We start from the raw sequence: 72,089 nt of genomic DNA on the forward strand, positions 1-72,089 counted from the left end.
GGAAATATAGTTTTGAATCAAAGGTAAAGTAAACGGCAGATGTCTCTTAAGTAAGTGTGTTCCTCAGTTATGTAACTTGGCCTCGTGCGAAGTTGGTGCACGAGGGTTCACAGGTAAAAAAGTTAATATATGTGGTTGTAAATAACCCAGTATTTCACCACATCAGCAATATTGAACTTATATTCAAATCCAGTGCAATGATTTGTCTCGACACACGTAATTTGAGGAAAGAAACACCGTACGCCGGCGTAAAGCTTTTGCTGTGCGTGTCTACGATGTGACGTCACGAACATGGCGTACGCTATTGTCAACAAGTTTAGTTAGTTTAAAATAGTTTTCCCGATATTTTGGTAAAGAAAACGTAAAGTAAGGGAACAAAAGTTTAAGGGTTACCTACTATTTCTTCTTTACTAGCTTCCATTTCATCGTGCAGCTGTGAGTAGGCTACATATTTTATATTGCTAAAGTAAACTCATAAGTTTTTCTTTTATTACAGAAGTGTTTATTTCCTTTCTTAAAATTACTTTTCTCTTTTCTTAGATCTATTTTTTTTTGCTTCTCAGCAAAATTTGTTTAGATCTAAGGAAGAGAGAGAGAGAGAGGAGAGAGAGAGAGAGAGGAGAGAGAGAGAGAGAGAGAGAGAGAGAGAGAGAGAGAGAGAGAGAGAGAGAGAGAGAGAGAGAGAGAGAATTTATCCATTTTCTCTCTTTCATTAGCTGTAAACGCTCTCTTCAATCACTCCATACTATATGTTCTTAATTTATTTCACATTGCCTCTTTACTGGCTTTTAGTCGTCTTTTGTATGTCTCTATTGGCTGCAATAAGAGTAAGTTTTCATTTCATGATCGAACAGATCGCATAAGTTATACACTATTTTCCTTATATAAACATAAGCTGTTCTTAATTTTACACTTGCATACTCGTGTAAGAAATAAAGGAACCATCAATGATTTCAAAATTTAAAGGAAATCAAGAATCTTTTAGGAAATGTATTCAATCTAAAACGCATTTCTTACACAGGAGCAAACTTTATGGTTCCTGGTTCCTGATTGCTCACTCCGCAAAATAAGTTTGCGGACACTCTATTACTTTATAGATAGGTGCAAAGCTTCTAAGCTTATTCTTATTATTGTTATTAAGCTTATATTACCCGTGCCTTAAATAAATTAACACGGTAATGATATTCTCAATCTTTACTTTTATTCCATTCTACCTTGAAATTAGATAGGATAACACCTTGCTATTTCAGTTTTGGCAACCTATTGTGGTCAGTTTGGACTTCTTAAATTCTTCTTTCATACGCATTGCCCTACCTATAAATGAAGCCAGATCCCTGCTAGGATTTTTCAGCGTACCTAAACTTATGTCTACATTTATTAAGTGTCCTAATTTTGGGCATAAAAATAAATGTTCGGTAGTATCTTCTTCATCTTTGCACAGGTCACACAAATTATCTTCATATTTTCCCCTGAAATTCGCTTTTAAATCGAACATATTTAATCTTGTCTTCATTACAAGGGATGACTTATCTAGATTCATTTATCTGATATAAGGCTGTGGGCCATTTCCTTCAGTAAATCTTATTTTTTTTTCATATTTTTCTTTCTTTTCTTCAATAGCTTCTTCTATTTTTTTTTCAAAATTCTTTTCTTGATTTTGTTTTTCAGGGTCTATATATTGTTTTGTAATCTGTAGATAATGATGTAATGCCTTGTGTGAAATAGCGCTCACCAGCATCCAGCTGCACATAACCATAGGGTAATTCAATACGCACAAAAATAAAATTATAAAGGAAGATTCGTGTCGAATTGTTGAGTACTACATAGAGATATCGATGGAAACTTTGGGAATGCTACTTTATATAATGAAATTTGCTTTCTCTAAGGAACTAAATTGATAACATGTATGTCGTCTGCAGTTTAGAAATAGAACTATAGTAGGTACGAATTAGCTAGTCATTGTTATTGTGTATGAGACTTTTTCCCCACACGTCTGCGGTCTAGTCTAGACTTCAGGCCATTAACCTGTAATTTGTCTTAAACAAGTTTGATATCTTCGCGACTGGTATTCCCACTTCATATAAAAATCGGTAAATTTCTGCTTTGCAAAGGCATATCTTAGCTGTAAAGACTGTATTTTGACTAAGCTATGTTTTCTTGTAAGTGTAACGATCAGGCAGGCTGGATGAATTTTAGCTTGACATAGTTAAGTTGGTAAATTATTATCCTTGTACAGGACTGCATTTCCTAGTCGATAATATTGATTCTGGGTAATTTTACGTTAAATGTATGAAACTTTAATTTCTAGGCAAATATATGAACCATATTCTAATACTCTTAATATTCTTTTATGCAATTCTGACCATGATTACTTGGGCAAACCCCTGTATATAAGTTTTTGGACTCCCTTATATGAACACAATATTGTAGGGCCCCCGTTGAGAAACCGGGGTTATTGGATAGGGAAACACATCAAAACGAGAGATTTGCAGCATTATTAATCATCAGAAATGTGCAATAATCCCAATATCACCTGTGGGAAAAGTATATTGATGTAAGTGCCTTAGAAATACCATAATTTTAAAACTCATGGGTTGAATGTAGTTTATTGGGACAGGCAATACCTTTCTTATTACTTTTCAAATAATTTCTCTTTATTGGGAAAATGTTTATTGTGATCCGAAGGTAGAACGTAGTTTTTTGGGACAGGCAATATCTTTCTTAATATTTGTCAAATCGTTTTTTCTTCATGGGGATTATGTTTTATATGATCTAATATACCATAATATGAAGTTATTTTATCATTGGTTTTATTATAGTTACGAGTAGGTAAAACTTTCTTAGTAAAAACCGACTTTTCCCTATAGAATTATGCCTGTTTCCTTTGAAAATGACACTTATTTTTGTTGCAAATAAATAATGTAATATATATATATATATATATATATATATATATATATATATATATATATATATATATATATATATATATATATATATATATATATATCCACACACATAAACACACATACATACATTCTTACCTCTCAGTTACACTTTTTTTGTTGCAAATAAATAATGTAATATATATATATATATATATATATATATATATATATATATATATATATATATATATATATATATATATATATATATATTTGTCCTGTAACCGAAATACAAACCACGCTATTTACATTGGGTATTAATTTCGGCGTAGCTGAAATGGCGAGCCATTAGATTATTAACGAGGGTTAACTACCCCCTCGCTAGTTAGTGAAGGGGTAGGGGAGGGGTAGCTAGCTACCTCTCCCCCCTCACACACTGGTGAACTGGTTCACTTCGCTTTTGGCTCGGGTGGTGGGTAGATGTGTCTGCTCTCACCCTCGCTTGGCAGCCATTAATGGTTTGTCTTTACTTAATTACTTTTTCTTATACTTAATTTATACATAAACATTCTTTATGTTTATGTATATATTTAGGTATAGAAATATAGTAAGTTTCCTTTTCAGTGTTTGTGCTGAGTGTGTGTAGTGTACGACAACGTCACCGCATAGTTCCAGGCCATCGCGGTTGCACGTCATGGGGCACGATCTCTTGGTCCTTCGGTCGTTCCTTCGGCTTCCGATTTTCGGCCGCCGTGGGGAATCGTCATCGTTGGACTTTCTCCATTCATCTGTTTTCCCCGCTGTTCCTCCTTCCCTGCGGGGAGCTTGGTCTCTCAGCGAGGGGAACGTGGGAGTTTAGTTTGACTACGGTCTCTCTCTCTACTCGAGGTCGTTCACCCTTTTACTACTACTACGTACTATTACGGTAGCCTCTTTCCCGTTGCGGGTTGAGTTGCTATTCCGTTTATTTGTCTCAATTATTTTCAATGAATCTAATTGTATTTGTTAACTTTTCAGCTTCTGTGGAGAAAACTTCCCTTCGGGGTTCAGTCGTTCTTACTATTTGTGAACATTCTTAAATGAATTACATACAGTAATTATAATTCTGTTATAATACATACAGTAATTATAATTCTGTTATAATTCTGTTTTTGTTACAGTTCTCCGCCCTCCCCCTTCTCACGTGAATGTCAGTGGGGGAGGAGGCCGCATACTTGGTTTGTAATTCTTATGTTCCTATTCCCTCGAGGTTTCTCTTCGGAGTTCCTCCTGGGGGAATTTTTGTGAACTAATTATTTATTTTTTTTCTTTCCCCAGTTACGATCTAGTTTCTTCGTTTGCCTAATTGTGCCAACGAAGCAGAGCTGCCCTGTTTGTGCCTTGGGAGTCTGCTGTTGCTGCCGCCTATCTAGGACATCGTCATGGGCATGTTCCCTTCTCTTAGAAGTTCTCCCGTGACAACTGTCAGCTCTTTAGTTTATCTTAGAACGCTCAGGAGGTTCGCCTCCAGGGGTAGGTAACTTCCCTTCCCAGGTATGAGTTTTTTCCCCTGCAGGGGGGGAACTTCTCTTACCTTAATAATTCCTGGATGGATTTTCCTGGTCCTCGGGCGGTTTTGCTCGTGGTGCTGAGTGACCGCTCTTGTAACCATGCTCAAGGGGCTGAGCGGTTGCAAGGCCGGACCATGGAATTTCGTGCGACTATGCTCTTGGGGCATATGCTTAAGGGGCTGAGCAGCTGCAGGATCAATCTTGTGACCTCTCTCGTTCGCGAGGGAGGCCACTCATAAGGATTCCTCTTCGGAGGATTGCTCCTTATATGTCAGCTTGCTGATCCAACGGCCCTAAGGGGCGCCATCATCAGTGTCTTCTAGTCTCTTCTTCGAAATGTTCACCTCTCTCGTTAGCGAGAGAGGCCACTCATAAAGACCCCTCTTCGGAGGACTGTTCCTGTTCAGACCAGCCGGCTGTTCGGGACCTCTCCGCAGTTCGCCATCTCTTAGACCTGCTGTCCTGCCGTCTCCGTTCCTGGCTGCTGACGCTGTGGGCGCCTACGCACCCTGTTATTCAACGGGCACCGGCTCCTTCGGGGCAAAAGGGGCTTTCTCACACTGAGTAAGTCCCTTAAGCGCCAGGTATCCCCTGCGCGCCAACGTTTTCCTGCGCGCTCGCGCGCAATTGCGCGCAAGCGCTTGCCTACTGTTCCTGCTGTTCCTGAGAATTCCATCCAGAGGAATCCTGTTCCAGTCCTGATCGTCCCAGTTCCGGATCGTCCTGTCAGCTGTCCCTTCATCTTAGCGCACGCCGATGATCTTCCTACACCATCGATCTTCGTACGCTCGCTAGCGCCGACGATCTTCTTTGCGCGCTAGCGCCGACGATCTTCTTAAGCGCGCAAGCGCCGACGATCTTCGTACGCGCGCTAGCGCTGACGATCTTCTTTTGCGCGCTAGCGCTGACGATCTTCTTTGTGCGCAAGCGCCGACGATCTTCTTACGCGCGCAAGCGCCGACGATCATCTTGGCTGACGATCTTCTTTCTCGACGAGCGCTGTCGATCTTCTTACGCGCGCAAGCGCCGAAGATCTTCGTACACGCGCTAGCGCTGACGATCTTCTTTTGCGCGCTAGCGCTGACGATCTTCTTACGCACGCAAGCGCCGACGATCATCTTGGCCGACGGTCTTCCTTCACGAGCAAGCGCTGACGATCTTCTTATGCGCGCAAGCGCCAACGATCTTCGAGCGCTGTTGATCTTCTTATGCGCGCAAGCGCTGACTATGTTCTTGGCGAACGATCTTCTTTGGCGCGCTAGCGCTGATGATCTCCCTACGCACGTAAGCTCCGACGATCGTCCGCGCACAGGCTCCGAGGGTTCCCCGCCCCAGCGATCTTCTTACGCGCGCAAGCGCCAACGATCTTCTTGTGCGCGCAAGCGCCGACAATCTTCTTTCGCGCGCAAACTCCGGCGATCTTCAAGTGCCGATGATCTTCTTGCGCGCACAAGCGCCGACGATCTTCTTGCGCGCACAAGCGCCGACGATCTTCTTGCGCGCATAAGCGCCGACGATCTTTCAGCGCCGTCGATCTTTAGCACTGTCGATCTTCTTTCGCACACAAGCGCCGACGATCTTCAAGATCCAACAACCTCATACACGTGCACGCTGACAGCCGCGCGCACGCGCTGACATTTTTCACGGGCTCTTCAATCTGATTCCTGCTCACCCTATGATGTCTCTCTCGCGCGCCCGCATTAGAGTGTTTTCAACGGTCTCTCGCGTGCGACCCCTAGGGTTTTCCCAGCGCGCTCCCTCTACCAAGGTGAGACCTTCTCCCACCGCACCAATGGGAGAAACCCACCTCGAGCAGTAGATTCGTCCCGTGTTAGGGAGAGAAGAGCCCTCAGACTTCTTTGTTGGAGTTACGTTTTCCTCCTATGAGGGAATCGAAGGACTCTAAGAGTTCCCCCAAGTAGAGCCTTTGGGGACAGGAGACTTTGCTGCCAGTTCACCAGGAGGAGAGCAGCATGATTTAGAGCACCACTCCGTGGAAGAGCTTACCAGGGAAGTCTCTCTTGAGAGACTCTCTAGCCGGCAGGTGACATTCTCGGCAACAGAGATCCTGAGTCAGGAGAAGGTCGCAAAGTGCGCCATACAGGCCACTTCGTGGCTGGATGTCTGGCTAGGGTCTCTGGGTATCCTGCTGCGACCCGAGGATCTGTCCAAGGAGAGCATCAGGAAAGCCCTGGAGACCTTCCTTCTCTCGGGCACACGTTCCATCGAGTTTCTGGCCCACATAGTTTCGAACTTGTGGGCAAACTTGATCTTGAAACGATGTGATGCGGTGGCCGAGAGGTTCCACTGGAGGGTCCCAGCCGTGGATACCTGCAAGGTCAGACACTCTTCCATCTGGGAAAGAGTGTTTGAGCCCAAGGATGCGGAACAGGCAGCTGAGAGGTGGAGGAAATCGAACCATGATACTCTTCTCCAAAGGGCTTTTACATATAAGCCCTACAAACCTCCATCAACCTCGCCAATCCAAGACGACGAAACCGGCAGTGGCAGCAAAGACGAACGTGTCCAAGCAGTAGCCCTTTCCTGTCAAAGACAAGAAGGGCTGAAAGTCCTCCAGGGGAAGCAAGAATCCTAGAGGGAGCGGCCAAGTCCGCAAGCACTAGGATTGGCAATCCCCCTGCATGTCCACCAGTGGGGGGATGCTGGCAAGTTGCGCATTCAGGTGGCAGCAACTCGAGTCCGATTCCTGGACGATCTCCATGATCAGTCAGGAATATCGCGTCCCGTTCTTAACGTCTCTTCCTCCCTTGACAGCGAATCCAGTGGTGTTGAGCGCCTTTACCATGGATCGCTAAAGGGGCTAGCCCTTCGGGCAGAATTCGAGACCATGCTCAAGAAGTATGCTCTCCAGGAGGTCATCGACGGCTCCCCAGGCTCCTTCAGTTGACCATTTCTCGTAAAGAAGGCATCTGGAGGCTGGAGGCCCGTCATCAACCTCTCATCTCTGAACAAGTTTGTCAAACAAACTCCGTTCAGCATGGAGACAGCAGATACGGTCAGACTTGCAGTGAGACCGCAAGACTTCATGTGTACACTGGATCTGAGGGACCTGTACTTCCAGATCCCAATCCATCCGTCTTTCAGGAAGTACTTAAGGTTCAGCCTAGACAACAAGATCTACCAGTTCAAGGTGCTGTGTTTCGGTCTCTCCACAGCACCCCAGGTATTCACCAGAGTGTTCACCCTGATATCTTCGTGGGCACACAGGATCGGCATCCGTCTCCTCCGCTATCTGGACGACTGGCTGATCCTGGCAGACTCGGAGTCGACCTTTCTTCGACACCGAGACAAGCTTCTGGGTCTTTGCCAAGATCTAGGGAGCATGGTAAATCCCGAGAAGTCTTCTCTGCCTCCATCTCAACGACTGGTATATCTAGGCATGATATTGGACACCAATCTCCACAAAGCCTTTCCGTCAGACGACAGGATAGCAAGGCTGATGAGGAGGGTCACAGATCTGTTCCTCAGACGAGAAGAGCTTCCAGCCCAATCGTGGTTACGTCTCCTAGGACACCTTTCCTCCTTGGCCAGTCTGGTTCCAAACTGCCACCTCAGGATGAGATCCCTGCAATGGCGGCTCAAGTCCCGGTGGAATCAAGGCCTCGATTCCCCGGACATTCTGGTTCCTATGGGTCCTGCGGAACGGACGGACCTTCAGTGTTGGGGGACGGAGGGAAACCTTCGAATGGGAGTAGATCTTCTCGTCCTCCTCCTGGATTTGATGCTGTTTTCGGACGCTTCAAAAAGAAGGGTGGGGGGCCCACGTTCTGAATCACAGGATCTCAGGCCTCTGGTCAGAATCAGAAAAGTGACTCCACATAATCTGCTAGAATGAAGACCGTAAATCTGGCACTTCAACAATTCCAACAGATCCTGGCGGCCCACTCCGTGGTGGTTGTGAGCGACAACTCCACGGTAGTGGCTTATATCTATAAGCAGGGAGGTACCTTTTCGCAACAGCTATCCCATCTTGCAGTAGAGATACTGAGATGGACCAAAGCCGACTCGATTCCACTATCGGCTCGCTTCATTCCAGGCAAGAGGAATGTGCTCGCCGACAGTCTGAGCAGAGCTTTGCAGATAGTGAGTACCGAGTGGTCTTTGGATCCGCTAGTAGCCAACAAAGTCCTGTCTTTGTGGGGTTCCCCGACGGTGGACCTGTTCGCGACAGACTTGAACTTCAAGCTTCTGCTGTACTGTTCCCCAGTCCCGGTCCCCAAGGCACTCTGGTAAGATGCCTTCCAACAACGGTGGGTCAACATCGACGTTTACGTCTTCCCACCGTTTGGTCTGATGAGAAGGGTGCTCAACAAGACCAGACTATCGGTCAACCTGGCAATGTCCTTGATAGCTCCGCTATGGCATCATGCAGAGTGGTTCCTGGGCCTTCTGCAGCTCCTGACGGAATTCCCGAGAGAATTCCCTCCACGACACGAGCTACTCAAACAACCACACTGCAACATCTTCCACAAAGTCGTAGCATCGCATCAGCTTCTTTCCTGGAGACTATCCAGCACCTCCTCACAGAGAGAGGCTTTTCGCAACAAGTTGCGGAGAGGATGTCTCGACACCTGGGAAAGTCATCTGCAGGGGTCTACCTGGCGAAGTGGAGAGTCTTTTGTGGTTGGTGTCATGGAAAGGGGTATCTCTCCTCTCGATGCCACTATTCCAGCAATAGCGGAGTTTTAAATATTAAGCTTAGCCGGTGAATATATAAATAGCTGACGTCTCCGACGGCCGACAGATTCCAAAAACTCGCGAGCGATCGCCATGAAGGTTGTCGGGTGTGCCCACCAGCGCCAACTATCGGCCAGATACCGCATATACTTCTCAACCAAACCAGTTCTTCTCTGTCGGTGTTACAGACAACATTGGTTCCGCTCGCGCTAGACCTTGAGTTTTCTACCGAATTGGTGAAGTACTTGGTTTTGGTTTTATTGCTTTCGCTGTGTTGGTTTTTTGCTTCAATAAAACTCTTGAAACACTTTTTTGATTTTTGTTGATGAACTTGGCTTCCCTTTGGATTTTCTTTGGATTTTCATAATGGCTGACCCTTCTCCTGTCTATCGCAAATGTGCGAAAGACTAACAAACGTCTTCCGAAAGCTTCTATCGATCCTCATACTGTTTGTGCTATTGCCGGGGTAAATCCTGTCAATTAGGAGATCGGTGTGAGGAATGTGTGGTTTTATCGGAATTCGAGTGGTTAGAGTATGAGAAATATACTCGGAAACTCGAAAGAGATAGGGTGAGGAGAAGTTCTTCTAGATCTTTAGATTTTTCCTCTTCCCATGCCCCTGAACCTAATCCTTCCCCTGTAGTGGTAGTTTCTGAACCCCCTATTGGCACTCATGAACCTTCAATGCGTGATATGTTATTGGCTATTCAAGCGTTGGCATCGGACAGAAACCAGCTTATGTCCGACGTTAAGCTTTTAAAGAGTCAAAGTGGTAAAGTGGAAAGTCAAAGTGGTAAAGTGGAAAGTGCGACTAATGTGTTTAGTGTTGCGACGGAGGGTTCGTCTGTTCGTGCTTGTCGCTTACCTAGTCCGAGACCTCTTTCAAGCTCCCCTGCACCAGGGAGAAGGAATGTCGTAGGACTTAAGGGAGTGAGAGGTGTAAACAAACGTACAGACGTTCCCTCAAAGGTATCAGACGTTGCTCCTCAAGCACGTCCTTACCATAAGACGGGAGAAACTAAATTCTCCTCGTCTTCCGATGATTTGCCGCATAAGAAACCTTGGCGTAAGGTTTCAAGACCCTTAAAGCGCAAGTCAGTCCCTTCAGGACAGGTCCAGCGTCCTGGCTGTAGTCATTGGGACAGCTCTGACCGTATTCAGTCATCGGATGGCTGTTCGCCTGTTAAGCGTAAACGTGACGCTGAGTCCGAGGGTCTCGTTCGGTGCGATGATTTGCACGCACAGACGTTGCCGACGTCACGGCCCGTTTCGACTCCTGTTGACCCGAAGTGGAGTGTCTTACAAGACATGCAGTTGAAACTTTCATCTTTAATGGAGGTTTATGAGCATGACCAGGTTCGTAAAGATCCTTTGCTTGCGGTTCGCCAGTCCGACAAGCGTGACTCAGGTCTTTAACCGCCTAAGCGAGATTTGTCTCGTCATTTTGACGTTAGCGCTAATGTTATCGGTGCTGTTAAACGTGACTCTGATCGTGTTCCTCGTCAGTCACGTCAGTTACGTGACGTGGAACATCATTTTCCGCAGACTCAAGGTGACGTTCAGCAACAATCACCGCAGTCTCGACGTGACGTTCGTCGGCCGACTCCGTTGTCCCGACGTGACGTCGAACGTCAGTCGCCACGGTCGGGTGTTGTTTTTCAACCTCAAGTCCTGCAGTCTGTGCAGTCTCGACGTGATGTCGAACGTCAGTCGACACAGTCTGTTGTTGTTTGTCAGCCTCAAGACTTTCAGTCTTTGCAGTCTCGACGTGACGTCGTTACCTCTGCTTTTGCTGCGGCCCCGTCGCATATTGATGTAGCCTGTCAATCGTTGCCTCCTCGGCATGCTTCTCCGTGTCGCGAGACTTTGCCGTTGTCGGATGATGTTCCTTCGGATGAGGAAGTTGTTGATCCCCTTCCTGCTGATGTTCCTTTGGGGACTCTTTCGGATGGAGAGGAGCCTAGGGTTGCTCAGCCATCCCTTGACTTTAAGAAGATAATGCTTATCTTTAAGGATCTGTTTTCCGATCATTTTGTTTCTGCTGCTCCTCGTTCACCTCCATCTGAGTTCACGCTGGGCCTGGCTTCTTCGACTCCGTCGTTCACGAAGTTGGTGCTCTCTCGCTCTTCTAAGAGAGCTTTGCGTTTGTTGGGAGACTGGTTAATGTCCAGGAGGAATTTGGGGAAGTCCGCTTTTGCTTTTCCCCCTTTCAAATTGGCTTCTCGTGCGAACGTCTGGTATGACACGGGAGAAGTTCTCGGCTTGGGGGTGCCTGCCTCTGCCCAGGGAGACTTCTCAAGCCTTGTAGACTCTCCTCGTCGTCTGGCCATGAGACGCTCGAAGGTTTGCTGGTCCTCTACAGATCTGGATCATCTCCTCAAAGGAATTTTCCGTGCCTTTGAGGTTTTCAATTTTTTGGATTGGTCCCTGGGAGCCTTGAGTAGGAAGGTCTCGTCAGCGGACCGAGATGTCTCTATTCAGATCATGTCGTGCATGGACGAGGCAATAAGGGATGGCTCTAATGAACTTGCTGCTACATTCACAGCAGGTGTTCTCAAGAAGAGAGAGACTCTGTTCTTTTCTGTCTGCAGGTGTCACTCCTTGTCAGAGGTCAGAACTTCTCTTTGCGCCATTGTCTTCTGCCTTGTTCCCGCAACAGCTTATTAGAGATATTGCGGCGTCTCTTGTACAGAAGAACACTCATGATTTAATGGCCACGTCTGCTCGTAAGGCTGTACCTTCGTCTTCTCATGTCAGCAGACCTAAATTTGACACGCCAGCGACAAGGTTTATCCCGCCTTTTCGTGGCAGAGCTCCCAGTAGGGGAGGCTCTCGTGCCGATAGCAAGCGAGGCAAGAAGAGAGGATCTAAATCCTCTCGTGGCAGAGTCTGACTGCCCACGTCCTCAGACAGCAGTAGGTGCCAGATTGACCAACTTCTGGCAGGCCTGGGAGAAGAGGGGTGCAGACCAGGAGTCTGTTTTGTTGCTGAAGGAGGGTTACAAAATTCCTTTTGTACGAAGACCTCCTCTGGTAAAAGATCCGATAGACCTCTCTCCCAGGTATCGAGAGGAGACAAAGAGACAGGCGTTACATCTTCAGGTGTCTCTGTTGTTAGAAAAGGGGGCGGTGGTGAAAGTCTCGGACCTTCAATCCCCAGGTTTTTACAACCGTCTCTTCCTGGTTCCGAAGAACACAGGAGGTTGGAGGCCAGTGCTGGATGTCAGTGCTCTCAATGTGTTTGTTGTAAAAACAAAGTTCACGATGGAGACCACCAAATCCGTTTTGGCAGCAGTCAGAGAGGGCGACTGGATGGTCTCTCTCAACTTGCAGGATGCGTACTTCCACATTCCGATACATCCAGACTCTCAACATTATCTGAGGTTTGTGTACAGGAATGTGGTGTATCAATTCCGAGCACTGTGCTTCGGCCTCAGCCCTGCTCCTCTTGTTTTTACGAGGCTCATGGGAAATGTAGCGAAGTTCCTACATTTATCGGGGATCAGAGCCTCCCTGTATTTGGACGACTGGTTACTCAGAGCGTCGTCCTGTCATCGCTGTCTGCAGGACCTACACTGGACTTTGGATCTTGCGAAAGAGTTGGGTCTCTTGGTGAACATGGAGAACTCACAGCTGACTCCCTCCCAGTCGATTCTCTATTTGGGGATGGAGATACAGAGTCGAGTTTTTTGGGCTTTTCCGTCTGCCAACAGGATCGAGCAGGCTTTGCTCAAAGTCCGTCTCATGCAAGAGAAAAACCGTTGCTCTGTGAGAGACTGGATGAGCCTCCTGGGGATGCTTTCGTCTCTTGAACAGTTTATCTCTCTAGGGAGACTCAACCTGCGCCCTCTCCAGTTCCACCTAGACTCCCATTGGAACAAGGAGAAGACTTTAGAGACGGTCTCGATTCCAATCTCCGATCCAGTCAAGACTTGCCTAGCTTGGTGGGACAGCAATATAAGACTTCGGGAAGGTCTTTCTCTGGCAGTCAAGAACCCAAACCATGTGTTGTTTTCAGACGCATCGGATTTGGGTTGGGGGGCGACTCTGGACAATCTGGAATGCTCGGGTCTTTGGTCCGCAGACCAGAGGAGCCTTCACATCAACTGCAAGGAGCTGTTAGCAGTCCATCTAGCACTAAGGAGTTTCTAGAGTCTGATTCGAAACAAGGTGGTGGAGGTGAATGCAGACAATACCACGGCCTTGGCTTACATCTCGAAGCAAGGAGGCACTCGCTCCCACGCTCTTTTCGTCATCGCAAGGGACCTTCTCATTTGGTCAAAAGATCGAAACATCTCGCTTTTGACGAGGTTCGTCCAAGGGAAGTTGAATGTCTTGGCGGACTGTCTCAGTCGAAGAGGTCAGGTGATTCCTACGGAGTGGACGCTCCACAAGGATGTGTGCGAGAGACTTTGGATGACTTGGGGTCAACCCACCATCGATCTCTTTGCGACCTCGTTGACAAAAAGGCTCCCGACTTATTGCTCTCCGGTCCCAGATCCAGAGGCGGCCCACATAGATGCCTTTCTTCTGGACTGGTCTCACCTGGACGTTTATGCCTTTCCACCTTTCAAGATCCTAAACAAGGTGCTGCAGAAGTTCGCCTCTCACGAAGGGACCAGGTTGACGTTGGTTGCTCCCCTCTGGCCCGCGAGAGAGTGGTTCACAGAGGTACTTCTATGGCTGGTAGACGTTCCAAGGAGTCTACCTTTGCGGATGGATCTCTTACGACAGCCTCACGTAAAGAGACTTCGTCAAAGCCTCCCCGCGCTTCGTCTAACTGCCTTCAGACTATCGAAAGACTCTCTAGAGCTCGAGGGTTTTCGAAGGAGGCAGCTAGAGCGATCGCGAGGGCTAGAAGATCCTCTACCATCAAGATCTACCAGTCGAAATGGGAGGTATTTAGAGACTGGTGCAAGTCCTCCTCTATTTCCTCTTCCAGTGCCTCTGTAGCGCAGATTGCGGATTTTCTGCTTTATCTGAGAAACGGTCGCTCCCTCTCTGCATCCACCATTAACCCTGGATAGGTACGGTCCTCGGACACCCCTTTAAGGGTATACTCGGACGCGAACGACCCCGACGCCAAAAAAAATTCTTGAAAAATCAGTTTTTGCAGTAACCTCCTTTTTTCTTTTGCCAAAAAAAACTTCAATGAATGCTTAAAACAACTGTAAAGATAAATACTACTCATCTGCAGAAAAACTATTTATTATAAATATTTTAAAAAATTAAGTAGAAAAAAAAAAGACCTGACATAAAAATTCATAAAAAAAAAGTTTATACATATATACACAAATCCTTTTAGGAATTGATTCTTGAATGTTTAGGACACATCTTGATGTATTTTGGATGAAGTCAGACCCATGGAGGTGAAGATCTGAAATGAGAAAAAAAGGGTAACTTTTTTTGGCCAAAAAAAATTGTCCAAATTTCATGAATTTTTTTGGGTACCCAAATGAAATAGGAAGTGGCTAATTTTTTTAGGGAATAAACATATGTTATCCTAAAATAGAAATATGTAAAAAAATCTTCATTATTTTGTAAATTACATTTATATCAGGGGCCATATCTAAAGGTAATTTTTTGAGTACTTGGAAATTTCGTAAATAAATACATATATTTAATATATACAGTAATATGATATTTATGCAGGTAAAAATATACCAAAATATCACAAATTCTATAGGGAACAAGAATATATATAGATAGGGCAGCTTACGCTTCGGATATGTCCACAAAATGGCCGCCAACCACACTGACTCAGACTCCCTAATCTGCCACTTGAAATGTAGGAAGGGTATGTCAATTTCAAGGTGTTATTTACTAATCTAATTATTATTGGATATGCATAAAAATTGTATGGTGGGTTGCTGGATAATTGTCGATTATTTTACGTTTATAAAATTAAAATTCTGACCCAAAAAAATTTTTTTGAAGGGAAATAAAATCGAAAAAAAAAAATGTAAAACAATATTTTAGCTAAAAAAATTTGATGATATTCAATCAAAAAAAAAGTAAACAAAATTTTCCGACAAATAAACATCTAGAGGAATCATTACTCTGTGATAGTTCCTTAGTACGTAGTAATTTTGAAAGAATTGGGAAAAAACGAAAAAATGGCAATCACCGGAAAATCGAACACATACCTATATATACGCCATATCTGGCTAAAAAAAAGATAGGCATGGGTAGCCAGATCATCTAGAAACACTTTCCAACACTATAAAAATATAAGTTTTGCGACACTACTTGCCAATTCCTTACGGTAACATGACTAAGCAAAAAAATGCAAAACAAATAAAAAGGGGCACTCGTGGAAAAATGGCCATTCTAATATACGGCATTTCAGAAAAAAAAAATTTCAGCCACGTGCTAGGCAAACCATCAAGGCATATTTTCCGACAAATAAACATATAAATGAAATATTACTCTGTGATAGTTCCTTAGTACGTAGTAATTTTGAAAGAAATGGGAAAAAACGAAAAAATGGCAATCACAGGAAAATCGAACACATACTTATATATACGCCATATCTGGCTAAAAAAAAAATAGGCATGGGTAGCCAGATCATCTAGAAACACTTTCCAACACTATAAAAATATAAGTTTTGCGACACTACTTGCCAATTCCTTACGGTAACATGACTAAGCAAAAAAATGCAAAACAAATAAAAAGGGGCACTCGCGGAAAAATGCCCAACATTCTAATATACGGCATCTCAGATAAAAAAAAAGACATGCACGTGTTAGCCCAACCATCAAGGCACACTTTCTAACACATAAACATGAAAAAAAAATCAATAATATACGGCAATTCCTTACTACGTAGTAAATTTTTACAAATATTGAAAAAAAAAAACAGAAATTGGCAACCGCAGTTAAATACCCAATATAACAATAACTACGTCGTATCTGACAAAAACAAAATCACGCATGGGTAGCCAGATCATCTAGACACACTTTCCAACATTAAAAAAGCAAAAGTTTTACGACACTATTTCGCAATATCTTACGGAAAAATGACTTGGCAAAAAATTTAAAAAAATTAAAAAGGGACACTCGCGGTAAAATGCCCGACATTCTAATATACGACATCTCAGATAAAAAAAAAGACATGCACGTGTTAGCCCAACCATCAAGGCACACTTTCTAACACATAAACATAAAAAAAAAATGAATAATATACGGCAATTCCTTACTACGTAGTAATTTTTACAAATATTGAAAAAAAAACAGAAATTGGTAACCGCAGTTAAATACCCAATATACCAATAACTACGTCGTATCTGACAAAAACAAAGTCATGCATGGGTAGCCAGATCATCTAGACACACTTTCCAACACTAAACAAGCAAAAGTTTTACGACACTATTTGGCAATATCTTACGGAAAAATGACTTGGCAAAAAAATGAAAAAAAATGAAAAAGGGGCACTCGCGGTAAAATGGTCCTCGTGGTGATGAACGACATTTTAACTAAAAAAAAAAACATGCACATGGTAGCCAAACAATCCACCAAGACTTTCCACAACTGATAACCTATACAAGTTGCACCATTCTACGACAATTTCATAATACGTAATAACTTTGATAATTATGCAAACTACCTCAGAAGGGTAAACTCGGACGCGAACGACCCCGATGCGTCTCAGAAATCGGGGAAGGAGTACAGCTACAGCAATGCACATCTGGACACTACTAGAGCGTGTAGGGGAGACACCTCCTGCAGGTCGATCACCCACAAATTCAGTCACAGGGGTGAGTCACGTGAGAAAAACCTGTTTTTTTTTGACGCTCGGGGTCGCAAACGACCCACCGTACCTATCCAGGGTTAAAGGCTACAGAAGCATGTTAGCTTCTGTTTTCAGGCATAGAGGTTTGGATCTTTCGAATAATAAAGATCTCCGAGACCTGCTTAAGTCTTTTGAGACTTCTAAGGAGGGTCATATTTCAACTCCTGCTTGGAACTCGGACGTGGTCCTACAGTTCCTTATGTCAGACAGGTTTGAACCGTTAAATTCAGCCTCCCTGAAGAATCTTACCCTCAAGACACTTTTTTTGGTGAGCTTGGCTTCGGCTAAAAGGGTGAGTGAGATACATGCTTTTAGCAAGAACATCGGCTTCTCAGCTAATAAAGCAGTATGTTCTCTTCAACTTGGTTTTTTGGCCAAGAATGAACTTTCGTCTCGTCCTTGGCCTAAATCTTTTGAAATCCCTAGTCTTTCTGAGATTGTAGGTAATGAAGTTGAAAGAGTGCTGTGCCCCGTTAGAGCTCTTAAATTTTATTTATCTAGAACTAAACCGCTACGAGGTTGTTCAGAGGCTTTATGGTGCTCCGTTAAAAAGCCCTCTTTGCCCATGTCTAAGAATGCATTATCTTATTTTATTAGACTTTTAATTCGGGAGGCACATTCTCATTTAAGTGAGAAGGATCGTAATTTGCTTAAAGTCAAGGCTCATGAAGTTAGAGCAATAGCAACTTCGGTAGCATTTAAGCAAAATAGATCCCTTAAAAGTATTATGGACGCGACCTTTTGGAGAAGCAAATCGGTGTTCGCTTCATATTACTTGAAAGATGTCCAGACTCTTTATGAGGACTGCTACACACTGGGACCATTCGTAGCAGCGAGTGCAGTAGTGGGTGAGGGTTCTACCACTACATTCCCTTAATCCCAATATCCTTTTAATCTACTCTTGAAATTTTTAATCTTGTTTTGGGTTGTACGGGAGACTAAGAAGTCTTTCGCAATCTTTTTGATTTGGCGGGTGGTCAAAATATTGTTTCTTGAGAGCGCCCAGATTAAGGGTATTGATGAGGTCCTGTTATAGGGGTGTTCACCCTGGATATAGCAGCTCCTGGGAGTCTTTCAGCATCCTAAGAGGATGGCCGGGCTTCATGAGGATAGCGGACTAATGAGGCAGAGTAATCATCAGAGTCAGCTTCTTTACCAAGTACCTATACTTAAGTTTGTTTTTTGAATATTTGTCAAAAACTCTTGAGCATATACGCCTTTATTGTTTTAATACTGGTCTCTACCCACCACCATGGGTGTAAATCAGCTATTTATATATTCACCGGCTAAGTTTAATATTTAAAAATGATATTTTCATTATAAAATAAATTTTTGAATATACTTACCCGGTGAATATATAATATTAAAGGCCCTCCCTTCCTCCCCGATAGAGACCCTACGGACTGAGAAGAACTGGTTTGGTTGAGAAGTATATGCGGTATCTGGCCGATAGTCGGCGCTGGTGGGCACACCCGACAACCTTCATGGCGATCGCTCGCGAGTTTTTGGAATCTGTCGGCCGTCGGAGATGTCAGCTATTTATATATTCACCGGGTAAGTATATTCAAAAATTTATTTTATAATGAAAATATAATTTTCTTGTGTATTTTCGGAAAGAATGCGCCTTTCGGTCTCGGCGGTGAAAGGCTAACGCTCAGCCTTAAGCCTGGCCTTCAGGCTGAAGGGAATGGACATTTCTTCCTCGCTGGAACTTTCACCACTCATACGCAGCTACAAGCTCAACTGCCCTCAGTTGGAAGTGAGACCTCCTCCATGGAACGTGGTTCGTGTCCTCAGGTCTCTTAAGAGACCTCCGTTCGAACCATTACGCCAGGTCTTCTGATCGTCACCTGGCTTGGAAGACGATGTTCCTGCTCGCTCTGGCCTCAGCCAAGCGAATCAGTGAACTTCATGGTCTCTCGCACGACGTCGCCCATTCAAGTGGATGGGAGGAGGTAACATCCGGGTTCGTCCCTGAGTTTGTTGCTAAGACTCAAAATCCTGGAGTTCCGGACCAACGGTTTGACTCCTTCAGGATTTCGAGTCTCTGTTCTGTAACAGATGACCCAGACCATCCCCTACTGTGCCCAGTACGGAGTGTGAGGCTCTATCTTAACAGAACAGCTGCAGTTCGTCCTTGAGTGCAAGCCATGTTTGTGAGCACACGAAGGACGAAGAGGAGGGTCACGAAGTACACCATCTCAGCTTGGATTCACAGGGTCATCCACCTCTCCCTGAATCCAGACCCTCCTCCGTCACGTCGCCCTAGAGCAGACGATGTCAGAGGCATCGCTATGTCCCTGACATTCAAGAGAAACTTCTCAGTGATGCAGGTTGGGGTGTGGAAGCGTCAAACGACCTTCACAGCCCGCTACCTGCAGGACGTGACCCACAGGAGGCTCGTTCTCTATCTGCCCTGTGGTGGCTACACAACAGCTGGTCTAACCTCAGGCTCCTTAATGGACAAGTAGCAGAAGGTTGAGGGCATTGTTACCCGGTTTTAGTCTGCATGAATGAAAAAGTATGCCTGGCTCTTACTCTTTTCTTCATCCTCCCCTCTGTTGGGGAAAGCAGCATCCTGGGTTCTCTGCATAGCTGACCTCAAACCACTGCAGGTAAACCATGCTTCCTTGTGTTCCTAGTATTAGATAATACTGTCGCGTCCCCCATATCCTGACGAGGTGGTATTGGGAACGTCCTAGCCTAGAGCTCCATCTAAGGACTTCAGGTCGACTTCCTAGGACGGGTCACACTTCATTCCTTCACACACAAGCTTAAGTAGGCCGCACGTTCCTTGCGGAGCAAGGAACTTGCGAGGTGCAGGGACTCCTTATCTCGAGTGCTACACACTCGGATTTTGAGTCCCTGGGCAAAACCAAAGCCAGTAAGGATGGGACTTACCACCCTACCTAAGGATTAAGTTACCCAATGTAAATAGCGTGGTTTGTATTTCGGTTACGGAACAAATGACAAATTCGGAGATAATTTGTATTTTTCCTAACCATAAAAACCTTAGCTATTTACACATAATTGCCCGCCAGCCCTGTCCCCCGTGAAGTCCTACCTCTAAGCGAAGTGAACCAGTTCACCGGTGTGTGAGGGGGGAGGGGTAGCTAGCTACCCCTCCCCTACCCCCTCACTAACTAGCGAGAGGGTAGTTAACCCTCGTTAAAAATCTAATGGCTCGCCATTTCAGCTACGCTGAAAGTAATACCCAATGTAAATAGCTAAGGTTTTTATGGTTAGGAAAAATACAAATTATCTCCGAATTTGTCATATATATATATATATATATATATATATATATATATATATATATATATATATATATATATATATATTTGGGCTCAAGCCATGTCGTCCTGATGGAAGTTCCCAAAGGGTAGCTTCCTTGGGTATATTATAACTACGGCGATATTCCCAGAGAATTTACCTTAAGGTACCCAGAATTCTAACTCCTGGAGCGAATATCCCTAGTAAAAGAACCAGGGATATCGCGAAATATCAGAGGACGTATTCTTGACACTCCACATAGCAATCTGCACCCCGAACAGAGTTAACACTTCGAAGGGGTCAGTTGGCAAGAAAACGAAAACGAGAAAGAAAAGGAGAGCCGCTCGCAAGGTATCTCTCCTCTCCCGTTTCGTAAGCGTGCATTGCGCCGCTCACGGCGCCATCTGTATTCCTTTTTGCGTAGCTCAACAACTCGGTGTTTTTTCCCTGTGTTTCTCGCAATTCTTGGATTATTTCAACTTATAATGCTTTCTCCAACTTCTGCTTCTGATAAGTTGAGTATTATTTCTTTTATGTATAATGTAAGCTCTTGGTAATTTTAAAAGTGATTTGATAGTGATATCGTTGTTACAAGAGCTGTTGCCTTCCGGAGGCGTCCTGGACGCTGTCGCTCGCTAGGTATGAGTTATTTAGTTAGCCAGAGCGACATTCCCGGCTGTTTTGCTTTAATAATTTTAGCTGTTTAGCGTTACATAGGATTTCTTTATATGATGCTTTGAGTATTTTTGTTTTGGCGAAGGTTTTGCCGATTCTAGCCTACGCTAGGCCTTGTAGCCTAGTCGTTTGGCCCTAGTACTTTCCTGCATGATATTCAGATTTCCGAGTGTTTTTAAAATTTTATTGAAGCTTTAGGCAGTTTTATACATTTAAGATTATGTTGATTTCTTCCAAGATAGTATACGAGTGAGTTTCGGTGATTTAGGTAATCGATTCTCGTTGCGCCTAGGCTAGTTGTCTGTGGGGCCTTAGTATACTTTCTCACACTCCCCGGTTGCTCTCTTCTCTTCGGAGAAGGTGTGCAATCCCTTTCCCTCTGTTTAAGCCTTGGGCTTAACCCTAATGGTTTATCTGAATTGACTTTAGATAAAACTATATTAGGGTGTTTCTGTTCCTTCCTGTTTCCAGTAAGTCTGGCTTCAGGGAGGGGGCAGGACATCAGAGTTTTTAGTCTGAGTCTGTTTATGTCTAGCTTGTGGTTGAGATTCCCTCGCTAGACTGACAACAGACATAGGAGGCTTAGCCTCCTTAGTTCACTTTCGAAGGTTTCTGTACGAGATGATTCCTTCTTCTTGTGATCTAGCAGACTAGTCCTGTGTTGTTGTTCTCGGTGTGGTGGATAAGATCCTCTTTTCCGGGAATAACAACGCCTTCCTTGCTTTGGTTCCGAGGGAGGTGGCAAGTATTGCTGGCCTCCCTCCTCGGATCTCCCCTAGGCTAAGATGAGTTTTCTTGGCTGCGGGTGATTCATTATCAGAGCAAGGTTGGCAGGACCCTCTTCTCCCTTTCCCCCTCTTTCCTTTGTGATGGCCTAGCCATTGCATTCCTGTCCGTCATTCTACATCTGTACCTAGCATAGGTTAGGATGTGGGGTTGACTAAGTCCCTTGCCGGCCGGCAGGGGTCTTCTGCTTTGAGTGCTGCCCAGACCTCCCTTGGTCTCTCATCCATGTTTGTTTGTAGAGCCAGATGGCATGGGTCAGGAAGCCTGAAGTTATATTCTCCCCTTCCTTATGTGCACTCTTTCGGGTTGCCGGGTTATGAGGTAGTACAGTCTCTTATCCCGGCATCCATTCTGTTTTCTTCTAGTGTTGTACCCTAGCCCAGCTGCCGGCAGCCGGGCAGTCGGAGTTCTCTGGTTCTTTTGCTGCCGGCCAGCATTGGTTGTATACCTTTGCCGGCCGGCTATATATCACACCACTGTCTGCTGGCCGCTACGATTGGTGGCCGGCAGCTGGGTGCTATCTTGTGTAGTTGCCGGCCGGCAGTCATTGCCGGCCGGCACATGCATTTGAACCAGCGTTCTTCCACCTTAGAGTTCTTAAGTAGTATACTTTGGAACTAGTTAAGGTGTGTGCCGGCCGGCACGTACCTTCTATACTGTAGCTAGTATTTTTCAGTATAGTATATACTGTAGGGAGAAAACTATAGTATAGTATTTGTTACAACACTAAGTTTTTCTAACACTTTTGTGTTGTCTCGCACAACCCTTTGGTGTAACCTTACAGATAAAGAAAGTGAGTTCTTTCTTGTCTATTATCCAGCATTTTAAAATCATTTTTTGGGTGTGAGCTACACCTGTTTCCTCTGGAAATTATTCATTGGTTGCTCTAGATTAGATTAACCATACGATTTTATTATCTGGAAGGTTGCAGCAATTGACTGTGCGGGAAATACAAGTGTGTGTCTTTCCTTTCTAGTTTAGTTGTGCTAAGCTATGTATATCCAGTGATACGTAGTTCACTTGATACTCATGGAATTTTCTTCTCTTTACAGGAGGACCATCTGAAGTGTGGAAGCGTTTTCTGCAACGTCCGCAGCAAGAACTTCTGCGGACATGATTTGTGTAGGAGGCACGCAGCATGCGCAGTCTCCAAAGGTGATCTCCGGTATTGGGACCCGCAGGTATGTACCGTATGCACAAACCTGATTACTGAGGCTTTTGATTCCCCTAAGACGGCAGAGTCAAGGGACGCAGCAAGGGAGAAGCTTCGTACCTGGGTAAGGGGCTTTCAGAAGAACACTTCTGGGCCCTATCTTCCAAGTGAGAAGATGAGGGCTTACCTTTTTCCCAGGGCATCAGCTGATGCAGTGATTCCCCAGCCTCAAGTGGAGATACCAGTGGTTCAGATCCCGGTGGATGCTGAAGTCGCGGACATCCAATTGGACGATAGGATGTCGGAGGTGTCCGAGCGTTTGGAAGATGACCTTCTGGCAGACAACCAGAATGAAGAGCAGGCTCCAGACAATGAAAAGGAAGAGGTCGACGAGGTGTCGGCTACTCCGGTTCAGGCCCCTGAACCTACTCCCTCAACATCGTCCTCTCTCCCAGATGAGCTGGGAAAGACCCTTTCCTCCATCGTTGGAATGATCCAACAGATGCAGAGGGAGAATAATGAGAAGGCGGCTGCAATGGAGCTGGAGATGCGGAGACTTGCAGCATCACGCGGGCCCCAGAAGAGGCTCAGCGTGAAAGACCTTCCCTTGTGCTCAGATGTTGACCCTTGGAAGTATGCTGAGCACATGCCTATGACGACGGGAAAAATCGTCATTTCGGAGAAGTTGGGCTCAGTCCCCCTTGAGGAGGTGGAATTCTGGCCCAGCAAGGAGTCGTACCCGGACTGTTATGTCCGTCTAAGGAAGGAACCAGCCTCAAAGGAAGAAACAGAGCCGAAGGAGGTCATAGTTTTGGACCACGCTAAGGCTCAAGCTTTATTGTCAAGCTCGATGAAAGAGAGGGGCTTCTCGAACTCGAAGGTACCTGCTTTGAGTAAGAAACACCCTTCCTTTGTGTCCTCTCCTTCTAGAGCCTTCCCCTTTATGCAGAAAGGGTTTACGGCTGTGCTGAAAGCAGTCGAGGCAGGTAAGCCATGCCCCTCCTTGGAAGAGTGTAAACCTCTGTCTTTGGCCCTACCCATGGACCACAAGGACTGGAAGGACGTCCATCTTACCTTCTCAGTCGGGAAGTTGGAGGCTGATACTGCCTCAATGTCTCATCAAACAACTCTGGAGACAATGGCAAGTGACCCCAAGGTCCATGAGATGTTCATGGTAGTGGCTAAGACACACCTAGTCACAGTAACGAAAGACCTTTATAGCTTCGTCAAAGCTAGGAGGGCTTGTAGGGAGTTCGTGTTCGCCTCGGCTGCGGTGAGGCACGAGCCAAGGAAGCTAATCTCCTCCAACATTTGGGGCAAAGACCTCTTCCCTAGTGAAGCGGTCAAGGAGGTTGTAGATAAGGCCGCCACGGAGAATAGAAACCTTCTCCAGAAGTGGGGCCTATCCCTCAAGAGAAAGTCTTCCCCGGATGAGGGTCCCCAACCAAAGAGGAAGACTAAGAAGACTAGGCTACCCTCTCGGCCAGCCAAGCCATTCAGACAGCAGCAGCAACAGCAATTTCCTATGCCTACAGTGCCCCAGATGGTAGCACAAACCCCGACCACGTACCAGTGGGTACCCCAAGCCGTGTCGACGCAGTCTCCGGCATTTAACCCAGCGTTCGAAGGGCAGTCAACTACCTTTCGAGCAAAGCCTAGAGGAGCAGCCAGAGGTTTGTCTAGACGCCCCTCAAGGGGGAGGGGATTCAGGGGTGGTCGCGGTCAAGGAGGCAAGACCTCAGGACAACAGCAGTCAAAGTGAGATGATGCCAGTAGGAGGGAGACTTCAGAATTTTCGGGATCGGTGGACCTTCGATCCCTGGGCCCACCCCCGTGCCCTCGATTTTTCCAACACTCCACCCCCATTCTGGAGGAGTACATTCAAGAACTGTTGGAGAAAAGGGTAATCCGAAGGGTAAAGTCCATCAAATTCCAAGGGAGGCTGTTTTGTGTTCCCAAGAGTCATTCTGGACTTGTCGCCACTCAACAAGTTCATCGTGAACTGCAAGTTCAAGATGCTAACACTGCAACACATAAGGACCTTACTGCCCAAGAGGGCATTTACCGTCTCCATAGATTTGTCAGACGCCTATTGGCACGTTCCAATCAATCGTCAACTCTCCCCCTACCTAGGGTTCAAGCTACATCGAAGACTCTACGCCTTCAGAGCCATGCCATTCGGGCTAAACATAGCCCCAAGGATCTTCACAAAGCTTGCGAGCGTAGCTCTCAAACAATTACGCCTAAAGGGAATCCAGGTGGTAGCCTACCGGGACGACTGGCTAGTGTGGGCAGCATCCAAGACAGAATGTTTGCAAGTTTCCCTACAGGTGATCCAGTTCCTAGAGTATCTAGGCTTCAAGATCAACAGAAAAAAGTCTCGACTTTCTCCATCTCAAAAGTTCCAGTGGTTGGGAATCCACTGGGACCTAGTGTCACACCAACTCTCCATCCCGGCGAAGAAGAGGAAGGAGATAGCTGGTTCTGTCAAGAGACTTCTGGATTCCGAAAGGATATCAAGACGCGAACAGGAGAGAGTGCTGGGTTCTCTCCAGTTTGCCTCAGTAACAGACCCGGTGCTGAGAGCACAGCTAAAGGATGCAACCGGAGTTTGGAGAAGTTATGCATCAAACGCGCGAAGAGATCTGATAAGACTAGTTCCGCTTCGTCTACGTACGCTTCTCAGGCCTTGGTCCCAAGTCAGGCAACTAAAGAAGTCGGTACTTCTTCAGCCACCTCCCCCCTCGTTGACTATTCACACAGACGCCTCGAAGGAGGGGTGGGAAGGTCATTCTCATCGGAAGAAGGCCCAAGGGACTTGGTCCAATCTATTCAAGACATTTCACATAAACTTTCTGGAAGCTATGGCAGTACTCCTTACCTTGAAGAAAGTCTCCCCTCGTCGCTCGATCCACATAAGGTTGGTGCTGGACAGCGAGGTGATTGTGAGATGCTTGAATCGACAAGGATCGAGGTCACCACCACTCAACCAGGTGATGTTGGCCATCTTTCAACTGGCGGAAAAGAAGAAGTGGTACCTGTCGGCAGTTCACCTTCAAGGAGTCCGCAATGTGACAGCGGACGCTCTATCCAGGTTCACACCAATAGAGTCGGAATGGTCCCTAGACGCAGGATCATTCTCCTTCATCTTGAGTCAAGTCCCAGAACTGCAGATAGACCTCTTTGCGATGAAAGACAACAAGAAGTTACCCCTTTACGTGTCCCCGTACGAGGATCCCTTGGCGGAAGCAGTGGACGCGATGTCCCTCGACTGGAACAGATGGTCCAGGATTTACCTGTTCCCTCCTCACAACCTTCTGTTGAGGGTCCTCAACAAACTGAGATCTTTCAAGGGAGTAGCGGCAATAGTGGCTCACAAGTGGCCGAACAGCGTGTGGTTCCCTCTGGCATTGGAACTACGGCTGAAGTGTCTACCGTTACCAGATCCAGTTCTGACCCAGCGAGTCCAGAAGTCGACTGTCTGCGTTTCATCACAGAAAACCTGGAACCTGCAGCTCATGATTTTCTCTCCCTAGCGGTGAGGAAACGTTTTGGGATTTCGAAAGACAGTATAGACTTCCTAGAGGAATGTAAGTGCAAATCTACTAGAAGGCAATATGAGTCATCTTGGAGGAAATGGGTGGCCTTTGTCAAGGCGAAGAATCCGCAAAAGATCTCGACGGACTTCTGCTTATCTTTCTTCATCCACCTCCATGGTCAAGGGTTAGCAGCCAACACAATATCAACGGGTAAATCTGCTTTGACAAGACCCATTTTATATGCCTTCCAGGTCGACCTCACTAACGATATTTTTAATAAAATTCCGAAAACCTGTGCTAGGCTCAGACCTTCAGCACCTCCAAAGCCCATTTCATGGTCTTTAGATAAAGTTCTTCATTTCGCTTCACTGTTGAACAATGAGGAGTGTACTTTAAAGGATTTGACCCAAAAAGTTATTTTCCTATTTGCACTCGCGTCGGGGGCCAGGGTTAGTGAAATTGTAGCCCTCTCGAGAGAGGAGGGTCGTGTTCAGTTCTTGGATGGGGGAGAACTGAACCTGTTTCCGGATCCTACGTTTCTCGCCAAGAATGAGTTACCCACCAACAGGTGGGGTCCCTGGAGAATCTGCCCTCTGAAAGAAGATGCATCTCTATGTCCAGTGGAATGCCTAAAGGTCTATCTTCGTAGAACCTCAGACTTCAGGGGTGGTCAACTATTCAGGGGAGAAACATCAGGCTCAAATTTATCACTGAAACAACTTAGGGCGAAAATCACCTATTCTATTCGCAGAGCGGATCCAGACAGTACACCCGCAGGTCATGATCCGAGGAAAGTTGCCTCATCCTTAAATTTCTTTAATTGTATGGATTTTGAACATCTTCGTTCATACACTGGCTGGAAGTCGTCCAGAGTGTTCTTTCGTCACTATGCGAAGCAAGTGGAGCAACTAAAGAGGTCTGTGGTAGCAGTGGGTTGCGTCGTTAACCCTGCTGTTTAACTCTGCGAGGAACAGTGGATTTAATTGGGACGATTAATTCCGGGGTGAGTGTGTAGTTACGATCTGTTCTACAAACTAAGTGTTAGGGCACTGGGTTGCCCACATTGACTGTTCCACTTTCAAAGGTGAACCTAGCATAAGTGCAGACATGTGTGCCGAGCGTTTCCAACGCTAATGTAACTGATTAGTAATACAGACTTTTATAATTTTGACACCTCGGTATGTTAAAAGTGGCGCTAATGTTTTTCTTTCAGATAAACAAGTTTCTGTTTACTATCATGCTTATGCTTATTTGTTGGTTATCCTCCTCTTATATTTATATAATGGTTGTTTAACCTCTTTTATTTATTGTTTGTCAATAAACTAGTTCTTGGGAACCTTGCGTCTCCTTTGATATAATTTTGCATTACGTTCTATGTATATTTATCTGGGATAATTCTAATAGATTGTTCCTTTATGCAAGCATTCGTTGCACTGGTTTATGCTTTCCCTTGGCGGGAGGACTCCATGCCCTGAGGGGACGGTGGCGGATATGCAAGTTTTCCGCCTACTCGGATATAAACCTTTGTCCAATCCGGTATTGAACGGATAACTGGTCGATATTTCATATTGACTCAGTGGTTCTTTACAAACTATGCCTTACATGATATAGGGTGAGACCACTATATTGGCTTGTCTGTTATTCATACATAGGTATATGTACTCTTCGAGACTTTTCCAGAGTCTAATAGGACTCTTTCCTGTAGGGGGCAGGAAGCACTAACATGGTCTACTTTATTCGCAGAGCGGATCCTGACAGTACACCCGCAGGTCACGATCCTAGAAAAGTTGCTTCCTCGTTGAACTTCTATGGACTTTGATAGACTCCGCTCTTATACAGGGTTGAAATCATCTAGAGTTTTCTATAAACATTACGCAAAGCAAGTGCATGAAATAAAACATTTTGTTGTGCAGGTAGTGTTATAAAACCTGTCGTCTAGTGCTGCGATGAACAGTGGACTGTTTTGGGACTTAACAGTGTATTGGGTGAACAGGTATTAACATCTTTGAGTGTAATACCTTTTAATGAAAATCACTATTGAGGGCTGCTGGTTTAAGTCTAGCGCATGCCTTCGGAATCTTGTTGAAGATTTCGTTCGACAGGTCTACCTGGAAGGCGTATAGAAGAGGTCTAGTCAAATCTGACTTACACGTAGTTATCGAGGTGGAAGCCAAGCCTTGATTGTGAAGGTGTATGAAAAAGGATAGGCAGAAGTCTATCGAGATTTCCATCGGCTTCTTTGCTTTAACTAAAGAGACCCACTTCTTCCAAGACGATTTATATTGTCTTCTGGTTGATTTTGACTTGTATTCTTCTATAAAGTCGATACTGTCTTTTGAGATCCCAAATCTTTTCTTGACTGCAAATGCGAGAAAATCATGAGATGAAAGGTTTGGGTTCTCAGTGATGAAGCGAAGACAGTCGACTTCTGAACCAGTTGTGATAGAACTGGGTTCGGTAGAGGAAACAGCCTCAGCATTAGTTCTATCACCAGAGGGAATCAATTGCTCTTGGGCCACTTTGGGGCCACCACTGCTTCTGTCCCCTTGAAGGATTTCAGCTTGTTGAGGACCTTCAGCAGGAGATTTGTTGGCGGGAACAGATAGATGTGAGTCCATCTGTTCCAATCGAGGGACATGGCGTCCGTCGCTTCTGTCCGAGGGTCCTCGTATGGGGCTACGTATCGAGGTAGTTTCTTGTTGTCGCTCGTTGCGAAGAGGTCGATCTGCAGTTCTGGGACTTTTTCCAAGATGAAGGAGAATGAGTCTGCATCTAGGGACCTTTCTGACTCTATTGGCTTTCGCGTGGATAGAGCGTCCGCCGTCACATTGCGGAACCCTTGTAGGTGAACTGCTGATAAGTACCATCTTTTCTTTCTTGCCAAGCGAAAGATGGCCAACATCACGTGGTTGATGTAGGGCGATCTCGATCCTTGTCGGTTCAGACATCTCACTATCACTTCGCTGTCCAAGACCAGCTTGATGTGGGCTGATCTGTGAGGGGATAGCTTCTTCAATGTCAGGAGGACTGCCATGGCCTCTAGAATGTTGATGTGAAAGGTCTTGAACAGGGATGACCAGGTCCCTTGAGCTTTCCTTTGATGGGAATGACCCCATCCTTCCGTTGAGGCATCCGTGTGGATGACTACCGATGGTTGAGGTGGTTGTAAGGGAATAGTCCTTGCTAGGCTCTTGACCTTCGACCACGGCCTCAGAAGCAATTGCAGTAAGGTCGGTGTCTGTCTCTGTAGATCTCTTCGAGCGTTTGATGCGTATCTTCTTCAGACTCCTGACGCATCTTTCAGCTGTACTCTTTGCACTGGGTCTGTTACTGCTGCAAACTGGAGAGAGCCCAGTACTCTTTCCTGTTGGCGTGTTGAGATCCTGTTGGATTTCAGTAGTCTCTTGACAGAACCTGCGATCTCTCTCATCATCTTTGGTGGAATGGAGAGGCGGTGTGACTGCAAGTTCCAATGGATTCCCAACCATTGAAACTCTTGAGCTGGAAAGAGGCGAGACTTCTTGTAGTTTATCATGAAGCCCAGATGTTCCAGGAACTGGATCACTTTTGGGGCTGCCTGCAGACAAGCAGTCTTGGATGCTGCCCACACCAGCCAGTCATCCAGGTATGCAGCTACCTGAACGCCTTCTAAGCGTAGCTGTTGTACGACTGCGTCCGCAAGTTTCATGAAGATCCTTGGGGCTATGTTTAGTCCAAAGGGCATGGTTGTGAAGACATACTTTGTATTCTGTAGCTTGAATCTTAGGTAGGAGGAGAGGGTCCGACTGACTGGAAGGTGCCAGTAAGCATCTGCCAGTTCTATTGAGACTGTACGCCCCTTTGGGTAACAGGGTCCTTATGTGTTGTAGGGTTAGCATCCGGAACTTGCTGTTCTCGATGAACTTGTTGAGTGGAGACAAGTCTAGAATGACTCTGAGTTTGTCCGAGTCCTTCTTGGGAACACAAAACAGCCTTCCCTGGAATTTGATGGACTTTGCTTTCCTTATAACCTTTTTGTTCAAGAGTTCTAAGGTATATTCTTCCAGTAAAGGGGTTTAGTGTTGGAAGAATTGAGGTAATGAAGGTGGAGATCTGTTCCATTTCCAACCTAGTCCATTCTTGATTAGGCTGTGGAGCATCTCATTGCTTGGATGGTCTGGAGGGTTTGCCACCCTGACCACGTCCTCCCCTACCTCGTGAGGGATTTCTTGAGGAGCCCTGTCTAGATCCTCTACCTTTTGGCCGAAAGGTTGTGGTGTGCCTCTCAAAACCTGGGTTAAAGGCTGGTAACTGGGCTACCAGCTGTTGAGGCACCACCTGGAAAGTGGTTCGTGGCTGAGCAACCATTTGGGGCACCATGGTCATGGTTACTTTGGGATGTTGCACAGGTCTAGAAAGCATTCTTGGCTTCTTCGTCTTCCTCTTAGGTTGGCGACCAGCATCAGGGGAAGATTTTCTCTAGGTAGAGATGCCCCATTTTTGGAGAAGATTCCTATTCTCCGTGGCGGCTTTGGCAACTACCTCTTGGACTACTTCCTTTGGGAAGAGGTCCTTGCCCCAGATACAGGAAGTGATCAACTTCCTGGGCTCGGGTTTGACCGTTGCATTGGCAAACACAAACTCTGCAGGCCCTCCTGGCCTTCACAAAAGCGTACAAGTCGTTAACTAGGGTAGCCATGTGCATCTTGGCTAGGACTGTATACATGTCTGGGGTGCTTGCAATGCCTGAACACATCTCCATGCAGTTCTGGAGGGACAGATAGGCAGCTAGTCTCTCCTTTGTCTCCTGTTCTCTTCTCAGGAGAAAGTCCGACAGCTTCGGGAGGTTCTCACTGAACTGCTGTCCTGCGATGTCCGTGTCGAGCTTTGAGACTGAGAAGGTTAGGTGGACCTCGTTCCAATCCTTCTCGCCCGTGGGCAAGGCCAGAGACAATGGCCTACACCTCTAGCGTAGGACATTGTTTGCCTGCATCAATTGCCTTAAGCACACTGTGGAGGGCTTTTGACAAGAAGGGGAAAGCTCTGGATGAAGGAGGAAGAAAGGTAGGGTACTTCTTGCTCAGCGCAGAAACTTTGGAGTTGGTATATCCTGCCTTCTTCAGGCTACTCGTCAAGAGAGCCTGTGCCTTGTCGGGGTCGAAAACCATGACTTCCTTGGGTTCCGTCTCTTCCTTAGACGCCGGCTCACTCTTCTGCCGGATGAAACATTCCGGGTAAGCTGAAAGGTTTGGCCAGAATTGAATATCGGCCAGGGGGGATGGCCCCCATCTTCTCCGAAATGTAGAGTTTCCCATTCATCATGGGCATGAACTCTGCATATCTCCAGGGATTGGTTTCGGAGCATGGTGGCAGGTCAGACACTTTGGGTCGCTTGTATGACGCACGAGAAGCAACTACGAGGGTTGCTTCCCGGAATTCCTTCCTCATATTTACGTTTTCCTTGCGTAGAGAGTCAACTAGTTGCTGGATCTGGGCCACAACCGCTTAGCCCAGCAGGTCTAGTTGAGGGGTTGGAGCCGAAGAAGTTGACGGCACAGGCTGAAATGCCGACACAGACAGAAGAGGGTCCTCCGCTTCTGTCGACTCAAGATCATCTTCTTCTCCAGGTGGTTGGGCCACCTCTTCTTCAGGGTCCTCTTGAAGGAGACCCTTTTCGGTGTTCGAGGACACTTCTGACATCCTCTCCTGATGGATGTCCATGCCTTGTAAAGCCTCATTGATATCGGCCTCTATTGCATGCTGTATGCAAGGAGGTCCGGGTCGTGCCTGAGGTACAACGGCATCAGCTGTTGCCTTCGGGAACAGCAGGCTTCTCATCAACTCGCTTGGTAGGTACGGTCCCGGAGAGTTCTTTTGGAACCCTCGTACCCACTTCCTAAGCGTTTCCCTCGCAGTATCCCTCGACTCCGTCGTCTTGGGATCGCCGAAACCCTTGGTCATCAAGGCCGAGGAGACGTTGCATTCCTTGGGATCTCAATATCTCAAGGTTTCAGTTGCAATGGAGCAGGGGGCATGAGACCTGCACATGGTGTGACCACAAAAGTTCTTACTCTTGTGGTTACAGAAGATAACCTCACACTTCACCTTGGCCTCCTCCTGTAAAGGAAGAAAAAGGTGAAATGAGTATGTGGTAATTTGTCACACTGATGAATTAAATTCATGCATTAAATTAGCACTTACTATTATCATTATAGCTTAGGATAGTAAGCTAGAAAGAATATAGGAAAGACACATATCTGTGTCTCCTGTCCAGGCAATTGCTGTGACCTCCCTCAATATTAATACTGTATTTAGAATTTCCTTATCAGGGAAAACTAGGGTGGAAGAGGTCTAAATTCTAGAGCTAAATTTAGTGTATACTAGCACTAACCCTTCCATAATTGAATATTAATATTGTAGGGTAAGGATATTATGTTTTGATGACCTATGCCTCATCAGGATATTGAAGGAATACTTCACTTCAACATTACTAGCGGTCTCAACAATGGACTGTGAAAGGACACACAAAATATGTTGGAAAAATATACTACTGTATATTATATACTATAGTTTTCTAACTGCAGTATGTACTATACTGCAGAAATACTGGCTACTGTATAATCTTATACTGTAGTTCTGCCGGTCTGCTGTTGGCTAGGCTAGTACCTGACGGCACTAGCCGACAGAGAGGGAGAGAAAGCATGGAGAGAAGGGCTACCATATTATTATAGTTTAGTAAAATAACTAGGGTTGTAGGGACTACTGTCCCTACTGCCTTGTTCCAGAATGAGGATTCAAATGGAAGGGGGGAATGTAATCATTCTAGCTTCCATCCAGCCACATTATCTGTTGCTGGCTGCTCTGCCGGTTCCAGGGTTTGTGAATGGCAGTCCAAGAGAGGACTGAAGAATACTCAAAGTCATGAGGGTCTCCCACCGGCAGCCATCATGGCCGGCACAGCCTTTCCCGGAGCCTTGCTTCCGTTAGGGGGAAGGTCGAAGCGGCAATCATGCCACCTTTGTAGGAGCCCGGCCGACATCGCAATCCACACGGCAAGCGGGGAGATTGTAGAATACCGGCCAAAGATGTTGTGACGGCTAGGCTATCACTAAATGACAGAAAGGGGAAGGGAAAAGGGTCTTATATTTTGTGTCGAAAGAAGGTGGCACGTCTGCCTCCTACTATCGGTCACAAACACAGAAACATAGTTTTTATACCGGCGGCGTCTTGGGCGGCAGAGAAATAACGATTCCTCAGCCTAAGACCTTGCTGGATATAAGATATGTCTTCTAAACCAGAAGGAAGAAGGTGGCAGAAATTGTACTACCCCTTTCGGTTATGGGCTAGGGAAGCCGGGCTTCCTATGCCTGCAGCTGTGAACCGGCAGGGGAATGACTAGTCCCCCGTCAGTAGAATTGCCGATAACAAGACTGAATACTCTGAGTTACTGTCGTAATTCAAAGCCGGGATACTCACCGGCAAAGAGGGAAGACAGAAACACTAGCCTAGTCAAGCCGGAGTACACTACTCTATGGCAAGACCAAGATAGGGTTGTCGCCTAATGACGGCACTCAGAGGGAAGGTAGGGTTTACCTTTAAATCTCTAAAAGAGATGAGTATCGAATTATATCAGTAATTCTAGGAGATATGCTATCTTCAACTGAATTGATAAAACGATAAAAGAGGGTAAAGGGGGATAATGTACGAAAGTATACTAAAACGCATTAGGCTAGCCCAACGAGAGTCAGGATCTCTGCTACGCTACGTCACCGTGACCCTATTGTATACGGTCGAAACATTTCACAGAAGAGGAAATATACGTGCATGATCTTATCTTCACTAGTATAATTTGCCTAAATAGCTATAATTCATTAAAGCTAAATACCGGGAACGTCGTACTACTGACTAAATAAAGCATTTATGGCGTACGACAGCGTCCAAAATGGTGCCTCCAGTGAACGGCCATGTTCCGATAAACACATCTAAATTATGCTACTTTAACTGTGAGAAGGGAGCTGAATATTATACACAGGAAAGATTAAATACTCAACTTTCCAGAGGATGAAGATGCTGGAGTATGCGTGATAAATCCAGGAATAGTAAAAAAACACCGAGAGGAAGCGGGAGATACACAATGCTTAATTCGCTACTATAAAAGGAATTAATTGCCATGCGTGGCGCTGTAGTAGTACGGGAATGGGATCCACCAGGTAACCTTGATGATGGCTCCCCTTCATTTTCGCCACTCTTCCCCCTCAGAGCGAAAACTCTATTCGGTGTGAAGATTGCCATGTGTCGTATCAAGAAATACGTCCCCTGATATTATGCAATATCCTTAAGAATTTTCGTAAGGATACTGGCACCAGGAGTTAGAATTCTGGAGACCTATGGTCAATTCTCTGGGACTATCATTGTAGTTAAATATCCCATAGAAAGCTGCCTAAAGGAACCGTCCATCAGGACAACATGGCTGAGCGCAAAAAACAAATTTGTAAGTAATTTGTATTTTTCCTAGTATACAAACCTGAAACTATTTATACAAATTGGCCCGCCACCCTGCCCCCGAGAAGTCCTGCCAGAAAGCAAAATGGTTTCTCAGCCGAGAGGTGTGAGTGAGCGGGGTAGCCAGTCTACCCCACCCCCACCCGCTAACTAGCGGATGGGTTGTTATCCCTCACTAAAATTATCATGGCTTGTCTTTCAGCTACACCGAAAGTATACCCCTATAAATAGCTCCAGGTTTGTATACTAGGAAAAATACAAATTACTTACAAATTTGTTATTTTTATACTAACCCATATCTTAAGCATGGAATTTCCTTTCCCAGCCCTCAGTCTTATATTTCTAGTTGTGATCACTGATCAGACAATAACATAACACTAGTGAATGATGATGACAATGTTCTAAAAAGTGCTCTAACACTAGTGAATGATGATGACAATGTTCTAAAAAGTGCTTTCACAATATTTTATACTGTTTTGTCCTTTGGTAAAGTTTTGTAGAGTCTGGCATACATTTAAAGACCATAAATATGAGCTATATGATTGCAGCGTTTGTATGAAAAAAGTAATTATATTAAAAAAAAAACTGTTCCGGCTCTATAGTGTATACAAGCCCTTACACTCTTTACATTAGATATATTTCATTGATAGCTGAAATCAGCTGTTAAGCTTTTTGCGAGGTGTAACTACCCTCAGCTAGTTAGTGGAGCGGGGAGTGAGGTTAGACCAACCACCCCACTCACACCTGCACTAGTAACTGAACTTCAATTTTTATTTCGTCTTGGTAGAGTAAAGATGTAGTCTTACTCTCCTGTCAAAACCTTTTAACTGGCCTTAAAGCTTAAAAATCCCCTTTCTTTTCAGAGTGTGACCCCGGACTTTCCTTAGGTGCGAACTCCGTCGCATCCCTTAGCGAAGCAATGATGGTCACTAACAGGGATCTCTTCGGTGCTGCTTGCAGAGGGTCTTACCTTCCTTGGGGCTTTTTGATCTCCCCACTAGGAAATGGTTTTCGAGGATGTTACAGTTAGTTGCAGCCCTCTGTGCTTCTGCTCACCTTCATTCCTGCAGCTCCGGTGTAAGAATGAGAGCAATGGCAGACTGGTTCTACTTGGGGTTTCCAGTCGGGTGGATCCCTTTGGACCCTTCATGGTGAACCCAGAAACTTATCTTCAGCTATGTTTCACAGGCAGGTCTCAATGCATACCTTCAATTTGAGTTCAGCTTGTTCATGGGAAGAGTGTGCTGCCTGGAGGTCCACCTTCATGTGTTTTTCAACTTCCCCTTCTGAGGGAGAGTTACCCCGCTCTAGCTCTTCAGAACAAAGCTTTTCGTAGCTTGTTGACGACAGAGCTAGGTGACTATTTGCAGTTCCTGCTCCTTGCCGTTGTGCGAAAACAAGTTTCGTGAGCAATTTCCCTTTGGGGTCATTGCTGCAGTCGGTATGCCTGCCAACCGGTTGTGTTTGCTGCCTTTACCATCGACGAGTCTTCGGGGTTGTGGCCCACATCGTGCCAGACAACAAAGCTCATGGAGCTTTTTGAGGCCAGGCCTTGTGGACCTGCGCCTCATGGTTTCAACCTTTTACGAGGGAGAAACTGATTTTCTTCAAGTTCAGCACAGACTTTTTCATCATAAGGCTACTCATTATCTCCTAAGTGAGGGGTAGAATGAGCATGAGTACTTCGCAAAGACCCTAGTCTTGTAGAGAAGTCATGCACCTTGTTACGCACCCATCCACTGAGCTCTAGCGAGGTGGGTGAGCAAGCTCTTCTGCCAAACGAAGGTCTGCCAACAGTCCAGGGTGGTCACTATAGTACCCATTGCGAGTTTGCGAGACCTTACTCGCCATCACACCGAGCTTCAGCTTACCGATACTTCAAGTACTCGCTACCAAACTTACTCATTACCTGTACTTACCCCTACAGGTGAAAATCAACACTCTCCTCGCAAGCGTTCTCTATTGCTCACCAGTACTTGCCAGCATTCGCTACAGCTTTTCGGCATTCGCTGGCGCTCGTTGACGCTGGCTGGGGAGCCTTGACAAACTAGTTTACTAGTCCTGACTTGCCAACTTCCTTTGAGAACCTGGCTAGTGTTTGAGTTCTTTGCATACTGGGCCAACAAACCCTTACATGTGTTACTACACTTCTTCATGGGAGGAAAGAGCCTAACACTAATCATAGCGAGGTGTGCAGGCAAACTCCCTTTCCTGAGTAGGTCTATACAACTCCTGTACAGGTATTTGCTAACACCTCAATATTAAGGGGCTAATACGAGCTCCTTCGGTTGCGCATGCATGCTTGCCCAAGACAAACCCTCGGGTTACTGCCACAAATGAGGATGCTTGCGGCTGCTGCATGCCACCATTTAGACCTGGGGCACAATGAGTCGTGTTAGATATAATCCTGCGGAGTTACTGCCACAGATAGGAATGCTTTCCCACCGACACATCCCATCGTTGTTCGGAAGACAGCGAGTGTCATGAAACGTAATCCTTCGGTGGTTACTGTACTATCTCATCCCTACAGAATGGAAAGCTCTACGGAACAGTATCACTTGCAATCTCTCCTCACCCCATCATGCCTTCAGAGCACAACAGGCTAGTGAGGCATACCCTTGCAAGGTTATTTTTGCAAGCCTCTAGTCCTTAGGGAATAGAGTCGGCTTCTACTTACGTTTACAAACGTTAACTAGCAAGTATTCACTTACGGAGACGCTTGTCCCGTCCACAAGGCTAGTGGCCAAACACTTAATACATTACTGAGGTAGGCTAGGTCTGACTGCTTCCCTAGCTGCTACACACGTTCACTAACATGTTAACATTGCTGCAGATAGTCGATGATCAATTTCTTTGGAAATAATGTTTTTCGTTGGGCTCACATTATTCCCGCAAGCTACTCCACGAGTTCTGTTAGGGTGCTCATACATGGAAACATATTCACGTTGCTCAGGCTCGTTTTCGAACACTTACCTGGAGGCAAAGTAATTACATTTGCACTCGACCGCATGCGGGCACTTGAGCTATTACTGGTGACAAAGGCAGTTTGCTTCGCTAGTTGCATGCGTTACTCTCACGGTCGGATGCACAGCCGTGAGAGATAACAATGACGTTACCATCATACAATTGGAATCCCATTCTTATAAATTATTAGATCATTTCTAATTCGATGGTTGTATTCTTTGGGGAAAGTCAGGCTAAGCATGACCCTCTTACCTCCATATAACCAGACATAGGTAGTCTACCCACAAGTAGACACTTCCTTCATTCCAGGCAGTTCCTCCCCAACATTTGGATTGGCTGTCTAATTATTGAAAGTACTTAAACTCAGAAACTTCGTATAAGCGAGTCTGTTCCTTGGAAGGGAACATTCGGAACTTATGCCACTTTTGCTGCTCGGAAATGGAGAAGTGCAAAACGTATTTGCGTTTCTATAAGATTTCGGTACTAGGAAGAAGGAAGTCTTGAATGTGAACATTGATGAATGTTCTCAAATCGAGTTCTGGACGCAAGGAATCATTTGGGCTGCGTCTGAATGTTCGTTTCGCCTCGGCATTCCTGTCATAAGATCGAAAGGAATCTTCTGCTAGAGGAGGAATTTGGCTGTGTGTTACTGGTCCGTAGGTGGACTTATGCATACAGTCACCTGTCTGACAATTAATTGAAAATATGTCTCATTCTTGCATTTCGGAAGTACAGTAGTTGCATGCAATCGGATGTTAGCAATCGAATTCTTGCTTGACGGAGATTTTCTGTAGTACTACCATCTTTCTGCTAGAGAGTACTGGATACTTTGGTGTTACTAATTTATAAGCATACTTACACAACCAACTCCCTTTGTATTGAAGGAGTTGGAGGAGAGGATGCACCACCCCCATACAGAATAGCTGATTGCAACTGATAGCATGACTTGACAGCAATCAACTTGAGATGCTTACATGCTAAGTAATTTCTTGTCCCCTCGGGCACATCTGATGAGAATTGATCTTTCACTTGAGAACCAAGGTTACTCGTTCCTCTCAATTAAACTTTCCAACCCCTTGGGGTGGAACAACAGACACAATCCCGGGGGGTTGCTGGCTACCCTACTGGGTATTAGGCTGACTGGATAGCCTTACAATGTTCGCATCGCCAATACTGTATTTGTTCTGCCATTAGGTGGTTCAGCAATAGCGCTCGCTGGGAATCGCTGCTTTGGGGACACACCCCCAGTAAAACTGTTTATACTACTCTGGTAGTGGGCAAGAGCGCGCTGGTTCGTGATGCTCGTATAGAGTGCATGCACCTCCCTATGGAGAACTGGTATATCTAGGAATGAAGATCTATACTAGACTAGGCAAAGTCTTTCCGTTCAAAGAAAGAAAAGAGACGAAACAGGCACCGTGCCCATTTTTTATTGTAGGCCGCTTTGCCAGCATAGTAATAGCAAAGGCGGCTTGGCATCTGGCCTCTTTGAAAAAACTGGTACCCAACAGCCGCCTGTGCATTCGCTCTCTACAGTGGCAGCTGAAGACCTCTTGGTCTCAGCATTTAGACTCTTCGAACATCAAGGTTCTGATAGGGTCAGAGCGAAAGAGACCTAAGCTGGTGGGTGGGTAACATCAATCTGCTCAGTGGAGTAGACCTCTTTCGTCCCCTGGTATTGATGCTGTTTACAGATGCCTCAAAAGTAGGTGTGTGTGTGGGGGGGTGGGGGGGTGTTGCTCATCTGTTGCATCACACAGCTTCCAGGTTCTGGTCTGAGTCTGAGCGGCAGTACCACATAATAATCTGGAAATGAGAGCAGCATTCCTAGCTCTCAAACAATTCCATCAGATCTGGTCAGAGCACTCCGTGATGCGGGAAAAGCGACAACACCCAGGGTATGGGCGTACATGCACAAGCAAGGAGGTATCTTTAATAGCCCCTCTGCCATTAAGCTGTAGGAATCCTGAGATGGATGGCAGACAACTCGGTAGCCCTATCAGTCCGTTTCATCCCGGGCAAGGAGAATGTTATGGTGGATAATCTGAGTTGGGAAACTCAGATTTTAGGCTCCAAATGGTCTTTGAACAACAGATAATCAACAAAGTCTTGACTATGTGGGGTTTGCCAACAATCGACCTGTTTGCGACATCACCCAACCGGAGACTTACGGTGTGCTGCCTCCAGTACCAGATCCGCAGGCAGTCTGGCAGGACGCCTTCCAACATCTGTCGTACAACGTGGATATCTACGCTTTTCCATCCTTCTGCCTAGTAAGGAGGTTTCTGAACAAGGTAAGGGCATCGCAAAACCTCTCGATGACCTGAATAGCTCTGTTGTGGCAACATGCAGAATGATTCTTGGACCTTCTGAATCTGTTTACAGAGGCACCGAGGGGATAACTACACTTTGCCACGGCTTCACGGCAGGAGATTCTCCTGCAACTCCTCTTTTCACAACCAGTTGCGAGAAGGATTGCAGGAGACCTCCATGAGTCGTCTTCCACCGTGCACCAGGTAAAGTGGTACGTCTTTTGTAGTTGGTGTCAAGGACGCGATATCGCTCCCCTCAGTGCCACTATCCCAACGATAGCAGAGTTTTTCCTGTACCTTAGGGAGGGAGAATCTGTGGGAAGTCTCAGCAGTGAAAAGCTACTGCTTACCCATGAGCCTTGCTTTTAGATTGAACAGAGGTAACATTTCCTCCTCGAAGGAATAATCTCTCCTCATACGAAGTTTCGAGCGCACTTGCCCTTAGTCGGAAGTCAGACCTACGCCTTGGAATGTAGTTCATGTAGTACATTCTCTGAAAGGAGTGCCTTTCAAACTGCTTGTCAGTCAGACCATGATTTGACCTTGAAGATGATCTTCCTGGTAGCCCTGGCCTCCGCAAAGAGACTCGGAGAACTACAGGTTCTGTTCAACAATGTCGCTCATTTAGAGGAATGAGGGGGATCTTGGATCGGACCTTGTTCCATAGCAGATGACCCAGATCAGCTGTTACTCTGTCGTATAAGGGTGCTGAGGAAATGCCTTAAAAGAACCTCCAGAGATAGCTCTCAGATCAGCAGGTTCTTTGTGAGCACAGGAAGGGTCAAAAGAAAGATAACAAAAAACTTAGTTTCTTCCTGAATTAGGCAAGTGATTGGGCAAAACATACAACCATTTGCCCAGGCTCCTCTCCTTCTGGCTGTCGACCGCGCTCTCATGACGTCTTTGTGTCAGAACATTCTTGGTGTTCTTACTTACTTACTTTACTTTGATGGCTGCTTTTCCGGTCCCATACAACAGGAGAACCCTGCTCTCTATAGGGCCTCCACTGTTGTTTTACCTTGTTCGTTCAGAGTATTTAACGTTTCATATCGCGTATTGTTCATTCACTGTTAAATCGTCACTGTCAAAGGACTCATGAAATGAGAAAGTCTTCAGTTTCTTCTTGAAAGCCTTAATGTCTTCAATTATTCGGATGTCTCGTGGGAGCTTATTATATAGTTTCAGGGCTGCATATTTAAAGGTTGTTGAGCCTACAGTAGACATATATCTAGGTTCCAATAGTTTGAAGCCATCTGTAACTATTCTCGTGTCGACACGATTTGTTGGCTGCGCAATATGTAGCAATTCTCTTAAGAGTTTTGGACAACTGGTTCTGATAACGTGGTGCATTATTGTACATGTTTCAAATTTGACTCTCGCTTTTATCTGCAGCCAGTGTAAATCAATTAGTATAGGGGTGATCATTTCTCTAGGTGGGACACCTTTTATCAGTCTTGCTCCTCTGTTTATTATGTTTTTATAATTTCTCAAGTTGCACTCTTGGTAAATTGTAATAGATAGGGTTGCAGTAATCAATCCTGGCAATAACACAGTTTATCACCATAAGTTTCTTTACAGAATTTTTGTCCAGGTACTTTTTTATAAAAGCAATATTTCTTAGATGATAACCAGCAGTTTTTATTACATTATTTATTTGGGCAGTGAGAGACAGGTTACAGTCAAGAAATACACCTAGATCTCAAACTTTACTCGATATTGGCACTGAGTCATTATTTATGTTCATTTGAATATCACCCAAGTTTCTCACGCTGTTTCTCTTACCCACCACCATGAATTCAGTTTTGTTTTCATTTAATTTTAGTTGTTTAAATGTCATCCATTCTCTAACACTATCAAGGATTTGGTTTAGAGTTTCAATAGTGTCATGTATATCATTTATGGAGAAGTAAAATTGTGTGTCATCTGAAAATAGTTTAACCTTCACGCCATGCCTTTGTAGCATTTTCGATAGACCAATAGTATAGATGCAGAATAAGATTGGGCCAAGTACACTCTCCTGGGGTACCCCTCTGTTTAAGGGTTTATATGATGAATAAGAGTTTCCAATTTGTACACAGTAATTTCTACCAACTAAGTAGTCTTTTAGGTATTCGAAGGCTTGATCTTCAACGCCGATGGACCGTAGATCATTTAGTAGCAGTTCATGCACCACTGTGTCAAAAGCAGCACTGAGATCGAGCAGTATTAAGATACCACTTTCATCCCTCATTTCTAGCATATCATTTACAACAGAGCAGAATTTCTGGGACGCAGGTACTCCAAGCGTGAGCATGTGGAAACGGCAAACCACATTCACCGCCCACTACCTGCAAGGCATAACCCACAGACCTAGATACTTTTACCTTAGGACCTGTGGTGGCTCCTCAAAATGTGGTTGATAACACCTCAGCTCCCTAGTAGGAAAAGTAACAGCTGGTTGAGGGGAGACGTTACCCGCAAGTAAGACTACAATGAATGTGTGAGTGACTGGCTACTTCCAATTTCATTCTCCCCTCTCTTGGTGGTTCAGCATCTGAGGAATTCTGTAAGCTGACCTCCGCTAACTGTGGGTTGGCACTATTGTCCCTTGCATAGTCTGATATACTGGTCCGTGTATATATTTGCTATATCCCCGGCCTCCAAGAGAGGTGAGGTCGGGCAATATCTAGGTTAGGCGTGGAGTTTAACTTCAATTTTATGTTAACCTGGTCAAGTGCCATTGTTAAATTCTTACACCAAGCACAATTTTCCCTGGCCATTACCTCTCAAAAGTTAACGAGGTGTCAGGGTGCCTTTATACAGCACGCACAAAGTCACCAGCCAGTTAGTGTTTGAACTTCCTCCCACCATGGAGTGAGTCTCCATTGTAAAGAGTGTAAGGGTTTGTATATAGTGTCGGAACAAATTAAGAATTTAAAAAAAATTTGAATTTTTCCTAACTATACAAACCTGAAGCTCTTTACACATACTAGTCCCACCATCACCTTCCTTTAGAAGTCCTGCCACAATTGCAAAGTGACATGCAGTTATTAGTGCAGGTGTGAGCGGGATTGTTTATCTACCCCCCCCCTCTTCCGCTAACTAGCAGAGGGTAGTTACTTCTCGCAAAAAGCTTAACGGCTAGTTTCAGCTATCGCCGAAATATATCTTTTCTGTAAAGGACTCCAGGTTTGTATTGTTGTGAAAAATACAATTTTCAATTTTTCAATATTAAACTTACCCGATGATCATGTAGCTGTCAACTCCGTTGCCCGACAGAAATCTACGGTCGGGATACGCCAGCGATCGCTATACAGGTGGGGGTGTACTCACCAGCGCCATCTGTGGTCAGGTACTCAAGTACTTCTTGTCAACAAGACCTCAATTTTTTCTCTGTCGTGCCACCGGCAAGACCTACATGGATACGCTGTTGATTTTGGAGTCTTTTGTTCACGATTTGGTGAAGTATTTGCTCTGAAATTTAGCCTTCGCTGTACAGGAAGCTTTATCCTTAGCTTAGCAAGCTTTTGGAATTAATTTGATTCATTGGTTAACGATCTTTGCTTTACTTTGGAATTCCCCCTTGACTACTCTAAAATTCAAGATGTCTGACCATTCCCAAGTTCCTAAATACAGGCGATGTAGTGTTAGGACTTGTAATAGGCGTCTTCCGAAGGCCTCTGTTGATCCTCACACCGTATGTTCCAATTGTAGGGGAAAATCCTGTCAATTGGAAGATCGATGTGTGGAATGTGCTGGGCTTTCGGAATTCGATTTTAATGAATTCCTCAGATATACACGTAGGTTAGAGAAGGAGAGAGATAGGAGGAGTTCTTCTCGCTCTGTGGATTTTTCCTCTCCCCATGCCCCTCAACCTTTTCCTTCCCCTGTGGTGGTGACTCCCGAACCTGCTACGAGTGCTCAGCCTGCAATGGCTGATATGTTTCGTGCCATTCAGGCTCTCGGTGATAAAGTGGAGTCGTTGGTTAGTGACCGCAATCAGCTCTTGGCAGATGTCAGAGAGCTGAAAGCGAAGAGTGCAGTGGGAAGTGTTAGTGCTAGTGCTGTGCATAGTGTCAGTGTCAGTGTTGCGCATGAGGATAGATCTGTGCGTGCCAGTCGTCCTCCCAGTCTGGGACCTCTTGCAAGCTCCCAAGCCCAGGGGAGAAGCAATGTCGAAGGACCAAAGGGTTCGGCAGGCCTTGATCGGCGCACGGATGTATCCTCAGTGGTTGCGGACGCATCTGCTAAGGATCGTCCCTTCCACTCCCAGACGAATGAGCCCTTACATTCCTCGTCTGTGGAAGAGGTTTCCAGGAGGAAACGGTGGACCAGGGTCTCACGACCGCTCAAATGTAAGGTCCCTTCCGAGCTAGTCCAACGGCCCAGGTGTAGCCACTGGGTCAGTTCGGACTCGCCGCAGTCATCTGATGACTGCACACCTCCCAAGAGAGGTAGAGTGGTCCCTCAACAGGCCTCTGCTCCGTCTGTTGTTGCTCCAACCACAGTAGACCCTAAGTGGTCCATGCTGCAGACTATGCAGTCTCAGCTTGCGGCTTTTATGCAGGAGTATCATGCAGAGAAGGTTAACACCTCTCCTGTTATTCTACAACCCGCAGAGGTTGTGCGCTCTGCAGATACTGCGGCTGCCTGCTCCCACTCCCTACCTGTGAGAGCTCCTCCACCGATGCGCAGTCCTCACTGCCAGACGCATGTTCTTGCTGCACCATCTGCTAACATGCGTGAGCTGCCGCATCAGGAGTTGCCGGGTTCCAGCACTATGCGGCATTCTCCTCAGCCCATGCAGCATGCTCTGCAGACCTTACAGCATGCTCCGCATACCATGCAGCATGAGCCGCATACCATGCAGCATGAGCCTCATACCATGCAGCATGAGCCGCATTCCATGCAGCATGAGCCGCATGCCTTACAGCATGCTCTGCATACCACACCGCATGCTCCTCAGCCCACCGCAGACCCTCCCACACACCGACCCTCTGCTTTTGTTGTTGCCAGCTCACAGTCTGTCCAGCAGAGGCATGATGATGGATCCGCAGGTACGCATGCACCCGTTCTGCAGGATTCAGCCGTTCAGCTTGCTGCTCTGCCTTTGCCACTTACTGCTCAACTGTCGGAAGAGGAGGTTTCGGAGGATGAAGCTGCTCATCTGGATGATCCTCACTCTGATGTTGAAGGACGCAAGTCTTCGCCACCCTCCTTAGACTTTCGCAAAGTCCTTGCTTTGTTCAGAGGATTGTACCCTGAACACTTTGTGTCTGCAACCCCTCGTTCTCCTCCCTCCGAGTTTGCTCTGGGCATGCAGTCTACTGCGCCTGCCTTCACCAAGCTTGTTCTCGCCAGATCATCAAGGAGAGCTTTGAGGGTTATGGGGGATTGGTTGCATTCCAAGAAGCAACTGGGAAGGACCTCTTTTGTGTTTCCTCCTCCCAAGCTGGCTTCTAAGTCGAGCGTCTGGTATGCCACGGGAGAGGAACCTGGCTTGGGGGTTCCTGCCTCTGCCCAGGCCGACTTCTCAAGTCTGGTTGACTCTCCCCGCAGGTTGGCTATGAGACGTTCGAAGATCTGCTGGTCCTTTTCAGATCTTGATCATATGTTGAAGGGAGTCTTTCGTGCCTTCGAGATATTCAACTTCCTCGATTGGTGTTTGGGAGCCTTAAGCAGGAAGACTGCCCCTTCTGACAAGGACTCGGCCATGCTGATCATGTCCAGCATGGACAAGGCAATACGGGATGGATCTGGCGAGCTTGCGGCTTCTTATGTATCAGGGGTCCTCAAGAAGAGAGAACATCTGTGCTCCTTCTTATCTGCTGGTATCACCCCTTGCCAGAAGTCAGAGTTGCTGTTTGCTCCTCTCTCCAAGTGTCTGTTTCCAGAGGAGTTAATTAAGGGGATGGCTGCCTCTCTTATCCAGAAGGATACGCATGACCTCATGGCTTCTTCTGCACGTAAGGCTAAAACCTTACCTTCCGTGCCTAGACCCGTCCGCCCCTTAGCAGTTGATACACCTGCTTCTAGGTTCATCCCGCCCTTTCGTGGCAGAACCTCCAGCAGAGGAGGTACCCGTGCAGACAGTCACCGTGGCAAGTCCAAGAAGGGTTCCAAGTCTGCAAGAGGCAAGTTTTGACTGCCTTCCTCTCCAGACAGCTGTAGGAGCCAGACTCAAGACCTTCTGGCAAGCTTGGGAGAGCAGAGGTGCAGACGCTCAGTCTGTGAAGTGGCTGAAGGAGGGATACAGAATTCCGTTCTGCCTCAATCCCCCTCTAACTACATCTCCCATCAACCTCTCTCCCAACTACAAGGAGAAGGACAAGAGGCTAGCGTTGCAACAAGAGGTGTCGCTCTTGCTACAAAAGGAGGCAGTGGTCATAGTCCGGGACCATCAATCCCCGGGCTTTTACAACCGTCTCTTCCTGGTAGCCAAGAAGACAGGAGGTTGGAGACCGGTGCTGGACGTCAGTGCGCTCAGTGCTTATGTCACCAAGCAGACGTTCACGATGGAGACGACGAAGTCGGTCCTAGCAGCGGTCAGGCAGGAGGACTGGATGGTCTCGTTAGACCTGAAAGACGCATACTTTCACGTCCCCATCCATCCAGACTCCCAACCTTTCCTGAGATTCGTCTTTGGAAAGGTTGTGTACCAGTTCCAAGCCCTGTGCTTTGGCCTAAGCACGGCACCTCTTGTGTTTACGCGACTGATGAGGAATATTGCGAAATTCCTTCACTTGGCAGACATCAGAGCCTCCCTCTATTTAGACGACTGGCTTTTAAGAGCTCCCACAAGTCGTCGCTGTCTGGAGAATCTCAGATGGACTATGGATCTGACCAAGGAACTGGGCCTCCTGGTCAATTTAGAGAAGTCCCAGCTCGTCCCATCCCAGACCATTGTTTACCTGGGTATGGAGATTCAGAGTCGAGCTTTTCGGGCTTTTCCGTCGGCCCCAAGGATCAACCAAGCCCTAGAGTGCATCCTGAGCATGCTAAGAAGGAACCGATGCTCAGTAAGGCAGTGGATGAGTCTAACAGGGACACTTTCATCGCTGGCCCTGTTCATCGAGTAAGGGAGACTCCACCTCCGCCCCCTTCAGTATCATCTGGCTGCTCACTGGATCAAGGACATGACGCTAGAGACGGTCTCAATTCCTGTTTCCAAAGAGATGAGGTCTACTCTAACGTGGTGGAAGAACAGCATTCTTCTCAAGGAAGGTCTTTCGTTGGCTGTTCAGACCCCCGACCACCGTCTCTTCTCGGACGCATCAGACTCGGGCTGGGGTGCGACATTGGACGGACAGGAATGCTCGGGAACATGGAATCAGGAGCAAAGGACACTTCACATCAATTGCAAGGAGTTGTTGGCGGTTCATCTGGCCTTAATGAACTTCAAGTCCCTCCAGCTAAACAAGGTGGTGGAGGTGAACTCCGACAACACCACAGCCTTGGCTTACATCTCCAAGCAGGGGGGGACTCATTCGAGGAAGTTGTTCGAGATCGCAAGGGACCTCCTCATTTGGTCAAAAGATCGAAGGCTCACGCTGGTAACGAGGTTCATTCAGGGCGATATGAATGTCATGGCAGATCGCCTCAGCCGGAAGGGTCAGGTCATCCCCACAGAGTGGACCCTTCACAAGAATGTTTGCAGCAGACTTTGGTCCCTGTGGGGTCAGCCAACCATAGATCTGTTCGCTACCTCGATGACCAAGAGGCTCCCATTGTATTGTTCTCCGATTCCAGACCCGGCAGCAGTTCACGTGGATGCCTTTCTGCTGGATTGGTCCCATCTCGACCTGTATGCATTCCCGCCGTTCAAGATTGTCAACAGGGTACTTCAGAAATTCGCCTCTCACAAAGGGACACGGCTGACGTTGGTTGCTCCCCTCTGGCCCGCGAGAGAATGGTTCACAGAGGTACTGCAATGGCTGGTCGACGTTCCCAGGACTCTCCCTCTAAGAGTGGACCTTCTGCGTCAACCTCACGTAAAGAAGGTACACCCAAACCTCCACGCTCTTCGTCTGACTGCCTTCAGACTATCGAAAGACTCTCAAGAGCTAGAGGCTTTTCGAAGGAGGCAGCCAGAGCGATTGCCAGAGCAAGGAGGACATCCACTCTCAGAGTCTATCAATCTAAATGGGAAGTCTTCCGAAGCTGGTGCAAGGCCAATGCAGTTTCCTCAACCAGTACCACTGTAACCCAGATTGCTGACTTCCTGTTACATCTAAGGAACGTTAGATCCCTATCAGCTCCTACGATCAAGGGTTACAGAAGTATGTTGGCAGCGGTTTTCCGCCACAGAGGCTTGGATCTTTCCTCCAACAAAGATCTACAGGACATCCTTAGGTCTTTTGAGACCTCTAAGGAACGTCGGTTGTCCACTCCAGGCTGGAATCTAGACGTGGTCCTAAGGTTCCTGATGTCATCTAGATTTGAACCGCTCCAATCAGCCTCTTTCAAGGACCTCACATTAAAAACTCTTTTCCTCGTATGCCTAGCAACAGCTAAAAGAGTAAGTGAGATCCACGCCTTCAGCAGGAACATAGGTTTCACATCAGAAACGGCTACATGTTCCTTGCAGCTCGGTTTTTTGGCTAAAAACGAGCTTCCTTCACGTCCTTGGCCTAAATCGTTCGAGATCCCTAGCCTATCCAACTTGGTGGGTAACGAGCTGGAGAGAGTACTTTGCCCAGTCAGAGCTCTTAGGTACTATCTAAAAAGGTCAAAACCCTTATGAGGACAATCAGAAGCCTTATGGTGTGCTGTTAAGAAGCCTTCGCTACCAATGTCTAAGAACGCAGTTTCTTACTACATCAGGCTTCTGATTAGAGAAGCTCATTCTCATATGAAGGAAGAAGACCTTGCTTTGCTGAAGGTAAGGACACATGAAGTGAGAGCTGTGGCTACTTCAGTGGCCTTCAAACAGAACCGTTCTCTGCAGAGTGTTATGGATGCAACCTATTGGAGAAGCAAGTCAGTGTTCGCATCATTCTATCTCAAAGATGTCCAGTCTCTTTACGAGAACTGCTACACCCTGGGACCATTCGTAGCAGCGAGTGCAGTAGTAGGTGAGGGCTCAGCCACTACATTCCCATAATCCCATAACCTTTTTAACCTTTCTCTTGAATACTTTTATTGTTGTTTTTGGGTTGTACGGTCGGCTAAGAAGCCTTCCGCATCCTGGTTGATTTGGCGGGTGGTCAATTCTTTCTTGAGAAGCGCCTAGGTTAGAGGTTGTGATGAGGTCCTTTAGTATGGGTTGCAGCCCTTTATACTTCAGCACCTAAGAGTTGTTCAGCATCCTAAGAAGACCGCTACGCTCAGTAAGGAAGACGTACTTATTAAAGGCAGAGTAATGGTTCAAGTCGACTTCCTTACCAGGTACTTATTTATTTTATATTGTTATTTTGAATAACTAATAAAAAATGGAATACGGGATACTTAGCTTCTTTGTTAACATGTATACTGGTCTCCACCCACCACCCTGGGTGTGAATCAGCTACATGATCATCGGGTAAGTTTAATATTGAAAAATGTTATTTTCATTAGTAAAATAAATTTTTGAATATACTTACCCGATGATCATGATTTAAAGGACCCGCCCTTCCTCCCCATAGAGAACCAGTGGACCGAGGAGAAAATTGAGGTCTTGTTGACAAGAAGTACTTGAGTACCTGACCACAGATGGCGCTGGTGAGTACACCCCCACCTGTATATCGATCGCTGGCGTATCCCGACCGTAGATTTCTGTCGGGCAACGGAGTTGACAGCTACATGATCATCGGGTAAGTATATTCAAAAATTTATTTTACTAATGAAAATAACATATTAAACTTAGCCGGTGATCATATAAGCTGTCAGCTCTGCTGCCCGACAGAAAAACCTAAGGACAAAATACGCCAGCGATCGCTATACAGGTGGGGGTGTACATCAACAGCGCCATCTGTCGAGCAGGTACTCAAGTACTCCATGTAAACACAGAACCAATTTTCTCTCTGTCGTGCCACTGGCAAGACCTACTAAATACGCTGTTGCTTACTGGATTGATTTTCACAGATTTTGGTGAAGTACTCATTTCTAGTTTTTAGCTTTCGCTTTGCAGAGGTTATCTTCAATACTTCCTTGCATTCTTTGATTGAATTTTGGATTATTTGTTGACGACTTGGATAGATTTTGAATTTCCCCTTTGACTAATTCAAGATGGCTGACCCTTCTCAAGTCCCTAAATACAGGAAGTGTAGTGCTAGGGACTGTTCAAGGCGTCTTCCGAAGGCCTCTATCGATCCTCACACCATTTGTTCCAATTGTCGGGGTAAATCCTGTCAATGGGAAGATCGGTGTGAGGAATGCGTTGGGCTTTCGGAATTCGATTTTCTCGAATTCCTTAAATATTCACGTAGGCTAGAGAGAGATAGAGTCAGGAGGAGTTCATCTCGCTCAGTTGATTTTTCCTCTCCCCATGCCCCACAACCTATTCCTTCCCCTGTAGTGGTTACTCCTGATCCCCCTTCTAGCACTCAACAACCTTCGATGGCAGATATGATGCGTGCCATCCAGGCTCTGGGTGAGAGAGTCGAGTCATTGGCGAGTGACCGCAACCAACTCATGGCAGACGTCAGGGAGTTGAAGGGTAAGAGTGCAGCGGGAAGTGAAGTGAGTGGTAGTGCTGTGAAAAGTGTTAGTGTTGCGCATGGGGGTGCGTCTGTTCGTGCCTGTCGTCCTCCCAGTCCGGGACCAATTGCAAGCTCCCAAGCCCAGGGGAGAAGCAATGTCGTACGACCAAAGGGTTCGACAGGCTTTATTCAGCGGACAGACGTTCCCTCCGTGGTTTCGGACGTATCTTGCCAAGATCGCCCCACCCACATGAAGACGAGAGAGCCCGTTCATTCCTCGTCTGCGGAAGAGGTTTCATGCCAGAAACGATGGACCAAGGTCTCACGGCCTCTCAAACGCAAGGTCCCTTCCGCGCAAGTCCAACGGCCCAGGTGTAGCCACTGGGTCAGTTCGGACTCGCTGCAGTCTTCCGATGACTGCACACCTCCTAAGAGAGGCAAAGTGGTACCGCAACAGGCAGTAACACCGTCTGTTGCCGCACCTGCTGCTGTAGACCCTAAGTGGTCTTTGCTACAGTCTATGCAGACACAGTTAGCATCTTTTATGCAGGAGTATCGTGAGGAGAAGGTTGACGCTGCACCCGTTAGCCTACAACCAACCACGGTTGTGCGTCCAGTAGACGCTGAGGCTACCTTCTCCCGCACTCCAGCTGTGAGAGTCCCACCACCCATGCGCAGTGTACCCTGCCAGCCGCACGTTTACGTTCACAGACGCACGGAACCCTCCGTTGACGTTCGCGAGTTACCACAACAACAGGAGGGTGGAGTTAAGTTGCTTTGTTTTGACGCTGTGCGTCAACCTCCGCAACCCACTGTGGTTACCGCTACTCGCCCGCAGCAGTCACAGACTGACCAACAGTTCCATGACGTTGCGTCTAGTGCAGTCACGCATGCACCCGTGCTGCCGGACTCAGCCGACCAGCTGATTCCTACTCCTTTGCCGCTTCCTCCTCAACATTCAGACGATGGACTCTCTGATGATGACGACGCTGCACATCTTGACGACCCGCACACGGACATCGACGAACCCAAGACCTCACCTCCCTCCTTGGACTTTAGGAAAGTGCTTGCACTGTTCAAGGATTTCTATCCTGATCAGTTTGTGTCTGCAGCACCACGCTCTCCTCCCTCTGAGTTCGCTTTAGGCACGCAGTCATCCGCACCTGCCTTACGAAGCTCGTCCTCGCCCGCTCGTCCAAGAGAGCTTTAAGAGTGCTGGGAGATTGGTTGCAGTCCAAGAAGCAACTTGGGAAGACAGCTTTCATGTTTCCCCCTGCCAAGCTTGCTTCCAGATCTAGCGTCTGGTATGCCACGGGAGAAGTTCTCGGCTTGGGAGTTCCTGCCTCTGCCCAGGGCGATTTCTCAAGTCTTGTAGACTCTCCCCGCAGGCTGGCCATGAGACGCTCCAAGATTTGTTGGACTCCTTCGGATTTAGACCATCTGATGAAAGGAGTATTCAGAGCGTTCGAAGTTTTTAACTTTTTGGACTGGTGTTTGGGAGCGTTGAGCAGGAAGACCTCCCCTTCTGACAAGGAAACTTCCATGCTCATAATGTCCTGCATGGACAAAGCCATACGGGATGGTTCTAGTGAGCTTGCGGCTTCTTTCGTTTCCGGGGTCCTCAAGAAACGGGAACACCTTTGCTCCTTCTTGTCAGCTGGAGTAACCCCATGTCAAAGATCGGAGCTTATGTTTGCTTCTCTCTCGAAGTGCCTCTTCCCTGAGGAGTTGATCAAGGAGATTGCTGCCTCCTTGATTCAAAAAGACACACATGACCTGGTTGCGTCATCCGCACGCAAAGCCACCCCTTTGCCCTCCGTGTCTACACCCAGGATGGATACTCCAGCGTCAAGGTTCATTCCGCCCTTTCGTGGCAGAGCCTCCAGCAGAGGAGGTGCTCGTGCCGAAGGTCAACGTGGGAGCAAGAAGAAAGGTTCCAAGTCCTTTAGAGGCAGAGTCTGACTGCCACCTTCTTCAGACAGCAGTGGGAGCCAGGCTCAAGAACTACTGGCAGGCCTGGGAGAACAGGGGCGCAGACGCACAATCTGTGAAGTTACTCAGAGAGGGGTACAAGATTCCATTCTTGCGCAAGCCCCCTCTAGCAACAACTCCCATCGACCTCTCTCCCAGGTACAGAGAGGAGGACAAGAGACTAGCTTTGCAGCAAGAGGTGTCTCTCTTACTTCAAAAGGGAGCGGTAGTCAAAGTCCGGGACCATCAATCCCCGGGCTTCTACAACCGTCTCTTCTTAGTCGTGAAGAAGACAGGAGGGTGGAGACCGGTGCTAGACGTCAGTGCTCTGAATGTCTTTGTCACAAAGCAGACGTTCGCCATGGAGACGACAAAGTCGGTTCTAGCATCGGTCAGGAAGGAAGACTGGATGGTCTCTTTAGACCTCAAGGACGCTTACTTTCACGTCCCCATCCACCCAGATTCCCAACCTTTTCTAAGGTTCGTTTACGGGAAGGTTGTATACCAATTTCAAGCCCTGTGCTTTGGCCTAAGCACGGCGCCTCTTGTTTTTACGAAACTGATGAGGAATATTGCCAAATTCCTGCATTTAGCAGACATCAGAGCCTCCCTCTATTTGGACGACTGGCTTCTAAGAGCTTCGTCAAGTCGTCGCTGTCTGGAGAATCTAAAGTGGACTCTGGATCTGACCAAGGAATTGGGTCTCCTGGTCAATATGGAAAAGTCCCAACTCGTCCCATCCCAAACTATAGTGTACCTAGGAATGGAGATTCAGAGTCAAGCTTTTCGGGCTTTTCCGTCGGCCCCCAGAATCAGTCAAGCCCAAGAATGCATCCAGAACATGCTAAAGAAGGACCGATGTTCAGTCAAACAGTGGATGAGTCTGATAGGGACGCTTTCATCACTGGACCAGTTCATTGCGTTAGGGAGACTGCACCTCCGACCCCTTCAATTTCACCTAGCTGTTCACTGGAGAAAGGACAAGACGCTAGAAGCGGTCTCGATCCCTATTTCCGAGAAGATGAAGTCTTCACTGACTTGGTGGAAGGACTACATTCACCTCAGAGAGGGTCTGCCACTGGCTGTTCAGACCCCCAACCACGTTCTCTTCTCGGACGCATCGGACACGGGCTGGGGTGCGACATTAGACGGTCGGGAATGCTCGGGCACGTGGAACGCGGATCAAAGAACGTTACATATCAACTGCAAGGAGCTACTGGCAGTTCATCTGGCCTTGAGAAGCTTCAAGTCCCTCCTTCTAGGCAAGGTGGTGGAGGTGAACTCCGACAACACCACAGCCTTGGCGTACATCTCCAAGCAAGGAGGGACTCATTCGATGACGTTATACGAGATCGCAAGGGACCTCCTCACCTGGTCTAGAGATCTAAACCTGTCTCTTGTAACGAGGTTCATTCAAGGCAACATGAATGTCATGGCAGACCGCCTCAGCCGGAAGGGTCAAATCATCCCAACAGAATGGACCCTTCACAGGAATGTATGCAAGAGACTATGGGCCTTGTGGGGCCAACCTACCATAGATCTATTTGCAACCTCGATGACCAAGAGGCTCCCAATTTATTGCTCGCCGATCCCGGACCCAGCAGCAGTTCATATAGATGCCTTTCTTCTGGATTGGTCCCATCTAGACCTTTATGCATTCCCCCCGTTCAAGATTGTCAACAGAGTACTGCAGAAGTTCGCCTCTCACGAAGGGACAAGGTTGACGTTGGTTGCTCCCCTCTGGCCCGCGAGAGAATGGTTCACCGAGGTACTGCAATGGCTAGTGGACGTTCCCAGAACACTTCCTCTAAGAGTGGACCTTCTGCGTCAGCCACACGTAAAGAAGGTACACCCAAGCCTCCACGCTCTTCGTCTGACTGCCTTCAGACTATCAAAAGACTCTCGAGAGCTAGAGGCTTTTCAAAGGAGGCAGCCAGAGCGATTGCTAGAGCAAGGAGGACATCCACTCTTAAAGTCTACCAGTCGAAGTGGGAAGTCTTCCGAAGCTGGTGCAAGTCGGTATCAGTATCCTCAACCAGTACCTCTGTAACTCAGATAGCTGACTTCCTTTTATACCTAAGGAAGGAAAGATCTCTTTCAGCTCCCACGATCAAGGGTTACAGAAGCATGTTGGCAGCAGTCTTCCGTCACAGAGGCTTAGATCTTTCCAACAACAAAGATCTACAGGACCTCCTTAAGTCTTTTGAGACCTCGAAGGAGCGTCGTTTGGCCACACCAGGTTGGAATTTAGACGTGGTACTAAGATTCCTTATGTCAGAAAGGTTCGAGCCACTACAATCAGCCTCCTTTAAAGATCTCACTTTGAAGACTTTTCCTCGTCTGCTTAGATACAGCTAAAAGAGTCAGTGAGATACACGCCTTCAGCAGGAACATCGGATTTTCATCTGAAACGGCTACATGTTCTTTGCAGCTTGGTTTTCTAGCCAAAAACGAACTACCTTCTCGTCCTTGGCCGAAATCGTTCGATATTCCAAGCCTTTCTAATTTGGTTGGAAATGAACTAGAAAGAGTCTTGTGCCCTGTTAGAGCTCTTAAGTTCTATTTAAAACGAACTAAACCTTTACGAGGACAGTCAGAAGCTTTATGGTGTGCTATTAAGAAACCTTCTTTACCTATGTCGAAGAATGCAGTTTCCTATTATATTAGACTGTTGATACGAGAAGCTCATTCCCATCTGAATGAGGAAGACCATGCTTTGCTGAAGGTAAGGACACATGAAGTTAGAGCTGTCGCAACTTCAGTGGCCTTCAAACAAAACAGATCTCTGCAGAGTATAATGGACGCAACCTATTGGAGAAGCAAGTCAGTGTTCGCGTCTTTTTATCTTAAAGATGTCCAGTCTCTTTACGAGAACTGCTACACCCTGGGACCATTCGTAGCAGCGAGTGCAGTAGTGGGTGAGGGCTCAACCACTACATTCCCCTAATTCCATAACCTTTTTTAATCTTTCTCTTGAAATGTTTTTTATTGTTGTTTTTGGGTTGTCTGGAAGGCTAAGAAGCCTTTCGCATCCTGGTTGATTTGGCGGGTGGTCAAATTCTTTTCTTGAGAAGCGCCTAGATTAGAGGTTTTGATGAGGTCCTTTAGCATGGGTTGCAACCCTTGATGCTTCAGCTCCTAGGAGTCGCACAGCATCCTATGAGGATCGCGAGGCTCAGTAAGGAAGACGTACTTAAAAAGGCAGAGTAATTGTTCAAGTCGACTTCCTTACCAGGTACTTATTTATTTTATGTTTGTTATTTTGAATAACTGCTAAAATGAAATACAAAATACTTAGCTCTTAATAATGTAAACATGTAATGCTGGTCTCTACCCACCCCCCTGGGTGTGAATCAGCTTATATGATCACCGGCTAAGTTTAATATTGAAAAATGTTATTTTTATTAATAAAATAAATGTTTGAATATACTTACCCGGTGATCATATATTAAAGGACCCTCCCTTCCTCCCCAATAGAGACCCAGTGGACCGAGGAGAAAATTGGTTCTGTGTTTACATGGAGTACTTGAGTACCTGCTCGACAGATGGCGCTGTTGATGTACACCCCCACCTGTATAGCGATCGCTGGCGTATTTTGTCCTTAGGTTTTTCTGTCGGGCAGCAGAGCTGACAGCTTATATGATCACCGGGTAAGTATATTCAAAAATTTATTTTATTAATAAAAATAACATATTATTTCCAACTTTGTCATATTTTTACAGACTTCGTCATGACTGTGTTATCAAGACTGGCTATTACAACATTCAGGCACTCCAATGGTAGTTTATTTAGAGGACTGGGAAGAGGAGGTCCACCATTTGGTCACGTGTTCCGAGGTTTACGTCAGCCTCGTAAAGCTAACAGAACAGGAGGGATGAATTTGGCTCCAGAATTAGGCTTAGAAGCACCAAATGAGCATAATATGGGGCCAGGATTATTGAAAAGTATGTTATTTGCTGTAGGATTTTGTGGTACAACATTTGTTGGGGTTAGTATATGGCAATATGAATCTTTAAGAGCAAAAGCAGAGAAAAACTCTTGGTCTAGGTGGGCTAACCAACAGTTAAATTCACTGGAAGGCTGGCAATACAAAGAAGGTGACTTTCGTAAAGAACTCAACAGGTTGTGGAACAGTCTTAATGAAGGGCAGAAAGTGTTTTGGCCTCTATGTTTTTTGAATGCTTTCGTGTATGGGTGCTGGAACAATCCATCCTTACGATCAACAATGTTTAGGTACTTTTGCTCTAACCCTGCAGCTCGTGCTGTATGTTGGCCCATGTTTTTATCAACATTCAGTCATTTTGCATTTTTCCACTTTGCTATAAACATGTATGTGCTCCATAGCTTTAGTAGTGGTGTAACTTCTTCACTGGGCAAAGAACAGTTTCTAGGTATGTATCTTTGTGGTGGGGTTATGTCTTCACTTGCTAGTCATGCCTTTAAAGTAGCCTCCCGATGTCCAGGGCCATCACTAGGTGCTTCTGGTGCTATTATGGCTCTTCTAGGTTACTTCTGTACCACCCATCCAAATGCACAGCTTGGTATAGTATTTTTGCCTGGCTTTACATTTTCAGCAGACACTGCAATAAAAGGTGTCATGTGCTTGGATGCCGTAGGCATGGCTCTTGGCTGGCGTATGTTTGATCATGCAGCTCACCTGGGTGGGGCAGTATTTGGTGTGTTATATGCTTATTTTGGTCCAAGATACATATGGCCAAACAGTGAACCACTGATGAGGCAGTGGCATGAATTTAGAACTGAATTATCTGAAAAAATAAGAGAAAAATCAACTAAGGATTAGATTTCCAACCAATATATTGATGTGAATGAAGGCTGCGCAAATGATTGACAGTAGTGTAATAACACCGAGTGTTTTTGATCCTTTAGTTACTATGCTTTTCCCAGGAAATGAGATGAAGGCATATATGTTAATAATGAAAGCTTGCAACTGGGAGTATTTCATATGATGTTGCACATAGTGTAAATAGTGTTATGCGAGGTAACTGTAAATACTGTAAGTTTATACTAATGAAAGCTCTCCACCAATACTGAAAATCACATGTGGCATGAAAATTTTATTATCCCTATCATCTTATTAAGTGGAACTTCCAAGACTGTATATTATGTCAAGTGCTATCATGCAAGAGGATAATGATTGTTAATATTGTTACTAAAAAGTATTCATATATAGTGTTTTGAGGTAATATCTAGTACATTTGCCACTAGTTTACGTTAAGAGTATAAAGTGTATTTATATTTTATTAAAATATGCAGATTTAACTGGTTTCTGTAATGAATATATTAAAATATGCAGATGTAACTGGTTTCTGTAATGAATAAAAGGTTTCTGATTTACTTTGTGTTTGAAATTTTAGAAAGTAAGATGTGTACCAAACGGTTGTGATTTCTAGTTACAGTAAGGAAGTCATCTCTTAAATAGGAATTTTTAAACATCTGACTTACCCGGTTGTTATATATATAGCTTTACGTCCCTGACGTCACGGCAGAAATTTCAAAACTCGCGGCAATCGCCGATTGGGTAGCCAGGTGTACCACCAGTGCACCCTCTAGCCAGGTACCTAGAACCATTCCAGTGATTCCTCATATCTTCCCTGCCGCCGCACCGGCAACATCGTTGGATTTTTCACTCGCTGTAACCTGTATAATTGCAGTTATCTTGGTGATGTACAATTTACTTTTGGCTTTCGCTCGTTTGGTTTTTGTTTTATTTTGACTGAGAGTTAGTGATATGATCGCTATGTTTGTAGCTTGAAAGGGGTAGGATTAGGAGTTTTTCCCCCTACTGTAACACTATCGAACCTACTCTTAATAACATTATGGCGGAAGGAAATCATTCCGCCTACACTATGACGTCACAGATCATGTGACGTAAACTACGTAGTATGACTTGCAAAATTCATTTCTTTTTCTATGCAAGGAATGAAAAGAAAATACTAACTTACAAAGCAAAAGTATTTAAGCTTTATAATGTAAAAGGAATATATTATTTCTAAGAAAATATTTGTCCTATTAGTATATTTTCTTTAGATAATCATCGATCTATTTTCAGAGATTGAATAAAACTAGCATACAGTTAAATTTACGCTACGTAGTACTCATGACAATCGATACAGTCCCACAAATTACTTTGTATCGTTATTTATTTTTTCGATGTTGGGAATTTTAATATTTATCATATAACCTATTGCATTCTTATTCAAACCGTTGGCGGAATAGTAAAATCTCTCGCAGCGGGCAGGTCTAATTACAGTGATACCTCGGTAGTCGAACGACTCTATACTCGAACAATTCGGAGTTCGACCAAAATTTTCGAGAAATTTTTGCTGCGGTGCTCGACCAAAAATTCGGTACTCGACCAGCCGAACACGTGACGACCGCATGGGCTTTGTGATGATCGCGCCATCTCGGCCACTCTCGCTTGTTCGGGAAGCATCAGTTCTCTCGAGAGCGTCACTCAGACAACGCGCGATCAGCATTCGTTGTGATTTAGTGATTTTCAGTGCTTTTAATTGCTTTTTTAGCTTTCATAATGAGTCCCAAGAAAGTAATGAGTGTTAAGGGGAAGGAGAAGAGGAAAACAGTGCGAACAACGATCGAGTTGAAGAAGGAAATTATAGCGAAATATGAGAATGGTGTACGAGTGTCCGATTTAGCGGTAGAATACGGAATGGCGAAGTCGACCATTTCTACGTTTTTAAAGCATAAAGAAATGATTAAGAAGGCGAATGTTGCAACGGGAGTTACGGCGGTAACTAAGCAAAGGCCACAAGTGATTGAGGAGATGGAAAAGTTGCTTTTAATATTTATTAAAGAAAAACAGTTGGCCGGGGAAAGTGTTAGTGAAGCGTTCATTTGTGAAAAAGCGTTGCATATCTATGAAGAATTAGTGAAGAAAAGTCCGAGTACCAGTGAAAGTGATTCATTTACATTTAAAGCGAGCAGGGGTTGGTTTGAAAAGTTTCGTAATAGAACAGGTATTCATCGTGTTACTAGGCATGGGGAGGCAGCTATACTGCAGAGGAGGAAGAAACAATTAACAATAGACCAGTTTTTCACAAAAGAAAAGAAAGCTGCTACATCAAAGCCTGTTTCTCCTCCAAAGAAGAGACAAAGAAGAGAAGAAACCCCTGAAATAGATCTGCCCACCCTTTCATTGGAGAGAGAAACAACTCCTGAAGGAGAACTACCCCGCCACATCATGGAAGGGGACTCTCCTTCCAAGCAGTAACCTCCCCCTTCCATCCTCTCCACATCCATCCCTGTATGCCATCGAACCGCTGCTCAAAGGTATGTTCACTACAGTACAGAAAATGGTTTAAAATTGTTTTATTTTAGTACAGTAAATGGTTTAAAATTGTTTTATAGGATTTTCTGACCAATTTCATACACATTTAGATAATTATTGTTGTTTAGGTACACGTTTTATTAATATTTTGGGCCTGTTCGAGTGCTTGGGAACGGAATAGAATATATACCATTATTTCTTATGGGGAAAAAAAATTCGGTACTCGAACAAATCGGAGGTCGAACACGGATCTCGAACGGATTATGGTCGAGTACCGAGGTATCACTGTATGGTCTTATGTGAAAGAGTTAAAAAGTGCAAGTTTTCAGTGCTAAATTAGTGCAGTGAATTTAATCAGTACAGTGGAGGGTGCGTCTGCTCGAACTTGTCGTTCTCGTAGCCCTAGACCCCTTCCAAGCTCCCCAACCCCTGGGAAAAGGAATGTCAATCGGCGAAAGGAAACGAGAGGTGTTAGCGCCCGAGCAGACGTCCCCTCAAGCGTTCCTGTTGACGCTTTCCAGAACGCTTGCCCTCGCCATGGGAAAGGCGAGGTAAAAGTGTTATCTTCGCCGTCGGATACGCGGCTCACAGACGAGGCTGGCGTCTTACATATTTCCCTTCCTGCTAGACAAGAAGAGAGTTGCTCGTCATGACGCCGAGCGTTTAGATTTTAAACGCCTCGACGCCAAGCGTCAGAAAGAACGCCGAGCGTTAAGGAGATGGACTACATCACGCCAAGTGTCGAGTAGTTGGAAGTCATGACACGTAACGCCGAGCGTCAGAGCATTGGACGGCAAGCTACTAACGCTGCTGTAAGAGTTAGTCACAATGTTTGACACTTGAGTGCAACTTCTAATGTCTCTCTTGTTGGACGAGCGGGGTGTCTAGATCGCAAAACATCATAGTTCCGAGCGTCTAGATTGCGAACATCATAGTTCCGAGCGTCTAGATCGCGAATGTCATTGTTCCGAGAGTCAAGCGTTGGAATAACGTGACGCCGAGCGGCGTAATGACGATCCTCTTGCTCAGCGCAAGCAGTTAGACGTGACGCCGAGCGTTAAACAGTTAGACGTGACGCCGAGCGTCGAGCAGTCAAACGTGACGCCGACCGTGAAGCAGTCAGACGTGACGCCGAGTGTCAAGCAGTCAGACGTGACGCCGAGCGTCCAGCAGTCAGACGTGATGCCGAGCGTCAAGCAGTCAGACTTGATGCCGAGTGTCAAGCAGTCAGACTTGACGCCGAGTGTCAAGCAGGACGTGACGTCGAGCGTTAAGCAGCTAGACGTGACGCCAAGCGTCAAGCAGGACGTGACACCGAGCGTCAAGCAGTTGCCGAGCGTCAAGCAGTCAGACTCGGATGTCGTGATGACGCCAATCGAACCGAGCTTCTAGATCGCGGACGCCTTAGTTCCAATCGTAAGGATGGCGAGCGTCTTAGTTCTGAGCGTCAGGCGTTTGAACAACGTGACGCCAGACGTGATGGTCTTGGGCCCCTTGACACCAGAAGTCAGGGCCTTAAGAAGTTGACTCCTGATATCCAAGACATCTCTACTTTGGTTAGAGCTTTGTCAGAGGAAAGGATCGACGATTATCTTTCCCCCTCTGAACTGTTAGAGGAATTCTCGGAAGGAGAAGATCCTAAGACCCTTCATCCTTCGGTTAACCTAAAGAAACTCATGAGAGTTTTTACGGAAGGGTTTCCGGATTATTTTGTGCCTGTTGCTCCTCGTCCACTGCCTTCAGAATTTACGCTAGGGAAGGCATCGAAGGAGTCTCTTTTTACAAAGATGGTTCTGTCTCGATCATCAAAGAGAGCTTTGAGGATGTTAGGAAACTGGATGCAGTCCCTAAAGGACCAGGGAAAGACGTCTTCTTCTTTTCCCTCGGCTAGATTGACCTCCAGGTCTAGTGTGTGGTACGAGAAGAGAGAAGTTCGCGGCTTGGGAGTTCCTGCCTCTGCCCAAAGAGACTTTTCGAGTCTGGTAGACGCTCCTCGTCGGATGGCCATGAGAAGGACCAAAATACTCTGGTCAACGTCAGAGCTTGATCATCCTCTCAAAGGCATCTTCAGAGCTTTTGAAGTATTCATTTTCCTTGTCTGGACTCAGGGAGCCTTGGGGAAGAAGTTTTCACCCTTGAAGGATGTGGACACTGATAGTCTCAGCCTCATTTTGCCAGGCATGGATAAAACCTTAAGGGACGGTTCCAATGAGTTTGCAGCCCTTTTCTCAGCGATGGGTCCTTCAGAAAAGAGCCCAGATGTGTTCTTTTCTGTCCATTGGGGTTACACCCATTCAGAAGTCAGAATTGAGGTATGCACCCTTTTTTTCTTCTTCTCTTTTTCCTCAAGAATTGGTCAAAGAGGTCTATTCCGCTTTAGACCAAAAGGCCACACAGGATTTGGTGTCTAAAACAGCAAGGAAGGTTCTGCCTACTTCTTTCTCAAGCCGCACAAACAACTGTAGGAGCCAGACTAAACAACTTCTGGCAACTTGGGATAGGAGAGGAGCACACCTTTGGTCCGTACAGTTACTAAAGGAGGGATTCAAAATCATTTTCCTAGGGAAACCTCCTTTAATAGTAACTCCGACAGATCTCTCTGCCAGATACAGAGAGGAGTCAAAGAGACAGGCTGTGCAACATCAAATGTCTCTCTTATTGGAGAAGGAGGCAATAGAGACCAGTCCTGGATGTAAGTGCTCTCAACGCCTTCGTTCAGAGGACAAAGTTCTCCATGGAGACATCAAAATCAGTCCTAGCAGCAGTAAGAAAGGACGACTGGATGGTCTCTTTAGACCTCCAGGATGCTTACTTCCTCATCCCCATCCATCCGAACTTCAAGTAATACCTAAGGTTCGTGTATAAGGAGGAAGTTTTCCAGTTTTGGGCTCTTTGTTTCAGCCTAAGCACCGCCCCTCAAATAGAGGGTGCTTCTGCTAGGACCTGTCGTTCTTCTAGCCATAGACCTCTTCCAAGCTCCCCAACCCCTGGGAGAAGGAATGTCGAACGACGAAAGGAAACGAGAGGCGTTAGCGCCCGAGCACTCATCCCCTCGAGCGTACCTGTTGACGCTTCACAGGATGCTCGCCCTCGCCATATAAAAGGCGAGGTGAAAGTATTTTCGTCCTCCTCGGATGACGCAGCACCCAGACGGGGCTGGCGTCAGACCTCTGAAGAGGAAGATTGCCTCTGTCAAACAGCGTCGTGTCATGACGCCTCAGGCTCCAGGTTGCAGCCATTGGAGCAGTCCGGAATGTGTCCTACTCAGAGCTCATTCCTACAATCGCTGCCTGGAGGATCTGCAGATAACATTGTGCTTATCAGAAGAACTGAGTCTTCTGATAAACAGAGACAAGTCTCAACTGACACCATCCCAAGAGATCATTTATTTGGGGATGGAGCTTCAGAGTCAAATTTTTTCGGGCTTTTCCGTCTGCCTCAAGGACGGAGCAAGCCCTGTTAAAGCTTCTTTGCTTTCTAGTGAAACAGAAGTGTTCTGTGAGAGAGTGGATGAGTCTGCTGGAACCCTGTCCTCGTTGGAGCAGTTTGTCTCCCTGAGAAGACTGAATCTTCGCCCTCTTCAGTTCCACCCCAAACACCATTGGAACAAGGGAAAGGAAATAAAGACAAAATGCATCCCCATTTCGGAATCCGTAGAAGCTGCCTTCAGTGGTGGAACGATCCGGTCAAACTTCTATAAGGTCTTTCCTTGGAACAGAGGCATAAACCAGAAGGAGCTGTTGGCAGTCCTGTTGGCCCTCAGAAACTTCGAAAGGTCAGTACTGACCAGAGTGGTGCAGGTCAACGCCAACAACACTACAGCGTTGGCCTACATAGCCAAACAAGGCGGAACCCACTCAAGGTCTTTTTACGAGACTGCGAGAGTTCTTCTTTACTGGACAAAAGAGAAGAGTAACCCTTGTAATAAGGTTTTATTCAGGGGGAAAAGAACGTGATGACAGAGAGTCTCAGCAGGAGAGGTCAAATTCTGTCCACAGAATGGACGCTTCATCAAGAGGTCGGCTAAAACCTATGGCGGATTTGGGGTCGTCCTTGTGTAGACCTGTTCGCAACCTCGAAGACGAAGAGGTTGGAGACATACTGCTTCCCAGTGCCAGATCTCGAAGCAGTCCACATAGACGCTTTTCTTTTTAGATTGGTCTCACCTGGAGGTGTATGCATTCCCTCCATTCAAGATTGCACACAAAGTGATGCAAAAAATTTGTGTCACACGAGGGAACCAGATTGACTCTTGTGGCCCCCTTTTAGCCCTCAAGAGAGTGGTTCACTGAGGTACTAGAATGGATGGTGGACACCCCGAGAAGCCTTCCATTAAGAGTAGATATACTAAAAAACAACCCCACTTGGAAAGATACCATCAAAACCTCCAAGCTCTTCGTCTAACTGCCTTCAGACTATCGAAAAACTCACAAGAGCTAGAGGTTTTTCAAAGGAGGCAGCTAGAGGAGGTCTTCTACCATCAAGGTTTTTAGAGAATGGTGTAGAGTCACCTCTGTTTTCTCTTCCAGTACCTCTGCGACTCGGATTGATGACTTTCTGTTATACCTTAGAAGGAAACGTAGGTTTTCATCTTCTTCCATCAAGGGATACAGGAGCATGCTAGCAGCCTTCTTCAGGCATAGGAACTTGGACCTTTCAAATAATAAAGGCCTACAGGTTCTTCTCAATTCCTTGAGACATCTAAGGAACGGCACCAGGAATCACCAGGTTGGAATCTGGATATAGTCCTAAAGTTCCTAATGAGTGACAGGTTTGAGCCCTTGCACTCAGCCTCGTTTAAGGACCTCACTATGAAGACTCCTTTTGGTCAGTCTGACGACAGCTAAAGGGGTCAGTGAGCTTCATGCCTTTAACAAGAACATAGGCTTTAGAGATAACAAAGCTATCTGCTCTTTGCAGCTGGGTTTTTTTTGCTAGAACGAACACCCTTCTCAACCCTGGCTCATGGCTTTTTGAGATTCCAAATCTATCGGATGTGGTTCGTGAGGAATTGGAGAAGGTCCTGTGCCCAGTAAGAGCCCTGAAGTTCTACCTGGAAAGAACGAAAGAGTTATGAGACAAGTCAGAAGCTCTTTGGTGCTCGGTCAAGAAGCCTTCGTTACATATGTCAAAGAATGAACTGTCCTTCTTCATCATGCTCTTGATAAGAGAGGCTCATTCACATTGTAGTGAGGCAGACCTCAAGCTTTTGAAGGTCAAGACACGTGAAGTTAGAGCTGTAGCAACTTCCGTAGCCTTCAAGCAGAATAGTTCTTTACAAAGCATTATGAACACAACCTTCTGGAGGAGTAAATCTGTGTTCACCTCACACTATTTGAAACGTGTCCAGACTCTTTATGAGGACTGCTACACTCTGGGACCATTCGTATTAACGAGTGCAGTAGTGGGGGAAGGTTCTTCCACTACTTTCCCATAACCTAATACCCTTTTCTTCTCTTGGAACTCTTGTATTTTTATGGTTGTTCGTGGAGATTAGACGACAATCTTCCACAATCATTGATTTTAGTCAGGTGGTCATTTTGTTCCTTGAGAGTGCCTGGAACAAAGGTATTGGAGGAGGTCCTGTCACATAGAGGTTTTTAGACTGGTTTGACAGCTCCTAGAGGTCTTCAGCCCCCTGGGTGGATTGCTGGATCTCTTAAGGAAAGCGGACATAATGCAAGAATTCATTGAAGTCAGCTTCCTTATCGGGTACGAACCCTTAAGCTTGTTTATTAACTCTTAGGTAAATTCCAACAATTTTGGCAGTCTCTGACCCTCCACCAAGGGTACCAAGGGTGTCAATCAGCTATATATATAACTACCGGCTAAGTCAGATGTTTAAAAATGATATTTTCATAATAAAGTAAATTTTTGAACATACTAACCCGGTAGTTATATATAATTTAATCCCCCCCCCCTCATCCCCTCTAGAGACCTATGGGCATGGAAGATCTGAGGGATCACTGGAATGGTTCCAGGTAGCCTACCTGGCTAGAGGGTGCACTGGTGGTACACCTGGCTACCCAATCGGCAATTGCCGCGAGTTTTGAAATTTCTGCCATGACGTCAGGGATGTAAAGCTATATATATAAATACCGGTTAAGTATGCTCAAAATTTTATTTTATTTTGAAAATATCATATTTTGGAAAGAAAGCTTTTGAAGTTTTGAAAGGGTTTCTGCATTTAAAATTTTATTGTTTTTTGGAAAGGAAGGGATTTTGGGAATCAGGAATGTTTGTATACTAAATTGCCCAAGTATCTTTCCACCTAACCTCATACTTCAAGTACCAACTGCTGTTTAGATATGGAGAAATGTCAGTCTCTCATTTCTGATTTTATTCCAAATTCATTGCCTTTCTTTGTGAACTTTTGTGCTTTAGAGGTTTTAATAGTTTTTTTTTGTGTTTGAATAAATCTTTTAGTAATATTATATTGTGGTTTATACATCATCAAGGCTTGTCTGTCGTGGAATGGAATTAAGATTAAAATTGATGCAAAGCTCCTCATGCTCAATATGTGCAAAGAATTTGGTATAAATTTTATTACTCTTATGGTATCAAAACTGTTCCTAAGACAATCCTTGCACATACTGGGTGCGAAAAAAGTTCCCAAGCAAAGGGCAGCCAAGCAAGAGGACTTTAATGTTGTGTGTTAGGGGTACAAGCAACAAAGATTACCAAAGGTCAATTTATAGTCTGAGCCTCAAAGATAGCCTTGAGGTTGCATAGCTTTTAGAAATAACTGAATGTTTCATTATAACTCTAGTAATCATAATTCATAAATTTCCCAGTTCACTCTTCTAAAATCCACAATGCAATTATATGTAGAGCAGTGTATATATATTTTCCAAGCTCTATGTTTGGCGTTTATTTCACTTAAAATTTTATACAACATGCCCTTCGAGAAATGTGATAATCTCCAGCTTATGTTTGTATTATTATTATTATTATTTGCTGGGCTACAAACCTAGTTGGAAAAGCAGGATGCTATAAGCCCAGGGGCCCCAAAAGGGAAAATAGTCCAGTGAGGAAAGGAAGCAAGGAAAATTGAAATAATTTAAGAACAGTAGCAACATTAAAATAAACATTTCCTATATAAACTATAAAAACTTTAACAAAACAAGAGGAAGAGAAATAAGATAGAATAGTGTGCCCCAGTGTACCCTCAAGCAAGAGAACTCTAACCCAAGACAGTGGAAGACCATGGTACAGAGGCTATGGCACTAACCAAGACTAGAGAACACTGGTTTGATTTTGGAGTGTCCTTCTAGAAGAGCTGCTTACCATAGGTAAAGAGTCTCTTCTACCCTTACCAAGAGGAAAGTAGCCACTGAACAACTACAGTGCAGTAGTTAACCGCTTGGGTGAAGAAGAATTGTCTGAACAACTACAGTGCAGTAGTTAACCGCTTGGGTGAAGAAGAATTGTTTGGTAATCTCAGTGTATGAGAATAGAAGAGAATCTGTAAAGAATAGGCCAGACTATTCAGTGTATGTGTCATCCATCACAATAAATAATTTTTTGGGCTCAAGCCATGTCATCCTGATGGAAGGTTCCTTTAGGCAGCTTTCTAATGGATATTTGGCTACAGTGATACTCCCAGAGAATTGACCATAGGTCTCCAGAATTCTAACTCCTGGCACAAATATCCTTAAAATTTCTCTTGAGGATATCGCATATCAGGGGACGTATATCTTGATACGACACATGGCAATCTTCACACCGAATAGCGTTTCGCTTCGAGGGGGAAGAGTGGCGAAATTGAAGGGGAGCTATTATCAAGGTTACCCTTCCACTCGTACTACTGTACAACAGATTTTGAGCGAAGCGAAAAATCTATTTTTGGGTGAGATAGCCATGTCGTCCTGATGGAAGGTTCCTTCAGTAGCCTCCTAAGGGTATATATGACTACAGTAGATATTCCCAGAGAATTAAACTAAAGGTTTCACAGAATTCTAACTTCTGGCACGGGTACCCATAAGGTTTCCCTTTTGCATATCGTATAATAACAGGGGACGTATGCTTGACACGCCACATAGCTATCTGCACCCTACATAGCGTTTACGCTTCGAAGGGGAAGTGTGGCAAGTTATAGGAGGAACCGTTACTAAGTTCTCCACCTTCGTTACTGTTATGGTACTCTGTGATGACATAACCGCCGCCATGTTTGCCGCCATCTTGGTTGACGTCACCGTTGTGCGCCTTCCTCATTCCTTCAGGCGTTTAGGCCAGCCTCCATGATACAATAAGATTGGGAGGGGCCTGTCATGGCCTGAATAGAGAACAAGGGCGGGTCCATCAGAACAACATGGCTATCTCACCCAAAAATAGATTTTTCGCTTCGCTCGAAATCCGTTTTTTGGGCTCAAGCCATGTCGTCCTGATGGAAGTGTACCAGAGAATTAATGTATCGTGGATTTTTCCCTTTTGTAGTGCCTTCGACTTCTAGACAATATTCCTTTGGTCTGATGACCATAGAGACCTGTGACATTTCCGTTACATGTCACTACAGATAAGCATATACCTTGTTACTGCTTCCTGCCCCCCCCCCCCCCCCCCCCCCCCCCCCCGCCAAGGAAATCCTATTTGGATGTAAGGAACATCTTGAAGTTACTTGATAGAGGAACTCACCTAGTATCGTAGATACCTGCCGGTCCCAGGGTCAGATAGGAGAAGGTACATACAATTGTGTTGGAACAAATTACCTTGGTCTAAATGAGTTTGTATCAATAAGGAACAATATTATAACATTGTTCATCCTATTATTCAAATAAGGAGGTAAATAAAATTCTCTAACAGTGTTTTTATTTCCAGTGTGAGGGCAAAATGAGACGTACAGGTAAACAAATTTTATTTTATTTAGTTATATAAGAATTAGCATACAATAAGCAATAAAATGTAATGGAATGCAATTAGTAACATAGACTTAAGGGGACCGTCCGCCATGGGGTATTGACATAACAACTTTCAGAAATCGAAAATCGTTTTATTGCTTCTATGTATGCGTAAACATGTCGTACATACTCCCCAGAAGTTTCAGCCAATTATTTTTACAAATAACGAAGATATAGAGGTTTTTAAATGATGACGTCATCCTTACTGTGTCGTCTGCATGACTGAGTTTGACAAAATCGTCTTTGTGTTAATTTTGCACATCTATAGCGATTTTTCACTTATATTTTGAGCTATCGTACGTCTGGCAGAAATGGAAGGCATTGGTAGAGTGTAGATGAACGAAATCTACTACAATAACAGAAGCCAAAGTTGCCAAAGATGTATAGAAGTTATAATGTATGTTTTTATGAATAGTACTTACCTGGCAGTTATATATATATATATAGCTGATATCTCTAAATCGGCAGAATTTTTTAAAACGAGGCAACCGCCTTGTGGTGGTTGGGAGGTAGGTGGTAACACCCGTCACAGGGTGGTCCAAGGAATCATTCCCGTGTCCAAGACTTCAGTTCATCTCTGCCGGCTGGATCGAAAACATCGTCGGTCCACCATTGAGAGTTTTTCGAATCATTTTCCCTTCTTCGCTTTTTTGGACTTCGTTTGGTGAAGTACACTGATTTAGGGTTTTGGCAATCGTGTTTTATTATTATTATTTACTTTGTTTATCACGAGTGATAACTTAATTTTCGTGTTTGTGCGAGTGATGTATGCAAGGCGAGGTTACCGAAAGTGTCGGTTGATCCTCACAGTTTGTATGCAGAGGTTTTGTTTGTGCACTATATTTTAGGTGCAAAGTTTTTAATCCTGATGACGGAAATACGTTCCGGCAACTCTATGACGTCACAGTCGTGTGACGTAATCTTCATGTATGTCTTGCAAATTCTCTTTATTTGTTTTATGTAAAGAATGGGAGGAATTCCACTTATATAAGTTTTTTAACTTTTAATGTAAAATTTTTAAAGAAATATTTGTCCATTTGGTATTCGTTCTTTAAATCATCGATCTAATTTCATAATCAAGTAGAACTAGCGTATGGTTAATTTACGCTGTTAGTTCTCGTTACTTTCAATGCAGTCCCAACATGCCTTGGTAGCGTTCTTTTCGATATGGGAATTAAAGTGTTGGCTATTATTCTCCAACAACAACTATATGGGAATTCTAGTTTTAGTAGCATTTTCATTTATATGTTCCTATTGTTTACATTTATATATATAGATACGTTATTGCTATATCTGTTCTTTTTATCATTACAACTCGCTTGTTTTTGAAAACCCTTTGAATTACAGTAATTGTGGATTACATTTGTTTTCCCTTTTTTCTGTTCATTTTAATCTTTAACGTATAACTTTCCCGGCGTTTGTATGTAACTACCTGGTAGGTATTTATGACATTTAATTTTACCGGTGGTTATATGTAACTACTGGGTGAGTGTCTTCAACATCTATTTTTAATCTCCACTCTTGCCTGGTGGTTTTTTCTTTTTGTGACCGCCGGGTAGGTATGTTTGAAAGTTTATTTTATTATGGAAATGTCAGTTTAATATTTTATAAAAATATTTTGTTACAGTTTATATAGCAAGTACTAGAGACGATTTTGCTTTCTCATTCAAGCCCGTGGCAGAAGAATAAGTTCTCTCACAACGGGCAGGACTAATTATGGTTTTTTGTGTAAGAGTTTAATAGTGCAAGTTTTCAGTGCTAAATTAGGCATTGGATTCTTTCAGCACAGGGACATTGTTTTCCTAGCCTTAGACCTCTTCCAAGCTCCCCGGCCCATGGGAGAAGGAACGTCGATCGGCGAAAGGAAACGAGAGGCGTTAGCTCACGAGCAAACGCCCTCGCAAGCGTTCCTGTTAACGTTCCAAAGAATGCTCGCCCTTGCCATGGGAAAGCAAAGAGCGTTGAACGTTAAGATTCTTACACTGCTTTTAGAGTTTTGCATTGCATCACTTTTGATTTTAATGGCAATACTTTAAGGCATAGATATTCGCTGCTAATATCAATGCTTACAAACCATCATTGACTCGGTTTTTGTCCCAGAGAGCCAGTCGGCCTTATGAACCCTCTGGTCGGAACCGAACGCGCCGAGCGGCATAAATTCATAATGAATATCATTTTGCCTTAACGCTCGGCGCTAAGTCTTTCAAGACAGGACGAATGCAGCCTTGTCTTTCAGGGCGAATGCAGCCTCGTCTTTCAGGACGAATGCTGCCTCGTCTTTCAGGACTAATGTAGCCTCGTCTTTCAGGGCGAATGCTGCCTCGTCTTTCAGGGCGAATGCAGCCTCGTCTTTCAGGACGAATGCAGCCTCGTCTTTCAGGACTAATGCAGCCTCGTCTTTCAGGACGAATGCAGCCTCGTCTTTCAGGGCGAATGCTGCCTCGTCTTTCAGGGCGAATGCTGCCTCGTCTTTCAGGGCGAATGCAGCCTCGTCTTTCAGGGCGAATGCAGCCTCGTCTTTCAGGACTAATGCAGCCTCGTCTTTCAGGGCGAATGCTGCCTCGTCTTTCAGGGCGAATGCTGCCTCGTCTTTCAGGGCGAATGCTGCCTCGTCTTTCAGGGCGAATGCTGCCTCGTCTTTCAGGACGAATGCAGCCTCGTCTTTCAGGGCGAATGCTGCCTCGTCTTTCAGGACTAATGCAGCCTCGTCTTTCAGGGCGAATGCTGCCTCGTCTTTCAGGACGAATGCAGCCTCGTCTTTCAGGGCGAATGCAGCCTCGTCTTTCAGGACGAATGCAGCCTCGTCTTTCAGGACGAATGCAGCCTCGTCTTTCAGGGCGAATGCAGCCTCGTCTTTCAGGACGAATGCAGCCTCGTCTTTCAGGACGAATGCAGCCTCGTCTTTCAGGGCGAATGCTGCCTCGTCTTTCAGGACGAATGCAGCCTCGTCTTTCAGGGCGAATGCAGCCTCGTCTTTCAGGGCGAATGCAACCTTGTCTTTCAGGACGAATGCAGCCTCGTCTTTCAGGGCGAATGCTGCCTCGTCTTTCAGGACTAATGCAGCCTCGTCTTTCAGGGCGAATGCTGCCTCGTCTTTCAGGACGAATGCAGCCTCGTCTTTCAGGACGAATGCAGCCTCGTCTTTCAGGGCGAGTGCAGCCTCGTCTTTGTGGGCAGCCTCGTCTTTCGGGACGTAGGCAGCCTCGTC

General features: G+C 45.7%; 1 protein-coding gene across 2 annotated transcripts; it reads left to right on the forward strand.

Annotated features, from left to right (window-relative positions):
• Window positions 1-1,932: 1,932 nt before the first annotated feature.
• rho-7 (rhomboid family intramembrane serine protease rho-7) lies at window positions 1,933-58,033 on the forward strand. 2 transcript variants are annotated; one of them, XM_068375277.1, is made up of 2 exons: window positions 1,933-2,090; window positions 56,401-58,033. In XM_068375277.1, exon 2 carries the CDS (start codon window positions 56,409-56,411, stop codon window positions 57,477-57,479), a length of 1,071 nt encoding a protein of 356 aa, XP_068231378.1. In that variant the 5' UTR covers window positions 1,933-2,090; window positions 56,401-56,408; the 3' UTR covers window positions 57,480-58,033. The 2 variants fall into 2 exon arrangements, with proteins under 2 accessions (XP_068231378.1, XP_068231379.1); XM_068375278.1 differs by lacking the exon at window positions 1,933-2,090 and adding an exon at window positions 2,338-2,554.
• The last annotated feature ends 14,056 nt before the right edge of the window (window positions 58,034-72,089 follow it).

Source organism: Palaemon carinicauda, chromosome 6, assembly GCF_036898095.1.
Source record: "Palaemon carinicauda isolate YSFRI2023 chromosome 6, ASM3689809v2, whole genome shotgun sequence".
NCBI lineage: Eukaryota > Metazoa > Arthropoda > Malacostraca > Decapoda > Palaemonidae > Palaemon > Palaemon carinicauda.

Bases quoted from the DNA above. Each gene is read 5' to 3' on its own strand.
- rho-7 (XM_068375277.1), top strand. From the start codon at position 56,409: ATGACTGTGTTATCAAGACTGGCTATTACAACATTCAGGCACTCCAAT.